This window comes from Chenopodium album, chromosome 5, assembly GCF_948465745.1.
Source record: "Chenopodium album chromosome 5, dcCheAlbu1.1, whole genome shotgun sequence".
In the NCBI taxonomy this organism is placed as follows: Eukaryota; Viridiplantae; Streptophyta; class Magnoliopsida; order Caryophyllales; family Amaranthaceae; genus Chenopodium; species Chenopodium album.
In genome coordinates, this window is record NC_137838.1 from 2921993 (window position 1) to 2994081 (window position 72089).

Below are 72089 nucleotides of genomic sequence, written 5' to 3' on the forward strand. Positions count from 1 at the left end.
ATCAAACTGTCATAGAAGATGATAACCTTAAGATAGACAATATATATTAAATGCTAGCAAGAATGATACTAGACAATATATATTAAATGCTAGCAAGAATGATACTACATTATCAATGTTGAATTTCAACACTACTCCACATATAATAAATCTACACATTATGATGAGCACAGTTTGTCTTCTGATTATACTCCTATCTTGCATTGGAGTCGTTGTTCGTTTGCGTTATAATTCATTTCCCTTTGGTGAATTATTATGAAAATAACTAGGCATCGCAAGATAACACCAGCAAAAGTTCATTATTTATGTATTGAGTAAAATCAAATAATGAATTATAAGGAAATAGTCCTCGTGGCTACAAAAAAACATCAAATCAAGCTAGACCAACTCTTCAAAAATATTATACATTCAAGCGAAATGTACGAGACATATGTAAATCTCTATTTAGAAATCATAATTTTGATGCAGGATTCTTTTTATAGAAGTTGTACGTACTATATTTATTTAATAAATATTAATAAGAAAAAGTGTATGTGGTCTGGCCTAACATATATAAAAACCCAAAATATAAACATGTCAAAATATATAATAACATGTTTGGCCTTTTTTTTTTTTTAAATCATCCTAAGAAAAAAACCATAATATTGTTCAAAGTATTCATGCATGGCACCATTACCTCCCTTTGTTCAATCATCCAATTCTAGTGGAGTTTATTACTCCACGAAACACAAATAAACAAACGTAAAGATTAATAGAATATAGCAAGCTTATATTAGCTACAAATTAAAATAGCTAGCAAATACAAAGCTTTAATAATTTCCACTTATTTAAGTTAAGCATCTATCTTAATCACCGGCCATTTGAATTTTAATTCCAAATGTGATGCTGTGAATTTCGTCTTATATTAATAAAAAGTTAAAGAAGCAAATTAAAAAAAGTTTCTGGTAATTCTCCAAAAAGTACATTTTTGATAGCTAGCTAGATCTTCCGACCTATACATAGCTTCATTCAGTGAATAATGATAATATATTACAAAAAATATGTAACTGTGCTAGTATATGATGATTATATAATTGATAAAACATGCTTTAGTTGTTGATCTGATGTCTGATTAATACAGTTTATATTTAGTTGGATTATTTACGTGGATGCATATATATGTTCTAATAAGAAGTTTCTATCCATCGATATTAATGTGGGTCTGTACTAGGTTTAAGTGATAGTGATAACCATAGTCATGTATGGATATAGGACTACTCCTAGAACACTTTAGTGGCTGAATTACAACCGAGTAGTTGTGAATAGACACTTACATCTTTTACTCGTACATATTATTTGAAACTTTTGGCTAGCTATTACTTATAAGATATACTACATTCGGACCGTATTATATGCAACTTTGGGGGTATAATTGTGAGATATAAAAAATTCTAAAGTTGCATATTATATGATCAGAAGGTAGTATAAAATACAAAAATAGCACTTCATATGTAATGGAGATAGTATTTTATTTTTTAAAATGTATTTTTTACACTCTGTGGCTTATTTAAGGGTTACTCAGTCGGTCAAGGGTAACTTATTACGGGGTTACTCAGTCAATTAGTGCGTTTTCAGTGTGAGAAAACTCATGACTGATTGAGTAACCCCTGATCACTCGAGTATCCTCTGAATAAGTAACCCCTGACCGATCGAGTAACCCCTGAATAAGTAATTCCTGACCGACCGAGCTGAGTAACCTCTGAATAAGTAATCCTTTCCACACAGTGTGGCCAACCACATATAAAATTTTTTGGTGCAGCAGATGAACACACCGTGTGGGAGGTGTTACTTGAGTTATTTTGTTAGGGGTTACTCGAGTTATTCATTCAGGGGTTACTTGATTTACTCGGTCAGGGGTTACTTAAGGGGTTCGAACAGGGTTACTTGAAAGGTTCGCTTGATCAAGAGTTACTTGAGGGGTTACTCGGTCATGGGTTATTTCAGTTACTCGGTCATGGGTTACTTGAGTTACTCGGTTAGGGGTTATTTAAGGAGTTCGGTCAGGGGTTACTCGAGTTAATCGGTTAAGGGTTACTTAAAGAGTTCGGTAAGGGGTTACTTGAGGGTTTAGTCAGGGGTGACTTGAGGGGTTACTCAATCAGGGTTTACTCGAGGGGCTCAGTCATGGATTACTCGAGGGCATGACTGAATCCCTCGAGGGGTTCAGCGGTTACTCTGTCAGGATCAACTCAAGTAACCCTAGACCCAGCAACTCGAGTAACCTCGGCAAATCGAATAACCCCTGACCGAGTAACTCCTGACTGAAATACTCGAATAACCCCTGACTAAATAACTTGAGTAACCCTGCCACACGGTACATAAGCCGGATACAAAAAATTATAGTTACATAAATAAGGAATGGGAAGTTCGCAAAGAATTCCATGATATTGACATCCAAAACGGCATATCACTATTTACTACACTCTACACCTACGTCTATAACGCGCACTTGTAAAAAAAAAAAAAAAAAAAAAGGTCGTCAAACCCATTACCTTTTTTATCCATTTCTCGATGATCCGATTTTTCTATAATGCATGCATGTCATGGTTTATTTGATGGGGGATGAGTGGAAGACCTTGGTCATCCAATAAGGCCTTTTCTTCTCTCTCCTATTTTTGCTCTCAAACCTAATTATTTTTCTCCAATTGTAGAGGCTCAAATTAAATGATAACTCCTTGTAAAAAAAAAAAAAAAAAAATTAATTAAATAAAAATAATTGTACTCTTCTTCATGCCAGCCACACATACAAAGTATAATTCCCAGTTATAAGTCTGCTACGTGGTTATTAGACATGTTTATTTATAAGAATAACCTATATTAGTTTATAAGAATAATGCCACTTATACATTTGACTAATCTCCTTTTTATTTTTATTTTTATTTTTACTAGTAAAAGAAAACATCACTTGTTTATGAAAATCACCCAATTTTTATTATTATTATTTTTATTTTTTTTAATGGCGGAACAATGATTCTCATCCATTAAGGTAACTCTTTTTTTTTTTTTTTTTTTTTTTAATCATTGTCATAAATTCCATTACTAGGTTAATTACTTTAATTTTAAAAAATAGTCACACCATCAACTTATGATATATATACTGTTATTAGAGCTGTCAACTTAGGTTTGAGTAGGGTAAGACTGTAAAAGTGGATCGGGTCAATTCGGATTAATTTCATAACCTATGCGGGCTGGGTTTTGGTTGGGTCATGTTTGAGTCGCTCGGGTCTCGTCGGGTCTACTTCTTATCGGGTTTGGGTCGGGTTATTAACAGGGCGGGTTACATTCGGGTCGGGTGAATAATAGGTCGGGTTTAATTCGGGTTTTCACGGGTTAAGGTAAATCTCGAATTCGAGTCGGGTTCGGTTCAAGTCAATAATTTGCGGATTAGAATCAAGTCGGGTCATTCTCGGGTTCGGTTCAAGTCAATAATTTGCGGATTATAATCAGGTCGAGTCATTTTCAAGTCGGGTCATTCTCGGGTTCAAGTCGGGTTCGGTTCAAGTCAATAATTTGCAGGTTATAATTAGGTTGAGACATTTAATTTCCAACTCGGGTCATTCTCGGATTCAAGTCGGGTTATGTTCAAGTCAATAATTATTTTGCAGGTTATTACAATCAGGTCGGGTCATTTATAAGTTAGGTCTTATTCGGGTTCAACTAACTATAAATAGATAATTATCATTTTTATCAAGCTAATTATTTCTTTTGACTAAAATATATATGACACTATATATACTAGGAAACTATACTCTATAATTTAGGAAGATAATTATCTCCTTTGACCATACAACAAATATATACTATATTTAACTCTTAAATTTAAAGATGATGCCCCTTTCTTTTGTTGGCCTGGACCGACTTGGTCTCCCTAGACAAAATGCTTTGATCAACAACAATAAGGTGGTCTAAATTGCATTTAAGGTAATTTGAAATCAGGTCAAGAACAATTTGGGTTGAATTCAGGTTGGGTCAATAACAAGTCATGTTAATTTTGAGTCGGGTTAGTAACGTACATATCGGGTTGAATTTTTGGGTCAGGTAAGTAATAGGTTTGGTAAAATTCAGGTCGGGTCAATAACAAGTCGGGTTGAATTTGGGTCAGGTCAATAACAAGTCAGGTTGATTTCAGGTCGGGTTTGTAACAGGTTGGGTTAAATTAAGGCCGGGTTAGGAACGGGTCGGACTGAATTCAGGTCAAGTTAGTAACAAGTCGGGTAAAATTCGGGTTTTGACGGGTTAAAATAGGTAAGGGTCAATTTTGGTTCAAGTTGGGTTCAGTGCAAGTTAATTATATTGGCCGTTGTAAACCGGTAAATCGGTGCAAGTTGTAAACCGGTAAATTGGCCGTTAAACAGCAAATTGCATGGTTCCACACACCCAATTGGACACCCGTAGGATATTAAGGATCATGGTAAACATTTTGGCAATTTTAATTTTCGGGGAAAAAAAGTCAAAAAATTCTAAAATTGAAGGCTAATATCCACGCTTTTTGAGAAATTTTGGAGGTTCCGGGGCCCGGTGTCGAAAAGCTTTGAGATTTTAGGTAATACATCTTGGGGTCATATAATGACGTTTGGAACCATATATGATCATTATATGTTGTCATAAATGTTTGTGGTAGGCTTGATTTAATGAAATCCATGCAAGTTGTAAACCGGTAAATAGGCCGTTTAAAGGCAAATTGGATGGTTGCACCCACCCAGTTGGACACCCGAAATTTATAGGGACCATGGTAAAAATTTCGGCAATTTTTATATTTGGACGAAAAAAATTCAAAAAATTCCAAAATTGAAGGTTTCGGGGACTAGTGTAGAAAAGTCTTGATATTTTAGGGGATACATCTCCGGGTCATATAGCGCAGTTTGGAACCATATATGATCAATATATGTGGTCATAACTGTTCGTAGTATGTTTGAATTAATGAAATCCGTGCAAGTTGTAAACCGATAAATTGGTTGTTTAAAGACAAATTGGATGGTTCCACCAACCCAATTGGACTCTCGAAGGATATAAGGGACCATAGTAAACATTTCGGAAATTTTTATTTTCTAGCGAAAAGAAGTCAAAAAATTTGAAAATAGAAGACTAATATCCACGTTTTTTGAGAAATTTTGAAGGTTTTGATACCCGGTGTCGAAAAGTCTTGAAATTTTAGGGGATACATCTCGGGGTCATATAATGTCGTTTGGAACCATATATGATCATTATTTGTTGTCCTAAATGTTCGTGGTAGGCTTGAGTTAATGAAATCGATGCAAGTTGTAAATCGGTAAATTGGTCGTTCAAAGACAAATTGGATGGTTCCACCCACACAATAGGACTCCCGGACGGTATTAGAGATCATATTAAACATTTCTGAAAATTTTATTTTTGGGAGAAAAAAGTAAAAAATTATAAAATTGCTAATATCCACATTTTTGAGAAATTTTGGAGGATTCGGGGCCCGGTGTCGAAAAGTCTTTAAATTCTAGAGGATACATTTCAGGGTCATATAATGCCGTTTGGAGCCATTATTTATGATTATTATATGTCATAAATGTTCGTGGTAGGCTTGATTTAATGAAATCGGTGCAAGTTGTAAACCAGTATATTGGCCATTTAAAGGCAAATTGGATAGTTCAACTCCCCAATTGGTCTCCTGGAGGGTATTAGGGTCATGGTAAAAATTTCGACAATTTTTATTTCCGGACAAAAAAAAGTCAAAAAATTCCAAAATTGAAGACTTATATCCACGCTTTTTGAGAAATTTTGGAGGTTTCGGGGCACGATGTCGAAAAGCCTTGAGATTTTAGGGAATATATTTCGGGGTCATATAATGACGCTTGGAACCATATATGGTCATTATATATTGTCATAAATGTTTGTTGTAGGTTTGAATTATTGAAATCTGTGCAAGTTGTAAACCGGTAAGTTGGTTGTTTAAAGACAAATTGGATGGTTGCACCCACCAAATTGGACACCCAAAATGTATTGGGGACCATGGTAAAAATTTCGGCAATTTTTATACCCGGACGAAAAAAATTCAAAAATATTCCAAAATTGAAGGTTTCGGGGACCAGTGTAGAAAAGTCTTGATATTTTAGGGGATACATCTCGGGGTCATATAATGCAGTTTGAAACCATATATGATCATTATATGTTGTCATAACTGTTCGTAGTATGCTTGAGTTAATGAAATCCGTGCAAGTTGTAAACCTATAAATTAGTCGTTTAAAGGCAAATTGGATGGTTACACCAACCCAATTGGACTCCCGCAGGATATTAGGGACCATAGTAAACATTTCGGCAATTTTTATTTCCTGGAAAAAAGAATTCAACAAATTTGAAAATAGAAGACTAATTAATATTCACGTTTTTTGAGAATTTTTGAAGGTTTCGGGACCCGGTGTCGAAAAGTCTTGAAATTTTAGCATATGCATATCGGGGTCATTTAATGCCGTTTGGAACCATATATGATCAATATTTGTTGTCATAAATGTTCGTAGTAGGCTTGAGTTAATGAAATCTGTGCAAGTTGTAAACCGGTAATTAAGTTGGCTGTTTAAAGGCAATTTAGTTGGTTAAGTTTCACCTACCTAACTGGACTCTCGGAGGGTATTAGGGACCATAGTAAACATTTTGACAATTTTTATTTTCGAGCGAAAAAAAAGTCAAAAATTATAAAATTGTAGGCTAATATCCATGCTTTTTGAGAAAATTTTGAGGATTCGGGCCCAGTGTAGAAAAGTCTTGAAATTCTATAAGATACATCTCGGGGTCATATAATTCCGTTTGGAGCCCTTTATGATCATTATATGTTGGCATAAATGTTCGTGGTAGGCTTGATTTAATGAAATATGTGCAAGTTGTAAACCAGTATATTGGCCTTTTAAAGGCAAATTGGATAGTTTTACCCACCTAATTGGACTCCCGGAGGGTATTAGTGACCATGGTAAAAATTTCGGCAATTATTATTTCCGGGCCAAAAAAAGTCAAAAAATTCCAAAATTGAAGGCTAATATCCACGATTTTTGAGAAATTTTGGAGGTTTCGAGGCACAGTGTCGAAAAGCCTTGAGATTTTAGGGAATACATCTCGTGGTCATATAATGACGTTTGGAACCATATATGATCATTATATGTTGTCATAAATGTTCGTGGTAAGCTTTATTTATTGAAATCGGTGCATGTTATAAACCGGTAAATAGGCCGTTTAAAGGCAAATTGGATGTTTGCACCCACCCAATTAGATTGCCGAAGGGTATTAGGGACCATGGTAAACATTTCAGTGATTATTATTTCCGGCGAAAAAAGTCTAAAAATTCCAAAAATAAAGGCTAATATCCACGCTTTTTGAGAAATTTTGGAGGTTTCTAGGCCCGGTAAAGAAAAGTCTTGAGATTCTAGGGAATATATCTCAGGGTCATATAACGTCGTTAGGATTCATATATGATCATTATTTGTTGTCATAAATATTCGTGGTAAGCTTTAGTTAATGAAATCGGTGTAAGTTGTAAACCGGTAAATTAGCCGTTTAGAAGCAAATTGGAAGGTTCCACCCACCCAATTGGACTCCCGGAGGATATTAGGGACCACGGTAAACATTTTGGCAATTTTTATATCCGGGCGAAAAAAAGTCAAAAAATTCCAAAATTGAAGGCTAATGTCCACGCTTTTTGAGAAATTTTGAATGTTTTGGGGCCCGGTGCCGAAAGGTATTGAGATTTTTGGGGATACTTTTCGGTGTCATATAATGCCATTTGGAACTTTATATGATCATTATATGTTGTCATAAATGTTCGTGATAGACTTGAGTTATTGAAATTGGTGCAAGTGTTAAACCGGTAAATTAGTCGTCTAAAAGCAAATTTGATGGTTCCACCCAGTTAATTGGACATTCGGAGGGTATTAGGGACCACAGTAAACATTTCGGCAATTTTTATTTCCGGGTGAAAAAAAGTCAAAAAATTCCAAAGTTGAAGACTAATATCCACGTTTTTTGAGAAATTTTGGAGGTTTCGGGTAGAGCTATCAATTCGGGTAAACGAGTCGGGTTTGGGTCGGTAAGAGTGGATCGGGTCAACTTGGGTTGGGTTTATTCAAATTAATTCCATAACCTGTGGGAACGAGTTTGGGTTGGGTCATGCTTTAGTCGATCACATCGGGTCATACTTCTTATCGGGTTTGGGTTGGGTTAATAACAGGTCGGGTTACATTCGGGTCAGGTGAACAATAGGTCGGGTTTAATTCGAGTTTTCACGGGATTAAACAGGTTAGGCTAATTCTCGAGTTTGAGTCGGGTTCGATTCAAGTCAATAATTTGCGGGTTATAATCAGGTTGGGCTATTCTCGGGTTTGAGTCGGGTTCGGTTCAAGTCAATAATTTGCGGGTTATAATCAGGTCGAGTCATTTTCAAGTCAGGTCTTTCTCGGATTCAAGTCGGGTTTGGTTCAAGTCAATAATTTGCGGGTTATAATCAAGTTGGGTCATTTTCAAGTCAGGTCATTCTCAGATTCAATTAGGGTTATGTTCAAGTTAATAATTTGTCATTCTCAGATTCAAATAGGGTTTTTAACCCGACCTGTTCCTAACCCGACCCGAATTTAACCCAACCTGTTTCAAACCCGACCCGAAATCAAACCGAATTGTTATTGACCTGACCTAAATTCAACCCGAATTGTTATTGACCCGACTTGAATTTTACCAGACCTATTACTAACCAGACCCAAAAATTCAACCCAATTTGTTACTAACCCGACTCGAAATCAATACGACTTGTTATTGACCCTACCTAAATTCAACCCAAATTGTTCCTGGCCCGATTTCAAATCACCTTAAATGCAATTTAGATCACCTTATTATTGTTGATCAAAGCATTTGTCTAGGGAGACTAAGTCGGTCCAGGCCAGCAAAAGAAAGGAGCATTATCCTCAAATTTAAGAGTTAAATATAGTATATATATTTGTTGTATGGTCAAAGGAGATAATTATCTTCCTATATTATAGACTATAGTTCCCTAGTATATTGCCATATATATTGTAGTCAAAGGAAATAATTAGCTTGATAAAAATGATAATTATCTATTTATAGTTAGTTGAACCCGAATATGACCTCACTTGGAAATGACCCGACCTGATTGTAACCTGCAAATTATTAACTTGAACATATTAGTTCAGGTTAGTAACAAGTCGGGTTAAATTCAGGTTTTGACGGGTTAAAACGGGTTTGGGTCAATTTCGGTTCAAGTCGGGTTCGGTTCAGGTCAATAATTTACGGGTTACACATACTCGGTCATCTCTAGGTCTATTCATGTTCAGGTTAGGGTCTCACATACTCGGGTCAACTAGGGTCTAGAGTTGGTTTCAGGTCGGGTTTGGGTCATCATTTTTTCGGGTTCAGGTAGGTCGGTTAATAATCGGGTTTAAGTCGGTATTTCGGGTCGGGTTAACTTTTGACAGCTTTAATTGTTATCATGACTTTCAAATTTATGGTATATACACCATATATGTTGTAGTAACTTTATATACTTAATAATTTTCCTCGTTGAAATTTTTAGAATGATAGAAATCAAGGGATCATGAAGTACCAACTTGTAGATGGAACATGGCAAATAATCTCATGGTGTAACATCCACAAGCAGTGGCGGATCCAGGATTTTTCGGGTGCTAGGTCATCACCGACTACTAATCAATAATTAATGCAAGAATATTTTAAAAAAGCTAATAATTAAAAAAAAATTACATTCCAAAAGTAATAAATATCCATATTACAACCAAATAAAGGAAATTACAATTGCTCTCTACGAGTTTTCATGTTTTGATATCGATCTATAATATCATTTATGTCAACATTAAAAAACATATCTCGCTCTATATAAGTAACCAAGCAAGCATTCAATATTTGATCTCCCATACTATTACGCAATTTATCTTTCACTTGCGTCATTCCTGAAAATACCTTTTCTACACTTGTCGTTGCAACGGGTAGAGTTAGAACCAAAGAAACTTGTTATATCACACATTTTTTTCCTTTTCATTCTGAAAATTAAGTTACATTAACAATTAGATTAAGCAAACCACAAATGCTTCAAACAACAGTCCACAGATGCAATTATCCAAACTAATCAATTCCAAAAAAAAAAAAAAAAAAAAAAAAAAAATAGAAATCCTGAAATCATCAATTAATCAATTTTACTAGCCCATTGTCAATTTACAATATCAATTTACAGGAAACAAAAAAAAAATAAAAAATCAGCAATTCAAATTACAATAATATCATTTCCTAAAAACTCAGAAACCCTAACTCCCTAATTTGATAAATTTAAGAGCAAATCAACAATTGCAAAGAACAATAGAACATAATCAACTCAATTAAACACAAACTCAACACAACAATTCAACAATTTGTGTATAATTTACGAATTTAAAAGCTTAAAATCTTACCTAGAACTCTAGAAGAGTCGAAGAGCTGAATACGAGTGGAGATGTGAAGCGGTGGAGGCGTCTCTGCAGACGTGCGGCGGTGCGGAGGACGTGCGGCGGCCGTTGAGGCAGTGTGGCGGGAGGGGAGTGGTAGTCCGGTACTCCGATGAGTGAATGACTGAAATTGTCGAAGAGCGAATTCGCGAAGAGAGAGAATGAGAGTGTTTGGGTCTGTAAGTCTGTTGTTTTGTTTTTTTCCCCTTTCAGACACTCATTCCGTGTTTTTTTTGTTTTTTAATTTTTTTTTTCTGCTAGGTCACGTGACCTACCAGAACCAAGGGTAGGTCCGCCACCGTCCACAAGGTTGACTGACAAAGAATCAGCGTACATAGTTTTTCACTTAATTGGCAGCTACATCGACCTCTACTCTTAATTCCTTTTCTAAAATAATGTCTATTACTCCCTTTGTTTCATTACAATTGACGTAAACAAATCTAGTTGGCAAGTTTTCCAATGCACTAGTTTGACTATAAATAAAAATAATTAAACATTTTTTTTAAAAAAAATTATAGAAAAAAAAATGATATTTTGAAAGTTTAGATCAATATCTATTTAATGACACATGACATAATATATAAATATAAAATACATTAGTAAAAGATCATAGTAAAGTTAATACATGAATAGTTGTTAAAAAAATCCTAAGTATGTCAATTATTTTGAAAGGGGGATCAATTTATATTGTTTGAGCTTATATATTAAAAAAAAATTATTTATTTTTCATGAAATAATAGAGAATTAAAGATGGGGAGAATAGTATTTCTTCATATTATTTAACTTGTATAGGTTTATATGTCAAATTTTGAAATAAAGCTTACTTTTTTTTTTTTAGGAAAAAAGAAATAAAAACTCATTACTAGCTTGTGTATTATTATTCTTTAATTTGACTAGTGTCATAAACCAATATATATCAAATTCTATATATTGTGTAGATTTGTATAGTAAAATTGGCTTACTTATTGTGTATTATTCATTATAATTTGACTTGTGTGGATCAACTTATATCGAATATAACGAGTCAAAATAGTATGTGTACGTCAAATATTATGATTGGAAGAGAGATGGACAATATGAGAAGATGGTGACCCTTGGAATGGGAGGTGCCGAAGGGGGGTTAGCCAAAGCTAACGTACTAATCTCCTACTCGAACTAAAACACTAACTTTTAAAGGTATTGTATTTGGAGGTGAAGACGGTGGCACAAAATCATTCCTTTAATATTGAGATGGATGTGTTAACTTTATTATGAGTTTTATTTTATTATATTCTTATATTTTAGGGAAAAAAAAAAAAAATTACGAGTTTGAGTTTGTAACACTTTTTGTGGTGACACATGCATTCATCTTCGGCCTCATATCATATATTCATATCATCCACAAATCCAAAGTTCCAAAATATGTATTTTCGGCAACATTTTCTACCGTGCTAAAACAACCAAAATATTACTAGTACAATGAATGTTATGAGTATTAACTTTTTATTACTAAAAGTGTAAATAGCACTAGTTAGCTAGTAGCTATCATAGACTCACAAAAATTATCTTCAATTTTGTTGGCTTTTTATTTAGGAAAAATACACTTTAATAATCCCAACTATTGACGATTACTTAAAATAATCCCAACTAAGGATTATTTTCTAACAGTCCCAACTTTGCCTCTTATTTTCTTCCAACGGTCCCAACCGGTCAACTACGGGTCAACAACCTGTTACAACAGGTCACATGCCACATGTCAGCAAAAGATTGGTCCAAAATAAAAAAAATAAAAAAAAATTAGAAAATTAGAAAATAAAAAAAAATCGGAAAATTGAAAAAAAAAATAAAAAAAAATATTTTTAAAAATAGAAAATTCAAAAAAAAAAGAAAATAGAAATTCAAAAAAAAAATAAAAAAATATGAAAATTACAAAAAAAAAAAAAATTCAGACAATTAGAAAAATTTCAAAAAATTAATGAAGATTAAAAAAATTTATAAAAAAAATTTAAAGAAACAAAAAAAAAAAAAAAAAAAAAAAAAAAACACCCAAAACCCACCCAGCCACCCCTCCCACCACCCCGTAACCCTAGCCAGCCACCCCTTCCCCGTTCCACACCGCGGTCAACTCCCATAAACTCCTAAAATGGCCGGCCGACATCCATCCAGCTCGGAAACCATCCGACCGACCCAAAATCACCCCCGAAACCACCCCTATAACCACCACCTCCTCTTCCCCGACCCTCAAAACAACCCCCCTCCTTTCCCCCACCATCAAAACCGCCCATTTCGGCGGTAGAGGAAAAGAGGAGGGGCTGTTTTAGGGGTCGGGGAAGAGGAAGGGGGTGGTTTTGTTGGTCGGGGAATAGCGAGGGGGTAGTTACGGGGGTGGTTTTGGGCCAGCCGAGTGGTTTCCTGGATGAGTGGGTGTTGGCCGGCCATTGTAGGGGGTTATGGGGGTTGGCCGCCAGCAGGGAAAGAGAAGGAGGGTGGCTTGCTAGGGTTACGGGGTGGTGGGAGGGTGGCTGGGTGGGTTTTCAAATTTATTTTTTTTCTTTACTTTTTAATTTTTTTTTATATTTTTTTCTACTTTTCTGATTTTTTTTTAATTTTCTGGTTTTTTTTTAAATATTTTTTGATTTTTTTTTCAATTTTCTGATTTTTTTTTAATGAATTTTCTGATTTTTTTTTTAATTTTTGAATTTTTCTTAATTTTTTTAATTTTTTGATTTTTATAAAATTTTGTTTTTTTATTTTTTTTATTTTTAGATTCTTAATGAATTTTCTAAATTTTTTAAATTCTAAACTAATCACGTGTTGACACGTGGTATTTATAAAAAAAATAAAAAAAATTTACCTTTTCAACAGGTTGCCGGTCAATGGGACCGCTGAAAGAAAATAAGAGGCAAAGTTGGGACTGTTAGAAAATAAACCTTAGTTGGGATTATTCTAGGTAAATCGCCAATAGTTGGGATTATTAAAGTGTATTTTTCCTTTTATTTATTTATTTATTTTTAAAATGTTTCGTCGTAATAGTATTATTACATAACTAGTTTTTGCCCGAGCAATGCACGGATTTATAATAATAAGATTTGAAAATAATAAATTCAATTAAAATGAAGTTAGTTTAAATGAACTAACTTATAATATATTTGGATTTATTTAATGTCTACACTTAAAACTCTCTTGTTAGATTTATTATTTAAAATATTTTTATAAATTACTGTTACAAAAATTAAAAAAAAAATTGGTGGAAATTTTTTTGTTGTCAATACGACACGTATACTTTAAGAATAACTATATCTCGTGATTACTTTAGTATATAAAATATAGATGAATTAATAATCATATATACCAAGTGTTGGTTTACAATATAAAAAAATTCTTCTTACCTTAATGTTGGGGGTTCAATTACCATCTTCTAACCTTAAGGGTGGAAATCCTCTTACTTTTCCCCCCACTCTCAAAAGTATCTAACACGTTGTTGACCCTTAGCTTGAGAGGCTATCATAGATATGTAGAATACATACTTTGTGTTTCATTTTCACTCTTAATTAAAAAAATTTACATACATTCCATTGATACCTCGTGATTTTAGTCGTTGACACAAAATTTAATATAGAATTCAAATACAAAACCCTCATTGTCGCATGTTAATCAAATAGCTTACCATCCCATTTCCCAAAACACTCCTTTTTTCAGTTTTAATTTTATTGCGAATTTTAGTCATCTAGTTATTAGTTCGTAATATCATTTAAGTGTTCCATTTATTCTTAATTATAGAACCATTAAGTTACTTGTTGATGTAATTTTGATCAAACAACACTTTCCGAGTTTCGTGCAACCTAGCTTAAGAATGTGGCACTTTTATGTAAGCAAGGACAACGTAGAATATATATGATCCACTACTATTCCACCGGGCAATAGCACTCATTGTCCGGCCACTCCCAGGAAATCTCAATTCCACCAATTAGGATAATTATAACAAGCAACATATACATCACATGACACACGAGGCCACAAACAAGATACCTTGGTACGTAATATGGTATAATGGTATGTACTATGCATGGAATAGCCGAGTAGTGATTTCAGTCCTTTATAAAATAATTAGGCCAATTGACCAAAAAAAAAAGGGACCCTTCACGACTATTTGGTAAAAAAAAAATAACTTTGGCGATAATTTGGTAAAAAAAATTAATGTTATGAGACAATTTTGTTAAAAAAAATAAAACTCAGATGTCATTTAGACAAAATTTTATTTTATTATATTTTTTTTTCCGGTAAAATATTGAAAAGTCCTAATTAAATTTTTTTGTTTTTTTTTTAATTTTTTAATTTATTATTATTATTTTTTTGTATTTTTAAGCTTAATTGTTGCATGAGATTATTTTTTTTTACCAAATTGACGCATAAGGTTAGTTTAAAAAAAAAAAAATTTTTTTACCAATTTTTCGGCTTGTCGCTAAGGGTCTTTAATTTTTTACCAATCTGGTCAATTGGCTAAAATAATTATATTTATCAATGAGATAAATATAATAACTTAGTGGTTTTAGTCGTAACTCGTAAGACTAAGGGTCTGTTCACATTTACTTAATTTCAGTCCAGTTTAGTTCAGTTCAGTTCAGCTCCAATCAGTTCAGTTCAGTTCAGCTCTTAATTTTCCTCTCTCATAAAATATTCATTTCAGCTCAATTTAGTTCAGTTCAGCTCCAATCAGTTCAGTTCAGTTCAGCTCAATTCAGTAAATGTGAACATGCCCTAAATATTTGTGTACAACAAGTCACAAGAAGTTCAAATCTTCTCACTCTCATTTGTACCTTGTATTGCCTATATGGGTCTTTCGAACTAAACAAGAAATAAAAAATGATGACGTTCTATTAAATTTGTAATTTTTATTTGCAAAAGTTATGAACAATTGAACATGGAACACTTCTACGGAGTATGGACCGTTTTAATTCCAAATACGGAAAGACGTCTACTTTTTGGAGCCGCAATGTAGTACGGGAATTGAGGTAATAGCTACCTGCTTACTTCTCTTTGCATTATTGGTTACACTCCGTTTCATACTTCATGATTAGACATTATTTACTCACATTTAGTGTTAAATCGTTGTAAATAATATGAAGTAGATGTAGTATATTAAAATATTTGGTATTGTAGTAATTTGGTAAACGTGGATGGGTTCCAAGACTACTTCAATTCAATCCTAATTGGGCTGTTTGATTCATTTAAGATGTAATTGTATCTTCTAAGGGCTGAATTTATTTATTTTTATCTTTTTAACTGTGTTATATAATTAATCATAGCCGCACATGAGTGTTTGACCAAAAAAAAAAAAAAAAAAAAAAAAAACAGGATCAATGAACCAAGCAAAACATACTATCGATTATATATAAAAAAAAAATGTCGTACTCCATATTGACTACTTGTAATACGTCAATTAAAATACATTTGAAGTACGTACCTGTATATCCTTAAAAGCTACAGAGTATAATTTTAACCAAACACTTGTTTAGATTGAGGACAATGCTAAGAGGTAGACGGGTAGTGAATATAAATATAACACAAAGTGTTATATGTGGCTGGTTACACCGTGTGGTCAGTCACTATAGGGGTAACTTTGCTAGTGTAATTGGGGTTACTTGATCAGTGTTATAGGGGTTACTTCATCATTGTTATAGAGTTACTCGGTCGGTGTTACAGGGGTTACTTGATTGGTATTACATGGGTTACTTAATCAATGTTATAGGGGTTACTTTAAGTGGTCACACGATGTGGCCGGCCGCACACAAGACGAGCTGTAAATATAAATCATGAGGATTTATTTAAGACTGATTTAATTATTACAAAATGAAGGAAGTAACATATGAAATCTGACTAGTAGTACAACTGTACAATTGTAATTAAAAACAGTATGCAACAGTACACTAATCTTAATTTAATTATGCATCCTTCAGTATACTTGGACTTTAATTATTATGGGGGTATTGACTTTACTTAAAAAAAAAAAAAAAAAAAAGATCAAGTGCCGCAAAAATAGCAAACAATCTCACCGCGTATATCCAGAAAAAGAAAGAAAGAAAAAAAAATGTAGTTTGACCATGCATACCGTCCAAGTCTCTGATGGTTTCATGTTAAAAATACGTACTCCAGTCAATCCGTACGCGGACATCAAACAACCACTCACTACTAACTAAGTATCCAGTATTTCGCCTCGTATTTTATACTCCATCGGTTTTTTAATATATTGTAAGTGACTTAGGGCTTGTTTTGATTAACTGAACTGAATTGAACTAAACTTATTGGAGCTGAATTGAACTGAATATTTTATGAGAGAAGAAAATTAAGTACTGAATTGAACTTATTGGAACTAAACTGAACTGATAATAATCTGAAGAGAACAAACCCTTACTATCTAATATCCACATACCGTCCAAAATACTCTATCCTTCATATAACTTTTTATTATCGACTTTTTATTGTGAATGTCATGTAATTTTTTTTTATTTTTTTTTAAATATACCTTTTCTTCTCGCTTTTAATTACAATAGTTTGACTTGTGAGCAGAAAATGTACGAATTTAATATATGAAGTATTTGTGGTACAATATTTCGAACATTTTATTCTTCTGCTGCCTAGAGCATTGGATTCATATCACTAAGCTATATGAGCTGAGGCATAGTGCATGCTTAGTTACATGCATTAATCACAAGTATTTGGGTGCGTCATGTTATCAGATCCACTATGAACAAAGTTGGGTGATAAGGTTGAAAAGTGCGTATTCATTTGTGAGTCAATTGTTACAAAAGGCCATGCATTAATATAAATCAACCCCTAAATAGAGGGATCAATGTATAGAATTAGGACACGTACAATTTTTTTCAGCTTTGATATTCAAGTTTACAAATTAATACTTCTTCAACCAATCTTAAAAAAAAAAATATATAACTCTCTCTCCGGCTGACAATAATATAATGACTATTTAATTTTATATTATCTTCAAACATATCTTCGATCATTATTAATATATCTTTTAATTACATAGTAATAAAAAAAAGTTGATAATAGAAAACAAAAAATTAAGACAAATCTAACGACATGATATTTCACATGATCATGTTTCTTAATTATTTGTTTTATCAAAGTTTATGAAACTGGCCCCACAAATAGAAATAGACTCTATATTATGGTCGGAATGCAGGGAGTACCATTTTCTAACTAAAATACTTGTACAAAATATATGCTCATTACTTGCATTTAATCATCATATATAGTTACATATATCTACTCGGGTTAGATAGCGTAACTCTCCCATTCCCCACTACTTTGTTCTTATTTATGTAATCCACTAATCCCCACAACTTTACTCGCGCTCACATTGTTTAACCATAATTATTACACATCTATTCAGATTGGGTACGGTGATACCCACACTATCTAATCTTGAACCTCTCATTGTAGATTTTTAGTTACATGTATCAACTCAACCAAATTGAATTGGGTTGTAAAACCCCACTTAATTGACATGCAGAAGGAACAAATATCCACCGAGTAGGGACGTTGTCCACTAATAAGTCCTATTTTTGTTTTTTGTTTTTTTTTTTTTCCTTCCTTTTTTAGAGTCTATTCTCTTCGGCTTACAGTCTAGTTCAGTTCACCATACCACTTCAGCTCTATTCACTTCAGTTCAGTTTAGCTCCAATCAATTCAGTTCAGTAAATCAAAACAGGCCACTAGACTATATTTAATTACAGAGTACTTTTTACTTTATGTCATGATCTTATAGCTTATTTCAAATTAGATTAGAAAATATAAATTCATTTAGATGAAATGAGTAAGAATAAATTAAATTAAATTAAATATAACCTTATTTTTTGTTTACTTTAATTCAACTCAATTCATTATTCTAAGGCTTAACAATCACAATATTAATTCACCCAACTACCCAAGTGTCCCAACTGAAGCCTAAGAAATTGTGTAAAATTCCAATCGACCATCATTCTATTAGAGATGGAGAAAATATTATGCTTTGTATATGTAATAAAATAATTTTGATATTAGTAATGCATCTAATACGTACTTTCCTGTGGTATGATACTTTATAATCATATTAAGTTTGAAAACTGATAGTTGAATACGTATTTCTATTGTTGGTAATAATCAATCTTGTATTAATTTAATCATCATGGGACACATGCTTTTCCCAATTAAATTTAATAGCTATATTGCACTCCCTCCGTTTTTAAATACTTGTTCCATTTCTATTTTCTGCACTATTTATTTGTCCTACTTTGACTAATGTTTGTGATTTATACATAAGAAAAAATATAGTCTTGTGAGTACTTGTTGGAATCATCTTAATAAATAGATTATTAATTTTCAATTGTTAGAATTTATACTTATTGATAATTAAAGATATTAGTTATCAAAGATTAGCATCGACATGCGTGTCCAAGAGAAATGGAGCAAGTATTTGAAAACGGAGGGAGTAGAAATTTATTATAAATGCTGAGCAAAAAAACAATCAATATAACAAAATTTAACTTTAATTCGGTCATGTTAAATTAACCACGGAGTGAATCCTAATTTACTATTAGTACGAATATTATGCCAAGGCAAACGTGATACCTCGTGCTGGGCCTTAACATGATACCTCGTGTCCAAATCTGCAAAAAAGTGGCGGACTTGTTGGGTCAAAACGGATTTTTCGGGTTTTTTCCATAACATATTCAGACCTTTTAACTAAAAATGCGTTTTTAGGCTCGTTCAAATTTGACCTTTTTTTCAGGCCGGTCTAATGTTGATCACCTCTGAACAAACCTCAAAGTTGGTGAAAAAGCTACAGCAAGTGACAAAATTGAACAAAATTGTGTGGTTGGTAGGGGTTGTAAATTGTAATTGATTGGAAAGTGTAGAGATCCTCGTGGGCTCGTGGCAGCGACATTGTTAACATACATAATACGTAACTAACAAGCAAGTACGTGTTGTGTGAAGTATATCTTCAACACTTACGAAAGTTTCTCGTAGAAAATGCTAAGGAGATTAGTTCATTGGATATAGGAAATAGGAATGGCCGAATGAGAATTAATCCTCTTTTTTGTGGTAAACTTGCTAACCAAACAAGTCAATATGCATCCATTTCCTCGGAAAATCAAATTTCACATGTATTTTCATACATGTCAGTCAATTTATTTCAAAAAAAAAAAAAAAAAAAAAAAAAAAAAAAAAAAAAAAAAAAAAAAACATACATGTCAGTCAATTTAACAGCTCTTGAAAACAAGGAGCGTATAAGTTTCTATTATCGACCTCAACTTGTTTAAAGCTATCTGTTGGTAGTAATATGATAATTGATAAATATAGTTTCATCTACGAAAATTATACTACTCCGTACTTCATATTTGTTAAGAGTAATGCATATACGAAGTATAACATTGAGTAATAATACATAAGATTGAGTATTAATAAGTCTAATCTTGAAAAATTATAAAAGTTAATATTTTAAAAATACACACTAAACAAATCTAAAAAGGCTACAACCGACTACACAACATAAAAGCGCGTTTTTATTAACTACTTTAAGTAATTGGTAAAAAATTGATATGGTTTGTGATTACCAAATAAATTACGAATACCTAGCCATCGCTAAAGGATAGTTGTTATGTAATTATTTGAGATTCATTGGAAAAAAAGTCGTCGGTTAAAATTTAAACAAACGATCACATAAAGTCAATATTAATTTAAAGTCGCGTGTTGCTAATCAACATCTTTAACAATCGTCGCTATTTACCAACAAGTGAAACAATTGGTATTATCAACATCTTTAACAATCGTCGCTATTTACCAACAAGTGAAACAATTGGTAATAAGCGACGGTAGTCTAACACTCTTAATTGTCTTTGAACTGGCTAGGTGGATGTTTAGGAACTTGGTTAAGGATGACCTCTAACCATCTATGAATTATAATTATCTTTTATATAATCCTTAAATAATAATTAATGTAAAATGTTTGAATAGTATTAATCTATAAATTAAAAAATTATTATAAATAGGAGAAACATAGTAAATAAAAAAAAAAAAACATTATTTTGTGGAGTTTACCATAATCCCATGCATAATTAGAACATACAAACTATGGAACGAAGAACGTCAAGGCCAACACGATTTGAACATGAAATGGTAAAATGAAAGCCCTCATTCTCATTACAACTACGAAAATATTATTATTATCATTTTTATTAATCTTACTATTTAATTCTTCATACCATGAAATTATTGCTATTAGCAACCGCGGTTCTCATTACCTTTATTATTATATTCTAAAAAATGAATAATAATTCTATTCAACTTTATTTCAAGTCAAAGGACGAGTTTCAACTATGACATTTCATAAGGTCAAACTAATTAAAATAGTGCTATAATCATCTTTAACTTTTCTTTTTCCTTTATTTAATTATTTTTCTTTATTTTATTATTTCTTTTTGTCCTTTTCTTTTCTACACTTCTATAAATACCTCTTTCCCCTACTTCGTCATACTCACCATATATATTTTCACAACTCTAGAGAGAGAAACTTAAAAACCAGAGAAAGAAAAAGAAAAGAAAAAAAAAAAAAAAAAAACGAAAATGAGTCTTAATCTTTTATGCGGATTTTTAATCTTCTTCTTGTTGTGGAAATTGATTAATGCTTGTTTTCTTTCACCCATTCTTTCGCTGCGAAAGCTGCGAAAGAATGGGTTGGGAGGACCAACACCTAAGTTTCCTCTGGGCAACTTAGGTGATATGAAGGAGATGATCATCAAAGCTAAATCTTTATCTTCATCTTTATCTTCGTCATCGGATACTATATCCCATGACATCCATTCATCTTCTCTTCCATATTTCTCTCAATGGCAAAAATTATACGGTAAGCATATCATTTTCTTTGGGTTCACTACTGGTGTCATGGGTATTATTATAGCAAATGGGTCAATCATGCATAACAGTTTCCTCGTTCACTTTTAGTTGCAACAGTTTGACCAAAAATCTCTCATTAAAAGTGAATAGATTATTTGAGAAAAAAAATTATATTCGGTCATTCTAAATCAGTTCTAAATGAATAGCCCTAAAAAAAAAAAAAAAAAAAAAAAAAAAAGTAAATACAAGTATAACAATGGTAAAGCTATTCTTAATTTCAAATGTTGTTTTGTGTATAAAAGGGTATTAGAAAAAAATAATATATAAATCTCTTGTATTAATTTTGTCTACCATTTTTTTTGGGAGTATCATTTTAAGTTTTTGATTTTACGATATAAAAAAAGATATTTATAAGTTCGACACCATGCAAAATCCAAAGAGTACCTTTATCGTATACGAAGTATATATTATAAAAATTACTCCAATCCGAATAATTTTGCATGTAGATGTCCTAATCAAGATTAAACTAATCATTTATGTATAAATAATATAATATTGATGATGATTGGCATAAAAGAGCATCAAACATGCAAGTGATAAAGTGCTAATTATAATGATTTATATACTAATTAAAGATTAATATATATATATGGTTGATTTGCAGGTAAAGTGTATGTTTATTGGATGGGAGTTGAACCATTTTTATACGTAGCAGACCCTGAGTTTTTGAAGCAAATGTCAGGAAAAGTATTAGCCAAGAATTGGGGAAAACCTACTGTTTTCAAAAGTGATAGAATTCCTATGTTTGGGGAATATGGTCTTAATATGATTGATGGTAACACTTGGGTTCGTCATAGACATATTATTACTCCGGCTTTTTCTTCCACCAACTTGAAGGTATGTAAAGTTTTATCGCCTTTTGGGTAATTTTTGAAAAAAATATAAAGTAAAGTTATTATAGGATCGCGTATGTTTTATATGGAGTGATTAATAAATTTTGTGTCTTTATAAATGTAGGGAATGGCAAATTCAATGGTGGAATCGACAACCAAGATGATAAGTCAATGGACTACTCTCCTTGCTGACTCGAGTAAAGTTGAGCTTGACATGGAGAAAGAAGTCACAATATTGGCCGGAGAGATAATTGCCAAAACTAATTTTGGAATTAGTAGTGGATTGGGAAATGTGTTGCTTGAAAAATTAAGAGCGATGCAGATTAGTTTGTTTAAACATACGCGTTATGTTGGAGTCCCTTATGGCCAGTTGTTGACCATGGGACAAACCTTAGAGGCTAGGAGGCTAGGGCAAGAGATCGATGACATTCTTTTATCCATTATAAATGCAAGAAAAAAGGTTATTGGTGTAGAACCTCAACATGATCTACTAGGGTTATTACTCGAGGGAGAGGATCAAGTTGATGGGCAATTTGTGAGGAAATTGACAACTAGAGAATTAATCGACGAGTGTAAAACGTTCTTCTTTGGAGGGCATGAGACAGTTGCATTAGCAATGACATGGACATTGATGCTATTAGCAATGTATCCAAAATGGCAAGATGAATTAAGGAAGGAAATTAAAGAAGTGATTGGAGAGAGTGATAACATTGACTTCACCATGCTTGCTGGACTCAAGAAGGTAAGAGATTTGACACTATAACACATGATTATGTTTTTCGTATGCTAAATACTATCTAACATTATCAATGCATTCATATTTATACATGTTCTTATATACTTTATGTTTAAACAACAAAACATGCACCATACCTTATTTTCTCAATTGTTTTCTCATTTTTCTTGTTTTAATCCTCCAATTGAAAAGTCTTGTTCTTAGAGTTCCTAATATAGAGCACATACGTACATGTGATTATAATTTTGTGCTACTTGGTGTTGGTCCTTAACCAACCAAATGACAAAGTTAAAATTTACTACCAAATGGCATTAGAGCATAGGATTATAATCTCATTTACTTCTATTGTTCCAATAAAAAAGTACTAAAATATTGAAATTATTTAAAGTATAAAAAGATCTACGATATATTTGTAAGACAAAATCTCTATTTTGAATGAGTTGAACCCGAGCACACTTGTTATATTTTTGCTTGTTTCATATGGGGATGTAAGTCATACAACCATTTTTTATTTTTTAAAAAGGATATATTACTGTTATAAATTGAAAACAAAATATGTTTCCAAAAAAGGGGAAAAAAAAAGGATGAGATAAGAGGAGGGGGAAAATTTGTCAATGAGAAACCATAATGGTCAAAAGAATCAAAGATTTGACCACCACCTAAAGTGAATTTTTTTATCATCATAATTGTTTTGTCATTTAGAGCCGCAATGTCATAACCGTCCGGATGTCCAACAGTAAAATAGTTGAGATAATTGTTACTTTTTTTTTTTTTTTTCTTCTTTAGATATTACTTGTATATGTCAATTCTAATTAAATTTGTGGTATATTTCAGATGGGATGGGTGTTTAATGAAGTATTACGATTATACCCCTCGTCACCAAATGCACAAAGACAAGCAAGAAGTGATATTCAAGTAGGCAATGTAGTAATCCCTAATGGCACCAACATATGGATTGATGTCGTTGGAATGCACCACGACCGAGCTCTTTGGGGAGACGATGTTAATGAGTTTAAACCGGAGAGATTTGATGGAGACTCGTTGTATGGCGGATGCAAGCACAAGATGGGTTACATGCCCTTTGGATTTGGAGGAAGGATGTGCATTGGCAAGAACTATGCACTTATGGAGTACAAGATCGTTATGTCCTTGATTCTTCGTCGATTTTCGTTTACAGTTGCACCATCATACCATCATAGCCCTACTTATTTTTTCTCGTTTAGACCTAGTTCTGGGGTGCCTCTTATTGTAAAACCTCTATAATTATGTATTCAACTTCAATAGAAATAGCTCACATAAGAAAGTGTTGTACAACATATATATAATGCTAAAAATTATACTAGGAATATAATTAGTAAGTCTGGGAAATCTAGTTAAGTTTAGAGAATTGAGTAGTCTCAGGTGCTTGTACACTCGATCAATACATTGCCAATGAAGTGCTCAATTTATATATGGTCATTTAGAGCTTAGATTTGCCCAAAAAATTTCACACTAGCCCAAACATATTGCATGCAACAAACTTACTACGGAGTAATTCTCAGGAATAGTTGTCTTATTTTCTGATGTAGCGATGATCGATAACATCCTATCGATAACATCATATATATCGTCAATGAGTATGACATGGGAGTTCACAAGTCCCGTAAAGGTTACGGATTCATACCTTAATATTTAACCAAACAGGAAGCAAATTGTTGTCTCTGTTAGCGTGCTAACCAATTTCATACTCTTGAATAAGGGTTTCATTGACATAGTAGAAAAAGTGAGCCATATAGCCCACATATCACAGGAACATTTGCTACGTTGTATAAAGACTGTGCAAATGATATATAAATTCAAAATGGTGCTGGCTTGCAGCAACTGAGGCATGCTTGCTTTGAGGAATTCAGAAGGTTTTCCGAGTGGATCGTTTCAGACTGAAAGATGCAGGGCAAAAGAGTCTGATCTTTAGATTAGGAGCAACAACAAAAAATAAGCCGCCTAAACCACAACAAAGATTCAATAAGCATGATTACTGAAAGGAATATAACTTTTATTACAAATTCAAAGTCTTATTATATAGAAATTCAGCCCCCAAACCCCCTAAAAATCCCCTTGAAAGAACTACTTGAAGAGTACAATAGCAAGCAGACTCCTTACTCCCCAAACCCTAAACCTACACTTGTGAACTACAATTGCTTCACAAGTGTATTAACTATGGCGATAGTGGATCGTTGTAATTGGTAAAGAGAGAGCAACAAGTTGCCCGATTTTAAACAACCTTAGAAGAGAGGCAACCTCGATGGGAAACGGACATGCATCCACTGTCGCTCATATGAAGCTATGTGTTCCCATCCAATCTCTTCAATCAAGGAGAGCTTAAGATCATACAATTTCTTCTTCGGAGGTTGCCCGTCTTCATTGATGATGTCATTCAACACCTGATGCACCACAATGACAACCACAAGTAAATTAACTATTGGAATTATAATTTCAATAAAATTGAATTTTTTCAAGCACATTATCATTTTTATTAAAACCAACCATAGCATTGTTAACCAGAGAGGACAAACTGTCTCTCCAAAAACCCCATACTCTAGAGGTGGCTACTGTTAATGAGCAGAAGCCTTTCCAGCAGGCATCTGCACCTACACCAAATAATTTGACTATCCTTCTGAAAGTTTCCAATCGGGATTTTCAAACTCCCATCTCAGTGACTGCCAAATTTCATATATTTATGCTCTTTCTCTTTAGCTGATGCTTAGCTTTGGTGGTGACATATGTGATCATTATCCATGAGGGTCTATATTCAATACTAATCCATCAATTTGGAGTTACAAGAAGGTACCTACTGATCTGGGGCTCTAAGGGTTTGTAGAGTAAGAAAGAAATGGATAAGGTTTCTGTTTGAAGGTGATTAAATATTTGCATGATCAAGTAAGCCCATGTCTTGCCAAGAATTGATGGATTTTAGATTTTTTCAAAGATGAGGGTAAATAGGAGTAAACTCCAGAGAGGCGATTGCAAATCCTTTTATGTACTCTACATGGGAGAGGACCATTTGCGGAGCTAAAGAAGAAGTATAGTGACCTATACATTAATGGAGAACCAAATAACAAGTACTACATTACAAGGAAAAATGGATTCCTACTTTAAAACACTTTGAGAGAGAGCAATGATGAGCAAAACAACATTATGATTATAACTTGGGAGGACGAAGATGAAGCTCAGAGTAGCAAGGGAGAAAATGATTCTTGAAATTATACTACTTGTGCTTAGCTGTAGTTATTAGGAATTTTCTTAGTCCTTAGAAAATAAAAGCCAGTTCCTTAGGATTAGAAACTGTAGTATTGCTTTGATTAAATTGTGACTAGTAGGTTATCGGGTTAACAGGTTTACTGGGTTACCATTGGTGTGTTTATTTCAAATAAGGAGTAATAGTATTCTAATAATAAAAGTTCTTTGATACTCTTTTGGATTTCAATTTACAATCAAATAATTTTGGGGGTGTTACAGTTCTATATATCAGAGATTGTTTTAATGTAATAACAGGTTAGGATGTCTCAAGGCAGGTTGGGATATTACACCCTGTTACGTGGATCCTACAAAACCATGTCCTAGCCAGGCCTGCCTCACAAAAGAATGTCAGCTGTAGCTGTTGTCCTACCTGGAAGTTGTGCGCAATCACTTATTCAAGAAAATTGTTAGAATAGTCTCTACTCTCTAGACTCTAGAAATGTCCAAAAGAATCGCTGCAGTCTGCCCTGTTCAATGACCCCTCTTTAGAAATGTGATGTCATCATGCTAGTTGAGTAGTTTCCTAAGACTATTTGAGCATTGAAGCGGAAAATCTATCTTAAAGGGACAAAAAAGAAAACTTGTATGAGTTGTATCCGACTGCAGTCTCAAATGAGGTGATCCAGTATCCTCAAAATGTTTTACTCTCTGAATTAGTTGATGAGATATTAGGGTCTTGACCTTTCAGTCCAATTGAGCCTATGAGTTGTTGGAGTGTTAGAATTTGACGATTAGAAATAGTTCAGTGTGAAGACATGGAAGACAAGTTCTTATGATCAACAGAAGATCAATTTGGTCCACATCTAATAATGGTTCAATCATAGTTCAGTTCAGATTATTGCAAAACCAATCCTTATTTTATTTATTTATTTTATTTATTTGAACATATTATTCACATGAACCAATTAGCTCTGAAATTAACTTATTTGAACTAATTGAAATTTACTTAGTGATTTGAACTTGGGTAACTATTACCCTTAATAGCTACAAATTTAACTCAATATCCCTAAACTTTATTTATCTGGGCTAGCACTAAACTTATCATCAAAACTTATTTTTCCTGAAATATGTGAAAAAAAGGTGAGGGCAACAGGACCTAAGTCCCATTAATTTTGTGATAATTGGGTTAAGATTAGGTCTGTTTCAGTCCAGGTCAAAACAGACACATACACAACCAACGAGAACGGATATTAAGCATATCTATGATCAAGAATTAGCAATATTAAAAATCAAACCTTCAGAGCTGTTCCCAGCCTTTTGGAACGCCTTTCTCGAATCACTGAGAGAGTTCCATATTTAGATGACTTCACATCAGCCCATTTTCTTAACTCCTTGTATGTTGCTTCAAATGAATTTTGATGGGATTCTGGAAGAGCTCCGACTTGATCACTAGCTAAATCCTCTGCTTTTCTTTCCGCCTGCAAGCTCAGATAAGCACCCTCTAGATTATATAGCTATTACATAAGGAAATTTGAATTTTGATAACCAACAAAAGTGCTGTCAATTACAAACTATGAAATTGAATTTAATAAAGAAATTTTGTTATATGCTTATGAAGGCATTTAAAGCACATTTGAAGAAACAAAATGGAGAAATATTTGACCTTCAATGATTCAATTTCAGATAAAGCTAATCCTTTCTGGTAAAGTGCCTCAGCTAACTGGTCTCGTGTTGTCTCCATTTGCTTCTTGGTTTTCTGCAACATATAACAATCATATTACCAACACTTCACATGATGGGGGGTAACCAAAATGCATAGAACCAATATAAAAGCACCAAGTAGAAAGGAATGAGGTAGCATATAAGTCAGAACCAAAGCATTAGAAATGCATGCAAGTGCTTCAACAATAGAAATGATAGGAACTGGGGGACAACCAACTACAAAGAAAACTAATAGGTTGTGTGGGTGATCCCAATAATGAAATACAATGTTTTTAGGGACAAAGTCCCATGAAAATCCATTGGCTACAACATCACAAATTCACAATATTCTTTAACTTTTATACTATGCTTTCATATTTACAATTGACAATTTCAACACAGCATACCTCTTCTTCTTCATCTTCAGGAACAATTTTCTGTGAAAGATATTTTGCCAGCTCGTCTCTGTCAATGCTATCAATAACCTCATCAGCTGCTTTAATAACCTACAATAGCAGCACAAAGATGGTCAAGCAATATATAAGAGCCAATATTTAATAGCAGAAACCTTTTAATATTTCAAATATACATGTTCAGTTTCCGCTAAGAGAATACACTATAGAAAATCTCCCCCTTCCCCTATGCTTATCCTTCCCAATAAAGGAATGGGGCAATAAATTGTATTCTCTTATGTAACTTTATATCATCCACCAATACTTGTATCATTATTTTATATCATGTTATCACCAAATCATCACTCTTTTCATAGAAAATGAAAAACCACTGGGGGGAGGGGCTCCAACTGTTATACCCTGATAGTATTTTTCTCTCCTCTTAGTACCCCCACTCAGCATCCCATCTTACATGAACTAATGGATACCCCGTCCAGTCCAAAGTGATTGTATATGATAAATTTTCCCAAATCCTTCCTCTGTTCCCCTAATATTGCAACAAGGGGGCAAGACACGAAGTTTAAGATGAGGAGAGATATATAGAAATTAAAGACAAGGACCCATGTGATGAGGAGAGAGAGAGAGAGAGAGAGAGAAAGCATGTGCAAATATGGTAATGTTGCAATATTGGTGAAATTTTCTAAAATGGTAATTGTTGCAATATAAGGGGAACGGAGGAAGTATTAAGTATCGCAATTAATGAGTGGTTTACTAACTTTACTTCAAAACCAAACAATAACAGCGAAAAAGGGTGGAAAAATCAAAAGATGGAAGTACACTATCAATGTAGGAGTATAATCAAATCCCTATAATGCATTTAGGCAGCACTTTAGGTTGTTCAAATGAGCACAAACAGTTCCTCAACTACTCTTGATAGAGAAACCTTTTCCAAAACACCCACAACCAAAGCAAGAGCTTTCTGCAAATAATAGATTTTTTTTTTTTTTAATTTAGCAACTTAAAATTTAAATATTCTTATACGGAGGGTATATTTTTAATGATAACGTAGAAGTTCCAAAAAAAAATTAACATAAAGACGACAGATGTAAAATCATGGTATATATTTCAATTCCTTAAAATTGACCAACAACATGGGCCTTATTAAGGGATGAAAAGAGTACTTATGACAGTTTAATAAAAACCTTGCATGGAAAAATGAGCATTCAAAACAAAAGCCAAGTCCAACAAAAAAGTTTACCTCTTCCAAATGGCAACATTTGTCCTCAATGTTATCTCGAGAAAGGATACCCTCCAAGATCTTAGCAAGTAATGGAGTGTACTTCGGATATTCAGACTGCCAAGCAACAGACACCATATAACATCTTATATTAACAAAGACCAAGACAATCACACCTTTGAGAAGCATCATTATGAAAAAGCTCCCAATAGCCCTAAACACATATCTACATAGACAGCAATCAATAGATTTTACCTTCAATGACATGGACAATTTTTTCCATTCCACACGTTCTTCAGCACTATGCAGTTTCAGGCTTGTTAAAACTTTTATCTTCGCATCTCTAACCTAATAAGTTGAAAGTTGAAGTAAGCAATAGTTTTAAAGTACCAGTGGGTATCATGTATGGACACAATTATTTTACATAGATACCTCTTCTTCAATCCGCTCAGCAACTTTCTTGTTAGTTGATATAGAAAGATCTGAGCCTTTATCTTCACCAGTCTGTCAGAGCAGGTAAGTACAGTAAAGTTAAGAGACGAAGTTAGACTTAATATGAGAATTTATTCGGTATTACACCACATAAATAAAATACATACAAAAAAATTTCATAATTTAAAATATATAAGAATAGTTAACAAACCTTATTGGGAGGGACCACATAGTATATCTGATAAGGAACAGGATTCTTTTCAGGGTCTCCTCCATTTTTCGCCTTGGAAGAAGATACTCTTCCATACGATATTGCCCCAACCAGCAATGATCCCTCAGGACAATTCTGCAACAATTGAGCTATGAGCAAATCCATTACATTATAATGGTACAAGCTACAAAGTCACAACTTTAAGAATACCTTCGGAAGTTTGTCCTTGGATGGAGGACCAACATAAAAAGCTTCTTCTGATCTGCAAACACATTACCAAAAACGATAAAGGAACCTAAAGGGGTTACTGGGAAATTAACATCTCAAATGAGAAAGCATACCCTGGAACCAAGATTGAAGACTGAAATTTATCATTTCCTGTAACATGGCCATCAGGTTGAGAATAAAAGCTTAATTGGATGACTTCCTGAATCAAAATAAAAACCAGAAGCAAGCATCTCAGACATAAGAACTCTTTAAGATGGCAAGCACCACATAGTGCAGCTATTGATGCTAGAATGACTAGAAAAAGGGCTCCAAAAGGAAGAGACAGAAAAACAATGTTACCTTGCTCTCCAAAGTCCTCTCGATAAAAATGACCAGAGTCTTCATTTTCTCCAATAGTTGTACGTTGTCATGCCTGAGCAAGAACAAAAACGACATGAGCAACAAATACACACTGCAGATATTATAATGTCAAATGATTTCAGCTCAAAAGACAAAAGTTTATGACCAAAAATTACAAATAATAATTGCAGCCCAAAAATGGACACTAACTCGTTACCTTAAGAATAACTGCAAGGTCAATTCACCCTTTGGCACACTTGCAGCTTCTGGATAGACATCACCCCAAGCATAAATACGCTAGACACATAAAGACCACACGAAAGGGGAGTAAATGTTGGGTTAACAAGACAAATGTCCAGATATTTGAAGCAAAGCCAATGAGCATTGATATAAAAATACACTTTGTAAATGACCATAGCTTCAAGTAGTAAAATAATACAGTACAAAAACCAAGGTTTTTATGTTAGTAACACTTACATTTATATCAGGAACCAAAAAAAAAAAAAAAAAAAAAAAAAGAGAAGTGATTTCTAGTAAAGAGAAAAGATAAAAACATAGCAAATAGACACACAACTAGAATTCTGACCTTGTTTGCATCTGAGATCATATAAAATTGAGACTCAAATTTTGTATCGTATACGCGATTATTGAGCAAAGGGATATAAGGCTTTATCTCAGCTCCATCCTCAAGTTTAAACTTGTAACTGTGGAGCAAAAAAGGCACAGTTACTAGAAAACAAATCAATTCAATGAAAACAGCTAATGGTGTGTATAAACTGATGTAAAACCCACGTTAATGTAAGAGCTAATATTTGCTTCCCCGATGGCAACCTGTCTCGATTTGTAGGGAGAGTTTGAAGTTTTGTCGCCACTGGTCGTAATGGAATTCTAACCTGCATATTACAAACTAATAATATCACATTTGAAATCATATTGTCGCTAACCTCAGTCTCTAGTTCTCTACGCCTTTGACAATCTTTACCTTCTTAAGAGTAGCTGAGGGGGCAAGTTTCTCAGATGATAGCAGACTTCCAACATCTATTCTTGTGGGAGCTTCACTCCCACCAAGAACTATTTCCTCATTTTTAATTTTGAAACCATGAAATGCAATCTGCGCATTTGCATCAACAGAAAAGTGTTATCCAGGATGATAATACTAAGACATCACCAAAACAATTTGATGTTATGGGAAAGCATACAGCTAAAGGTTAGACCTGTCCATCTTGATATTTACATTTAATTTCAATTTTTTTTTAATTATCATTTTTTTAAAAAATGTTATGGTGTTTTTGCAGCTCTGCCAAAGCTTTTTACTTTTTATGCTGAGATAAGGACCCTTATGAGCAAAACTTGGATTATCAAATCGAGAAATGTCACATGCATGCATATTCTTGATACGAAATTCTGACGGAGGTAGAGAATACTGCTCCCCTCATTTTGGTGAGCAATCTTTCAAGTTTCATGGAGTTCACCAGAAACAAAGGTTTGAGGAATACAATACCATAAGTTTTTTATTTAGATAAAATACGAGGATAAATTATAGATGGAGAATAAGGAGATTAGTGAGAGTAGCGAGAGTCAGGGTAGTATCCAAGTTGGAGGAAGGGGTACAATTGTCTTTTCAATTCTCAAAGTTCAAACACTAATTGAAGTGCTGCTCTAACCAGTGGTTTCAAATAAGCATTTTGGAGCCAATCCACAGTTTGAAACCGCTCACTACCAAACACAATAATTAGAAGATATCAGTGATCAATCCACAGTTAACCAAATAAAGTCTTGAAATTTGGGTTATCTTGTTTTGGGAACAATTAAGATCAAATTTGGGCGATTGGTATGAGTTATTTTTGCTGGGAGTACTTTATTTGGAGATGGTCAATCTATCTCTTTCATAAACATGAGATGAGGATAGGAAGAGTGAGGGTACTCCAGTGGAGTTGGCTGTTTCAAGCACATATTCAATCTCTGGTAGTACCTGCATATTCCATATGACCAAAATCGACAATACCTCACAAAAATGATTACAACTTGACTTGTTTACATAATGTATTCATAGGCAATAATCAAGGTATAATCTTGAGAATGAATGCCAAGGTCCAGGAAGAAATTTTAAAGCATAAATACTATAGTACTTGCAAAGATAAGAATAATAGTTATTGTACCTCAAAGTCCACAGTTGTTAATTCCTGACTTCCTGTTCCACTAGACCAAAATTGAGCTATAGCCAATTCAATTGTCTTGCCACCCTCTACAGCAAAGGAAAATGTCTGAGCTGATGGAGATGAGAATGTGACCACACTCTCTGTTTTCATATATCTTTTCAAGGGAGAAAGCTGCAAACACATTGAACCAGATATAAATTACAAATAGGTTTTTGGATTCTGAAAAAGGACACAGATCAAATAGTTCAGACACCATTTCTCCAAACCTGTACAGCATCAACAAAAAATCTACGAGATGTATCAAATCCAGATGTACGCATAGTTGCCTCAATCCACGTAGCACCATGTGGTACTTCAATATATTTCCGCTCTATATGACCTAGCGAAATGTGAAAAGAAAATACAAATAAAGAGTTAAAAGGATGCAGAAGTGTTTGAAAAGCTTCAAGCACATGTAGAAGGGATAATAAAGTTGCATCCACCAAATTATTATTTCCATCAAGAAAGATATGGAGTATTAACATACAATGGAAATCAGTGAATCACCACCTACATGAGAGTTACTGCTAAGTCTAGGAAGAGCAACATGTACATATTCTTACCTTAACCATGTCATAAAGCAGACACTAGTCAAAAGACTCCAAAAAGTACATAAAAAAGAAGATAAAGAAAATCTAGTAGTAACAGAAATAGACATCTTTGCCACCTCTATGTTAATGAAACTCCTGTATATGCCAGCACCTGCTTAAGTAGTGAACACTCTTCATGATAAAGCAGTCCTTTTCAGTGAACTTTTCTTTGGTACTCCCATGAAGTTTACAACACATTAAAAACCACAGTACTCACTCCTGGATACTTTGTCTTTGTCTTAATACAATCTGAAACCTACAGAAGTCCTCCAACATATGGCCCTTAGTGTGAACTTGTTGCTTAAAATTTGAAGGTAAATACACACAATTGGTAACAGGTACATTGCCCATAATTATTCTAAAAAAACTCATTCAAAAATCACAACAAACAGAAAACAATCCCAACTTGATGTGATATAACTCAATTTTGAAGCATACTTTCCTCAATATCCCAACTAAGCATCCTACCACAAGTCTTTGCACCTCATAATTGTCCCTCTAATAAAGTACTTCCTTTATCTCAATATTCTAGCCCCTAACTTACGACCGACTTTATAAGAAGGCAAACATAAAGGAATACACAAACGCATGAATTATCATATAGTTTAGAGTACATAGTACAAGAGGCAGGCTCAATAAGCTCAAAGACATTCATTTACAGACATCAACTAACTTCGGGACATCCACAAAAATTGAAGAAGCAATACATTGGGCCAGAGGGATGATACACAATTAAAATCCTCTCAAGCACCTTCAACAAATCATTCAACCCATCTAAGTAAAGGGGAAAAGAGCCGAAAGACAACACTTCGATCTCCCTTTACAAAAATGAAATATTCACTCATAGATAACCTGCTTATAAGGAAATAGAATTGGTTGTCAGAATTTCTTATTATCAGCTTCTTATAAGTTTATGGAGTAGATTGAGCAACTAAGAGATAATGGTTGGCAAGGGAAGACAACAAAGCAATTCAAGCTTTGTTAAAACAACAAGTCAAGTTCGACTCAATTCATTTTCAATTAAAAACTCAATTCAATCCTGCTCACAACTATTCACAAGTAACTTGCCAGATTGTTTGACTCAAAATCAATCCTAGTTGATCCTGCATCCAGATTATTGCAATAATGATAACTTCCAAAATGTCACTCAAGTTCTTATTTAAATGATCTTGGGATTATTCTAATGTTTATGATGTTATTGTCATCTAGTTGAATGTTACTTTGCAAGATATGCCTCAAGCTATCAATGGTAATGCAACTTTACCCTAAACTGGTAATGATTAAATCATACAAACTTAGTACCATAACTCCCCTTTAATTACCACCTATGAAAAGGGTCAACAACGCGCGTATTTTAGCCAAGATTTTTTCCAATTTGCTTAAGCCAGCTAATATCAACTCGGTATCTTTGGTGCAGCTTTTGGATAGCTTTCTTATACGATGAATCCCAAACCAAATCACAGCATGAGATTACAAGATATAATTAAATAATTGGCTACAACTGGTCATCTAGATTACTTTCGTGATAAAGCTGCAAAACCTGCGCCTGGTTGTATTAAGAATACATTCGAGTTTATAAATTTTAAAAAAAAAAAAAAAAAACAGTCTTGTTCAGATTCTATATTGTGCATCTGTAAGATGCAGTCAATCGACTTCAACAAATCAAATGCTAATACCACAGGAAAATAATGTTTGACCAGCTCAAGCACTAGCACAAGAGAGAGAATTTTGACAGGTAACCAAGGATGGGCAGGGAAAACGAGAATGAAGAGAGAACGATACCTGGACAAAATTGCATGCCTGCAAAAGAAATCAGTGGTGGACTATTCACCACAGCCATAGGCTTTGTAATGGTCACTGGAATTCTGAAAAGAGGCCCACGCCAAGGTGCTTTGCTATCAATTCCATAGACTTCATAATAATGTAACCCACTTTCAAGATTTGTGGGATCAACAATTACACTGTAGGAAAAAAGATATTCCAGCTTACAAACATAGTTGTAGAATCACACTGATAACAAATGCATAAAGCTTAAGAGTAAATAAAGATGAGCTGGCTGATAACAATAGAACAAAATAATCCACAAGAAATTTGAAGGGCAAGGAGCTCATTCTGTAACCTAGCCTTTCATTAGGCTACACAAGTCAACCCCTGCCCCACAAACCAAAAAAAAAAAACACAGCTCTATTTGAAATTTCAAATCTCACACTTGCACACACACACACCGGCTAGATAGCTACTAAAGAGGTAAAGCAGCTCTTTTTAAAATTCAAATCAATTAAGCTAAAAAATAACCCAACAGCACAATTTCAATGGCTGATGCTTCCAATAAAAGCGTGACATTTTTCAATCAACATCAACTTGACGAAAACCTCTAAATGAATACTACTCTAGAACTCTTTTCAAAACCTCTATTTGTAAACCCAACACTTTCTTGTCCAAAAATTCTTCAACTCTTGACCTACAAACATATACTACAGCAGAATACAACTTAAGCTCATATTAATAAAATAATAACACAGAGAGGTATGTCTCAGAAACTCTAATTGTTTATAATGCATATAGATGCAATAGAAAGGAAGGGGGGAAATCACTATTATAACAAAACAGAGTTGGCAGTTATACAAGAAACTGAAGTGAAAGAAGAGGATAAAAAGGAACCCAAGGGGGAGGAGAGATCCAAGGATGAAGATAGACACTAACTTGAAACTACGCCCATTATGAGTTAGGAAAAGATACTCTGGAGCCCTGACAACGGTAGTGTCGCTGGAATGCAACTCAATACACTCCTCAAAGGGAACTAAATCATCTAACTTACTCGCATCTTCGTGAAATTTCGGAGCAACTTGAACTGTCCACTGTTAAGAGCACGGTATTAGATCCTAAGTTAAGCATATGCAAATTAACTATAGAGATTATAAGTCTGAAACATGCCAATACATTTGGAATAATCCAAGCTAGCTAGGAAAAGTCTATTCCACTGGGATGCATTAAAACTTAAGAAGAAATAATAAAATAGCTATTAGCAATTTGGTGATTAATAGAGTAAGAAACAAAAGTTGACCACTATAATAAAACTCTAACCAATTTTTGTCACTTATTCATTTTGGGGTGTCCCACATAATCAATAACACAAAAAAAAAATAAAAAAAAAAATAAAAATAAAAAATCAATATTAAAATTGAGTTACCTTATCATATTCTACAATTAATCAAAGGAGTAAATTTTTAAGTGTAATAAGAGTTTAATCAATAGTTTTAAGTGTAATAAGAGTTTAATCAACAGAAGAAGAAGAAGAAGAAGCCACATTGTCCTCACTGCATCCCAGGCAATGAAGTTGGCGTCTCATTACATCTCAGGCCTGGCATATCCAGATACCCCAGATTTTAAACCCAATATGAAACTAAACTGATAATAGCTTTAGACCTGCCAAAGGCAAGATTCATGCTAGGTGGTGAAAATTATAACATATACCAGAGTGATGATCATGTCAATTAAAAAGCCCATCAAACTACAACTCTAGTCCATTTTTGCTCACCTCTGCAGCCTGTTGGCAAGCACTAGCCTCTCTCAAGTAGACACCTCGGTATGTGGGTGCTGCAAGAAATTGTGGATAATGCATAAGAAGTGAAGGACATGTACAGATATCAAAAGTTTAGCATCACAAAGCCAATCACAGTACCCAGCCATGCTTTAGTCACTGCAAACATAAATACATCCCGCCACTTATTCTAGTTATGCTTCAGTCTAAAAAGGTGAAATTAGGCTTTTGGTACAAACTGAAGTATAGCGAATATATTACTTAACCAGCACAGAAGTTACCATAAATATAACAAAACCAAAAAAGTTGTTAACAGTTAAATTACAAATAAATTGTAATCTATCAAGTGCATGTGTCATACATGCTAATTAGTAGGCAGTTGGATTAGTAATGCACGGAAATGAAGAGCTGGCATGGTTTGTCAGGTGGTATCAGTGACAAAGCAAATAAACTTCCAAAAAATCAGACGCATAAATTAAACTTTTGATAAGTCAATGGAAGGCGCCTAGATATATTTAGCACCAGAAAGGTAGAAATAACAATACACCAACGAATCAAACACTCTTGTTCTTCCAAAGTTTGGTTGGAGTCGCATTAATAATTGTAGGCACAACATTCAAGGACTTGTATTGTGCTTGTCAAGGCTTCATGGCCCCTAGAAGAGTACGTGCATTGTCAAGGAGTGGTGAACTGGTGAATGTGGTGATGCAATCAGTGGTGCCAAGCATACAGCGGAAAGAAGACAAAAGAATACATTGTAATTTGTGACAAGAGTGACGCAGGCATGTATTGTAGGTGGGAGCAAAAAGAAACTCAACCCTAATAGCAAAAGTCGGTCGAACAGCTATATATATATATACATGTAATACATCTAATTAAAAAGGGGAGGTTTTAAATTCAAGAAAACAACCCACATCAAACTTTGATAGGACAAGGAGATAACCTCAGACTATGTCTTATGCACCAGACCTTCCACGATTTGGACAAACTAGTAATTTCTAGTTTTAGCTTTCATACAAATTAAACTTTTTTTCATAAAATTTTAGACCTTCTTAGAAGTCAATAAATTAATCTCAAGATTGTTAAATAATTCCCAGATTAATGAATAAAATGATTGCCAGATTAATGAATAAAAAAATTGAAGATAAGTAAATGTCACATCTAATACTTTGTATAACTTATCACAGTCCTTTTGAAATGTGGGATAGATTAATTCGCAAACTTTTGAAGGAGCAGAAAATTGGGAAGAAATAATAAGGAGACTTACTTGACTTTCCAGATAAATTGACTTTAACTTCATACCAAACAGAGGGAATGTCACTCAATTGTCTAAAATATTCCAATGCCCTGAAGAAAAAGAGATTTGTAATACATATTTGAGTTCATAGCAATAACTATAATTAATAAAAATCGCAGATATATGCTGGAGACACTAACTTGTCAACTTGCATAAGCCCCATCCCTGTGGTTAGTCTCTCCTCTGGTGAACTACTTATGGGAGCACATGTATTTTCAATAGCCTTCCTCACATCATATGGACTAACGTGAATGCCCTCGGCCTGAAGACAGCAGAATATTCAAGGAGAAATTAGTAAAGTGGTAAACAAACCCTCGCAAAATGACTAGTAAGCTAACTAATGCGTGCTAGGGACCTTCATTGCGCTGATGAGTAATGCAACTCCACCACATGCACAAGGAGATGACATTGATGTTCCATTCATGAGCATTCGGCACTGAAGGGTCCATGTTGGAACAGGAGCTACAGCCCCTCCTGGAGCACTTACAGACACACCAAGATCTCCATCTGCAGTTGGCCCTCGACTAGACCTGGATCACATTCATCCAATCATACCTTTAAATACTTCATTTACAATATATCCGAACAATTACAGATCATTCATGTTGTTGACATCAGACACAATACATTTACAGCTATTTTAGGAAAGTGCATGTAATCATTGGATCATACCATGTGTACTCCAGCCCTTCATTTGGAGGTTCAACAACACAATGAGCTCCAGCTGCCATAGCAGGAGAAACATAAGCACCGATTCCAATTATGCTTGATGTGGTTCCCCCAGGTGCTCCTACAGTGCTCAAAGCTGGCCCCTCATTTCCAGCACTACTGATAAATACCAAGTGATGCTTATTGACAGCCTAGATTAGCAAACAAGGGCATCACACTTCATCAGAAGAGAGAATATATATGTCAGAGATATATGTTGATTAATGGCAGCTGAAATTCTTAATAAAGAACAGACGAATTGGAAAAACATAGTATCAAATAGCAATAGGTAGTAAAATAACCTCATTAACTAGATCGACAAAGCGACCATAATCTGGCAGTAAAGAAGCTTCACCATAGCTCATGTTGATAAGATCACATTTATGCTGCAAGGAACCAAATGGAAAGTCATTGATACTATCAAAAAGATTAAATGCAGCAGAAATTTACAGCCAGAAAGAAAAACAGCTAAGTAATTCCTAATTTTAAAGAGAGTCCCCATCTCTATGTGAAATAGAAACAATACAAACACAGGATTTAATTATACTTCTCCCAGAGTACTCTCTTGATCCACCCAAAAAATGAAAAGGGAATACAACAGTATGCAATTATAATGAATAACAACAATTTGTCCATCAAATGAGTAAGCTAGAGAAGAAACAAGAAAATTTATCTAGCTACTCATTATATTTGTTTTTTTTTTTTTTTTTTTTTTTTTTTTTTTCCAATCAAAAATGCAGAACACAAGCTATAGATCTCCCTTTTTCAAAAAGCTCACCTCCACAGCTGCAATTAGAGCTCGGGTTAAACCTGTCCCTGTCTCCATTGAACCTAAGCGAGCGTCACCAATTTTACAGGAAATTATCTGAGCTCCAGGTGCAACTCCGCTTAACAAGGGCTCCTATAGATAGCCAAATTTCACGTTGCTATTAGATGATGAAATGCAAGTGATACTAATGAGATAGAAAAAGGACACAACCTGGGGATGATAAGCAGTGGCAATCCCAGCAACATGAGTTCCATGAGGGGAGCAATCAGTTACAATGCTTAAAACATTCCCTTCTTCAAACACATTAGTCACAAATGAACAAGCATCTAGTTTGCTGAATATGCCATATTTCCTTTCAATCCTGTCATATCATCAGTAACATAGAGATATAAACTTTGATAGCTATAAGAATGATAATAATTTCAGGGTTGGAGGTTTAGCAGGATAGAGCAGTGGTTTTTGCTCCTTCAATGTGTGTTACTTTACACACACACGCAAAAAAAAAAAAAAAAAAAAAAAAAAAAACCCGGACTCTGGGCAAGATACTTTTTATCAGCTTTCTATTAGAAGACTCCTGGCCCTCTTAATGTGGTTAGAACACACATGATATAATCATATCAGACCAATACTACTACTACTACTGAGGATTGAATAGAGCAACTACTAGCAAATTGTCAATAACGTCAACACAACAAACAATAGGCAGAATCTACACAACCCCGAAAGGAGACAGCATATAAAAAATAATCAGACACTTACATAAGTGAGGATAAAAGATAAAGCACACTAGAAGGAGATGTGTTGGTTAATAAGTCAAATATACGTCCAGATTCAAAATTCTTGATAGCAAACTAACCTATAAAAAGGGCCAGTTTTTGACACACTCTTCTTTTGTGATAATTACTTTTTCTTCATAGGAAAAAGAATACAATATGACAGGAAAATCTTTTAAATCCTGACCTGTAGTTAGTGAGGGGAACAAAATCTGCGAGTTTTCCCTTGCCTGGTTCATCCTCAAGACTTTGAGTGTCAAGAGCAACCCTCCAAAACTCCCCATCATTCCATACAACAGCATCAATAACAGGTCCTTTGTCATCGTAGCTCTGGACCATAAATGTCAAGTTAAAATGAAAATGTCATGATTGAACATAAAATTAAAAAAAATAAATAAAAAAAAAAAAAACCCTAAGAGACCTTATACTTACATTAGCTTGCTTTTGTAGTAAGTCTACCCTGTTCTGGAGGTCTTCACGCAACCGTTTTAGGTGTGGATCTTCCACCTTAGCATGTTTCTGCAATAAGAGCTTTGAGAAGCTAACTTACACACAACTCCAAACTCAAATTTGCAATAGAGAAGAGGATGAAAGCACAGAAGAACTAAACGCATCTCAGTAAATGAAATTTATATAGCTGATTGACTACAGTTTATCATAGGTTTCAAAATGTCACAATAGCTTTTGGAAGCAAACTTAGATAGCTGTGAGAATCCCCAAATGGATTTTAAAATGACATATGAAATAAATCAGTATCCAAAAATCAAAGCATATGGAAATAAAATGACACAAACACAAAATGATTTTCCATGGAAGGAAATGTAACTAAGAAAATACCATGCTCTTTTTTTTTTTTTTTTTTTTTTTTTGGGGGGGGGGGGGGGGGTGTGGGGGGTGGTGTTAAGTGCCAACTGAAGTAATGGACAGCTGTTTATCATCTTTGATACAAAAATAAGAGCCTCCGCAGACTACAGCCCTGTCAAGATAAGAGAAACATACGCAGGGCGTAACAACTACAGACCAATCCTCTTTCAAGAATAAAGCATGTCTAACGAAAGAACCTGGTCAAATTCTGAGAGTTTCTCTACTGCATCAGAGATCGCTTCCTGATTTAATTCATCCCATTGTTTCCTTCTCTCTTTCTGTCCACAACAGAAATGCTTTTAAATATATGTTCTCTGCGGTCAGAAAAATAAAAAATTTATCATTCCAAAAAAATTGGGAAAAAGTTTCAATAGGCAACTACCTTCAGACGGGACGTCAGATCTTTAGTAAATAGCTCGTAAACCAGTTTATAACCCACATGCCACTCCCCAGAAGGATTTTTCCACGAGGAATTCACAACCAATGGTGCTCCTATTATATTTCCACCAGAATAAGAGAAATTGAATATTTCATCATAAAAGAGACTAATTGAATCCAAAGACTTCAACACACGATCCATCCTTGCTGGATGTGGGACAGTTCATGGTAGCAACGAACCTAAGTGACATTGTGAAGCCTATGATATACTGTAGTCACACAATAGCTTTATATAATAGATAATTAAACCAATTTGTGATAAATAGAACTTAAGGATACATGATTACCAGCTGGAAAAGGAGGGGATGACTAGGATGATGAAAAAGAATTTTTTTTTTTTTAAAAAAAAGGCCGAGAATTTTCTGACAATTTGAAATATCTTTAAATTCTAGAACAGAAAATAAATTGATACAATCAATATCAATGTAACCATTTAAATGATGTGGAAACTAGAATCAAAGATATTGAAGTTTCAGATCTATCCACAAGCAAAAAAAAATATAAATCATTGCATTACAAAGCTAATTTGTACTTCGTATATTTTCTACAAGGTTAAGAAAATGCTACAAGCTCATGTATTTGCACCATTATCACATGATCAAAGCACAATGTCTTGTGCCCCAAAATATCTTGAGTGTTGTTCACAACTTTGAAGTCATCCATCCAAAGAATAGAAGGATGCACTGTCCATGAACAATCCACAAGGCAAATGTCACGTAGAGAAATTGAGCTAATGTATGCTATGTCTGATTAGAATGACAATGTGGTTTCTTTTCTTCAAAACACACAAGTGCACGTGTACATACACACACTAGGATTAAAACCCGTTGGTACAATGACTACAATCCACAAATATGTTATTTTAACCAGTACATATTAAATGGAGTGAATGAATTACACACATTAGCCAACCAGAACCTATTTGATAGTATCGCAAAATAGCCAACCTGAAGCTCCGCAAATACAGCCATCTGCGTCAGCCTTTACCACAGTTGATGTGTCAACATCCCCGCTACCAGTACTAAAATTATGTAAGGAAAATGTACATTTCATTAGCTACATTCCAAAAAGAAAAATGCAAATTATCATCAATTTTTTTTAATTTTGTAAATTTTTATTAAATATAATAAAAACCTGTTGAATATTTAAGAACAGAATCGCACAACAAATGAAATCAACTAAATACATAGCACTCAAATTCTCAAATATTGGCAACAGTGCCAACTGCCAACCTTAGCCTCTCACTTACTGCCCTAACTTTAGTTGTATTAGAAAGTCACAAAAAGCAAAAAGTGAAACGAAAGGGGAAAAGAAAACCACTATAAATATATCCTCATTCACATTATGAGAAATTAGATATACCAGTCAAGGACATCTAGAACTTTTGGCTTCCCATCCGAAGTTACTTGTAACGCAGCAGCAGCCGGATCCACCCCCGAATCTAATCATAGAGACATAGACAATAATTCAATATCAATAAATGAAAATGGCGGTAATCAAGCAGATAATTTAATTATAACCAATTCCTGCACTCCTGAGTCCTGACTACAAACCTACACCAATAATTGGCAATTAATCAATTTGCATCATGATTGGAAAGCTATGGAATATCATGTAATAAAAAAACAAAACCACCACAAACTTCACAGATAGTCCATCCAAGAATAAAGTCAAATATACTCCTTCCATCCCAATTTAATAAGCTCCTTTTTATTTGGAAGTCCCATACTATTCATATCAATTTAAAACAATATTACGCTTACATAGTACATTTTTCACAAGATTTGGTCCATAGGTTCATAATAAGATGCTTACTCTTAGAATAGCACCTGATATTTCTAGACTTCTAGTTAGTTTCCAAGAAATGACATCTAACTAGAGTTTTTAAACAGAGACGGAAGGAATACTATTTTGGGATGTCCAAAAAAGTTACTTTTATCTCCTTTTTAGATTTGTTAATGGCTTATAACTAAACTTTCCAAATGCCTCCTACTTAACCGAACAACATGTACAGTGTAAGAATGGTTCAACAATAATTGTTGTACTCATAGTAAATTCATCACAGAGAGAGTTGTGATAATAGTAGTACTTAATTCCCGTTTCAAATTATTTGCAACGATTAGACATTTTAAATATACATAAATACTACCTCCGTTTCAAATTATTTGCAACGATTAGACATTTTTCCTCTCTTCTAGGTAATACATACAATAATAAACTTGAGCTTAATTGTACGAGGGGTTGTGATAATAGTAGTACTTAGTTCCCTGTACATCCACTTATTCACAAAAACTAAGTTCAAATTAGGTTGATAAAGTGGAAATTAGTTCACCAATTTCAATTTACAACTAAAATAAGTTCTAATAACTTCGGATCAGTTCAAGTTAGATCAAATAAGTTCACATAAGTAAAAATGCGGCAAACGGAACACAACACACTCTTATTGTAAGAGTAAAGAGTAATACAATAATTAGCAATAGAATTTCAATTATTTTCCTTCTCCAAATCATAATCAACTTTCTGAAAATAAATAAATAAACAGTTAATGATTTCAAATTTCAGCAATCCGAAAAAGAAAAAAAAAAAAAAAAAAAAAAACATCATTTCACTAAAAAGCAACCAAATAAATTCATTATAAATCAAATGACATGATCAATCATCATTTGATAATCAAGTACTTAGTCTAATCAAATCTTCATGCATCAAAAATTCAATAGAAAACAAAAAAAAAAAAAAAAAGAGGAGAGAGAAAATAGTAGAAGAAGAAATACCGAAAATAGCAATAAGGACGCCGCGACCGTCATATTGAGGATTAGCGTCGAGAAACTTATCGGCGGCGATCTCACGTTTGGGCATGAGAGAAGCAAGAAAAGAGGCCTGAGTATGCTTATAATTACGAAGATTGCCACCAGAGGCTGCTTCAATGGAGGACGAACAAGAAGCAGGCATTGCCCTAAAAATTCTAGTGTTGTTGAATTTTCTCTCTCCTAAATTTCTGGGTTTTGATTCTGAAAATGGTGGAGATTTTAAGGAAGGAGGAGTTTGTGATAGTTTACTACGAGTAGAGGTAGTGAAAATAGTGGGAGTACAAGTCAGCCATGATTGATTTTGCATTTATGGTGGAAGGGTGGTTTGGTAATTTTGGTGGGGTGGTTAGTAGTGGTTTTCAGGGTGGTGACAGGTGCTGGATGGTGGTAAACGCCACCTAAAGCTGGATTAGCCAATTAGATGATTTTTCTTTTTTTTTTTGGATTGAGTTTTTTTGGTCTTGAGATGTGTGAAATTATGAATTTGTCCTTTTGTGTGTGTCATTTGTGTTTCTGAAATGGTCTTTTTGGGCTTTGGATGTTTGACTTGCAATTTTGGTTTCGGCTACTCTTGCTCAATTCGGGTCACAAGCAACGTTAACGAATTCATTCGGTCATTCCTACAAAAAAAAAAAAAAAAAAAAAAAAAAAAAAAAAACCTAATAATCATAATCTTAAGATAAGATTTTAAGGTAGATTATTAAGTATTTTACGGGCATGTTCTCTTCAGCTATTCTCTTAAGGTAAGATCTTAAAGTTTGTCAAAGGGAGCGAAATTCTCATATTGATAGGGTACTTGGGGATATTCTTTGCTACTTGTACTAGTTTTAAATCTGTTTTGTGGTCTCATGTTAAGCGGGATGGTAATTGTGTTGCTCACAATCTTGCCAAGTTTCTCCTGTGTGGTGTCGAACAAACTTGGGTGGATCATTACCCCCAAGATATTGCCCCATATGTACTCATGGACTCACTTGCTATTAATTATTGATATGCCCGTGTTTGTTTCACAAAAAAAAAAAAAAAAAAAAAAAAAAGTATTTTACGGACATGTTCTCTTCAGCTTATTTTCAATTCAACTCAACTCAATTCCTAATTTTCTTCCCTCATAAAATGTTCGTTCTGTTCAGTAAATGAGAACAAACCTTAATTTTAATTTATTTCTTAATCCTGTAACTAACTAGTAATTTTATCATAATATAAAATGAATAAGTCATTAAACAAAGAAAGATCCTAATAACTAAAACTTTTAAACCTAAAAATTTCCAAGTGAAAGATTAGGTTGTAAGAAAACACACTATGAATCTTCACCATATTAGATGATTGCTTCCGCATCAAGTTTTTCTTGATTAGTCTTATTTTAATGAGTAGGACCTTAAAACAGTGATGCAATGGAGAATACAACTCTATGTCCAATAACAATATTGATAGTGCGGTATATGAGCCGTGTGAAATTTATACGCTAATGGGTCTATTTAGCCTGATTTAACTTGATTTATCATAGTTATCAATAATATATAATGTGATTTTTTGAGACATTTAAAAGAGGGGGATTAGAGCACTATGTACTTGTATTCAAACTAATAAGACTAAATCGTACAACATCTGTACATGAGAAAACAACGAAAGCAATGTACATGTGAATAACAACGAAAGCAAAATATTCTAGGCAGAAATTACTATACAAACAGAATAAAAGAATATATTCTGCCAGAATTAATCAAAGTAAAATCAAAAGATAGACTAATGAATGCAAGATAACCGTGTATATTGCTTGTGGAACAGAATCTATCAAAGAGCATCCTTAATAACATCAGATAAATAAATGCATTTCTTGCATTATTTGAAGCCTTCACTAGTACTTTGCTCAACTTAGGAGTTGGAACTTGTAACACTATATGTTTAGTATACATGCCATGCCATTTATATTCAATTCGTTCAAATCGGTACACAAAAGAATCCAACGCAATTCACTAGTGTTATGGGTACAAAATACAAATAGATCTTTACGAAGAAGTCTTTAGTTGCGAAACAGATAGATCTGATAAACAGGTATAATAACATTGAAGTATAAGAATGAACTAGAAGAATTGTGATTGAATATCTTAAGAAATAGGTACAAGTTAATTTATCTTACAGGAATGTGTACACCAAAGAATTACTTCATCTATTCTGTATCAGAAAAATAAATCAAACTTTTGTATATTGAATCGGGCTATGTAATCTTCAGCTATATAAATTTTCCAAGTCCTATGATGAATCCCAGAGTATATTAGTCTATGCAGGTATAATATTATGACAGGAAGAATCACAAGGATATGGACAATCGATCAGCTTTGTCTCGTTTCGTTCAAAATACCAATCGCCAACAGCCTCTGCAATGGTCTGCAGGATATACAAAGTACTATTAATAGTTGGGCTAGTTGAGCTTCAAGGAGTGAAATATATACAAACTAAAACACGCAAAATGATACTTTAATAAGCAGCAATGTTAGTATATATAGCGTGAATGCATGATCCTTAAATACTCTATGACAAAAGGGGAGTATATACATGTAGCATGATCCACAATCTCAACTAATAACATTTTCTCTGTAGTTAAACAATGTACTAACAATCAGAATTCATATGTTAAAAATAAATTATGAAGAAAAGATTGTACAAGTACCTTCTTATGCAATCTAGGGGAGTCAGCAGCGAACCAAGTTTCCTGTTGTTCACTTTGGCAATGTGCAAAGCATGAATTGATAAACATTCCTCCACTAGTTGAATGTGTATAGAAAGAGTATGAAGCCTCGAGCATTTCCTGTCGAAAATCTGAAACACAGGTTTCGAATTTTAAGTCCATGATTTAGATGGTTTTTGCATCATAGCCTAAAGATAGCACTTTGATTTATACCTTGTAGTTTCTGAATTTGACTGTCAGTACAAGTTGATACATTATACTTGCAATACTTCCACTCTTTTCTCTGATCAGCCGAAGATGGTACCAAGATATTATGGAACTGCCAAAGTAGATTAGAGTCATTAGTACCTGAGTTTAATAAATCTAAGAAATGCAGGAGCTAAAAGAAGTAGAAAATAACAAATACCTGCCACATATCATATGCAGTGTTTAAGATAAAAATGGGAGTTTTAATGTAACTTAGGACATGTTGTGGAAAGAAGCACTGAAACAAAATAGAGAAACATGTCAGTCCAGAGCCTTATAATGTGCTCAAAAGCAAATTATCAGGTGAATATATAAGCAGTTTGCATAATCATACTAGCTTAGGATCGACTAGAGAACTGGTGCAATTTTTGTCGAGATTCTGTTCTACTCCTTGCAGTGTAACAACACCATGGTATAAGGACCTAATTGTTTCATGCATGGCTACATCTTTTCTGCAAGAACAATGACAGGTCAAAATTTGGAAAACCATAAGCGAAACTTTGTAGGACACGAGCAAATTAAAAGAGAGGACTTACATGTCCAAGAAGAAACCGGCATCACTCAGACATTTGACAGTAGTATTTCTTGGTAGAAACCTGGATAAGTTGTCACAGTGCAGGAACACTGCTAACCCGCCTGCAGAGCAACCAGAAAGCAAAGCCTGCAGAGTACGAACAGATGTCATATATATGCCTATGATTTTTGCAAAGGCATTAAGAAGCTTTTTACAATTTGATTTCATGATATTATCGTAGAAAACTACCTTCTCTGCATGTGCCAACCCTTTGGGAAGAAGATCAAGAATCATTGCCTGCCATATTTTTTGCCCTCTAAAGTAAAGCACTGAGGTCTGTCCAATGTTAACATACACAATTAGAGAAATAGAACAGATAATTGTTTACTGTAATTCTGAAACCCACACAAGACTGGTCCTAAAAACAGATCAGACCAAGCCATTAAGTGAAGTATGTATACCCCATTGTCAAACTTGGAATCGCCAGCAAAGGAAGCTCCATCACAATATCTTAGCTTGACGCGGTTCCAATTGTAGAAGTCTGTTGTCAATAATGTTATATGAAGCAAACTTTGAATCTATAAATAGCTCGAAATTAAACAAAGAATCTTTAAGATTAAATCACTTTCACATCCTATGCTTCAGGTCATTTTTTCACATAGTCACATAGAACATGTCTAAACCAGGACCTAGCCTATATACACGTAAAACATTGAAAATGGACTATGATCATATTGCACGAATATGATTTGATTCGAACAAAAGATTTTCAGCAGGCATTTTGCAGAGAACACATAGCTATTATGACGAAATTATTATTTTTTTTTGATATATTATAGCAACTTCAGAGCTGAGGAAGGCATACAAAACTAGATCAGTAAATCTTGTTAAGATAAGTTTTTTTTTTTTTTTTAAGTTATTACGATATAAGGATAATTTAATACTTGCAATTTGCGTACATAAGACAGAACAAACAAGTTTAGTATAAAAGAAAAGGTCCCATTGTCTGATACTTCATCCTAAAGATTCTCAAAACAACCATACAAATTTATCTACTAGACACTCATGAACTAAACTGACTCTTCTAGCTTGGCCGGTGATTATTTTTCTTTTTAAAATACTACGAAGTAATTTTAATCATACATAAATACAAAGGCGTCTTTTATAGTATCAGGCATATGTAGGTGTAAATTCGAAATATGATGTTTTCCTTGCATAATTGGGGAAATTTGGAGAGAAATGTGTGTATAATATACATGGCTTGGGTTTGTACTTTTTCAATGGTATATGTAAGTGTTTAATCACTAGAATATGGAAATGTGGATACACCAAAACACAAATTTTAAATGTGGAAAAAGTCATTTTAAAACAAGCTGTAAAGTGTTAAAATAGAGAGTCCAATTATGTAGATAACGAATAACTTTAGTGTAAGGGAATTCAAGTTGGGTGACATTTTAACTACTAAAACAAAGAGAGGTGGAAAATGATGTACTAGTAGGTCCAAAGATATCAAAATAACTTGCAAGTAAAAGTCAATAATGTAATAAGAAGGGGGTAACCAAGATATGTTTGTGTCTGAACTCTGAACCATTGATTTTTATAAAAGAAACATGATCTTTATGAAATTTTGTATTTACAGTTTGATTCATTCAAATTTGGACCTTATTAACTATTATCCTCACTGACCCCATTTTGGAAGAGTTTCTGTTTTTATTACTGCTTTCTTCTTTAAACAAACATTTGAAGGCTTTGTATTTGTCTATTCCGTTCTAACTTGTTCTGATGAGGTTGTCGTAAGTTTGAATGATTCCAAACCTATACCACTCGTAATATAGCTCGTTTGGGGTGTAACTTTAAGGAAATTAATACTCGTCCTATTTTAAGAATGGAATTCTTTATTTTTGTTTAAAAAGCCACAGTTTTGATTCCTGTACTTGATAGCCTAGCTAAAGGCAATCTAAACTAGATCTAAGTTTAAAATATACAAATATCAGTTACAATTGTTCTGAATTTCTAAGTGAATCTCCTATAATAATCGCGCAAGACAACTTGTAACTTGACTTGATTGCAACATCAACATGTCCTACACCATATTCCAGCTACAATCATCTCCAATGGTGAGTTACAATATATGTAGGTTTAATGACTCAACTTATCAATCGATACAACAATTTTTGTTTTATTTTCTTCCATAAAAAGATTCAAACATGGTAGCTTGTTATGAATCGATATTAGTAAATACAGCTACACACTTCAGTGGTCATGCAAGTTTGGTAAAATTAAATTTCAACTTAATTTAGTAAGTGGCCTATTAATAACATCTTAAAATAAACTTGTCCACATGTTAGGTAAACATATAAACAACTATTAAGAAGGGAGGGATGATTATTCATTTTTAAATACTCCGTACTATACAAATCTAACTCATGTTCTGATTTCTGAACTTATTATTATTATTATAGAAAAGGCTAAAATTAGCAAAGGGACAAATGATATAACGTGGTGAGCAGAACATAGACATGGCACAAACTATAACACACACAAAGTTACACTGAATTTCTGGCCTAAATTGACATACAAGTCATAATAAGATTTTGGACATAAATCATGGCCAATGCTATAGTAGCAGCAGAGTCAATATCAAGAACATCTTAAAGCAATCAAAGTAATTTAGTTAAATCATGTACTATAACAGTGATTAATGTCACCTTTTGCACATGTTGTTTGTTATAATTAGACAAATTTCCAGTCTGTCCTGTCTAGTTAGTTTGTATCAACTTGGCCATCCCACTTTGTCCTCTCGTGTATTGTTTGCTTGCACAAGTACGAGTACTTCTTACTCGATCTAGTTTCTTTCCTAGCTAGCTTCCTAGCTTCCTTCTAAAGATTCATAGAGTATGAATAGAGATGGCCAAAGGGGTAAGTCGGGTTTGCTTGGATGGACCACGCTAGTTAGGCTTAGTGACCCGGTTAATTAATGCTTAGATCGTTATGGAGGGCTAGGAGTTTGATCCATCATGACCCGCCTAGGTGGACTACTAGATAATGCACCAACTAGTCCAAGCTAGGTTGTGTGCTTGTGTTGAGCTAGGCCAGCCGTGTCAAAAATATCCCAATATAGCCTGTAGCCCCTCTAAAAATTTTGTACTTCATTAATTAATGCCAGGGCCTAAGAGATTGTTTTTCTATGGTTTGTTGTAGAATGAAAAATAAAATATTACCAGTATTCAGTGGCGGATCTTGGACCAAAAAGTAAAGAAAGCCAAGGTTTAAACCATAAATCTCTAGTTAAAAAGTATAGCTTAAGTAACTTAATAACCTATGTGAATATATTCATAGTTTAGGCAACATTCTTTTTGTTTCATATATATTTAAACCCCTATATACCTCAATGAAGATCATCATCCCATGCTAGCATCAATTTGTTAAATTTCAATATTTCATCATGATTTCATGAACAAGTTTGGTAGTACTAATGAGATCATCATAATTAAAGCTGACCCATGAGAGAAATATTAACCGGAAGTGCCTAACAGAAAATTAGCATATCTTAAAAACCAAGAAAGTAATTTAAAAAAAAAAAAAAAGAAATAGGAATCTACCTGGGTTGAGGGATTCATTGTTGCTTAGGATCCCAGAAAAGGCTTCCACCTTAGTCATGTAGTGTGTGGATCCACGACGAGTTTTAGCCCTCTCCATGCATGATTCAACATCATTGCACCACCCACCACCCTACCAAAACCATCATCATATGTATTTAGCTAGTCATCTTTATTATTTTCAAAGCTAGCATCATCACATGTACGTACAAAGTTATGCATGGCTCATTGGTTTCTTATCATTTATCGAGCTTGTCACACAACAATACTCGTATGACACAACGTATCACACGATTAATAATCAATTCAATTAATTAAAAGTCATAATTCATGAAGGTCTATTTACAGGCAAGGACATAAAGAACTAAATCGACTATATCACTATATGAGATCTTAACAACGTACAGAATAGCATCAATACCTTATACCTTATATCATTGATGTAACTTTGTATGTCTTTCATGTAGTGAATTCAATTATTATTGAAATTATATATTCTCTAACCTAAAATATAACCTCTAGTTAATTCCATATCATTACAATTGAAAGTGAATTTGTTCACCAATAGTTATTATATTATAATCTTTATTGATCTTGATTGGTGCATTTTGATTAGTTACACTTACTTTTATTGACCATTAGACGTAGACAACCTCATTTTTCAACTTGAAAATTAAATCGACTAGTCCTTTATTACCAATTGACCACATAGGAATGCAATTATTCCATCAGCAGCCATAACTTTGGATCAATGGCGGCGGGTCCACAATATTCGATATGTAGTGCAATTAATACACGCAAATTATAACATATAATTTGTATAATTTGTATTATCTAGTGAATGAAGTACAATCTTATTCATTCACTAGATAATACAAATTATACAATTATATGATTAATATCTAACAAAATAAGATTAATTATATGTTAATGACTTACTGGATCGTACCAATAATCAAGACTTCTTGTTTAGATAATATTTTGCATTATTCATAAATCTTATCCAAATTACATTAGTTGATCTATCGTATATATCTTTTGTGGTATTGTGAAAGTGTCTAAGCATTGCTCTTCTTCAACGGGTGGGGCATGCATGGCCAACTGGCCTTAACGTGCAAGTAGGTCCATCTAAGGTCTACTGAACATTGACTCTTGAGTGTGAGTGAGTCCAACTAGAAGGAGAATTCTCCATATCATACAATGAATTACTAAGTTGTTTAAGTTTAGACGTTACTACTACAAATTAAATTATTTTCTGATCGACTTTATTGATTTGTGACAATCTCATAAATAATTCTAACTTAGTGGATTAGCCGTGAAAGTATGATAACAATAGAGTTGTTGTTTTCATTAACATATACCAAATAATACAAACTTTGATATGATAGAGTAAGATACGCAATATCCTCTAATTAGGATGACATTGCCTTGTGCCAAGGCGAATACACGAACATGACCACCTTTTTAACATTGCAAGTAAAATTCCCTAGAAGTTAATAATACTCCGTGTTTGGAGCATATTATATAGGAGTATAGGACTATAGTTAGAAGCTCAAAATGTGCAAATTCTGTTAGCAAACTTTATTAGCAATTCTAAAGCCGTGACCTTCGGAAATGATAGAAACAAAGCAAGTGGGCGTGCAACGACTGGTTTAACTACTCAATGTTCTTTTTTGACATTTGTTTTACATTTTATTTAGCTTTGTTTTCACATAAAAGCCAGGAGAATTAATTCTTTTGAGGGCGTTTCAGATTGCCCCAAAAAACTGCAATAAAGTTGCAACAATACCCAAAGAAATGACTTTGACATAAAAGAAAGCAAAGAATCTCTACATTCTAGTGTTAGTTTATTGGATCAACCTATACAATATTACAATACCAAATGAATTTTCAAATAATTAACTTTTCGTAATCGCGAGTTTTAGTGTTCAATTTTTTAAAACTAATATGGAGTACGTGTATATATAGAAAATTTACTTTTGACTAGTTCGACTTAAAGGTTAATTGTTAGGCATAATGCATAATGCCGTATTAGTAAAATCACTTTTCAATAAATGTATATGAATACAATAATTATTATGGTTTGCTAATTATTTATATTATCCTATGTATTGCTAAAATCTCTAAAATGAAGTTAATGGAAATTTCCACCATTATTATAGACTTTGTAGTAGAATTAATATGAATTACCTCAAATTGCAAAAGCCAGTTGCGTGCGCCAGAACCGAATCCTTTGCTAAAATGATATCCGGGTAAACTCCCATCCAAGCAATCTTCAACCACATAATTAAATCACACCATTTTAATTAACTTATATAAACTTAATAATTAATGAAAATTAATAATCAATAAGGGTAAAAATGTAATTTCAAATATTGTTTGACAATAACGACTTACATGCTCCAAGAGCTGTAGCAGTAGAATTTTTCACCATTGTCATTCCCACCACTGGTCGATGTGGTAATTGCGAGTTAACACACCACGGTACGCATGTTATCAGCAACAATACAGCTACAACTAACCGTAACGCCATCATTATTCGTAACGACGTTATAAACAAATTTACAATGTATGTGTTATGAGAATCTAGATAGAAAGCCCCGGCTAAGACAGGGCCGGGGCGTAATAAAATCAAGTTCCGCCAAAGTAATGAACGAGTTTGAAATACCACCTCCTCGGCCTCCAATATAGGAGGATAAGCTAGAGTGTTGTAGAGGAGGGAAAGGAAAGATGGAGGGGAAATGGAGGTGTGCTGGTTTATATAGGGAGAGTGAAGAAAGAGATAAAGAAAAAGATGGGGCCCAATTTCGTTTGTTGTGAAAATGATTGATGGTCAGGGATCGAGCCTCTAACTTTTCACTTTTTTACATTTTGTGTCGTCTCTACTCTTGTTTTGAGTCACTTTTTTTTTTCTTTAATTGAAATTTATCAAACATCTTTGAGTATTTAAGTTACTAATCTCAACATATTTTTCTTTCTATAATATTAAAAGAATTTATTAATGATCTACTACCTCCATTATTTCGTACAATATTGTAAAGTTGCAAATAATATGAAACGGAGGTAGTATTAATTAATTTGTTATAGGTGTACATTATTAGTCGTCAAAAAAAAAAAAAAAAAAAAAAAAAAGGGTTGTACATTGATAGGCCGTCAATAGTCTCAATATCGTCATCCCGTGCATTAACACAGGTAAATTCTAGTCTAGTAAAATAAAACAAAATGGTGAAGGTGGTGTTTGGTAGAAGTAATTGAGTATGGGGAGTTTGATTGAATTTCAAGCTCAACAAACTAAAAGAAAATATAGGGAGGTTTGGTTGGAGAATGGAGGTCTGCCTAAGTTGGTCCCGTGACTGTCGCTTACCTTTGAACTTGTACACTTTGACAAATATTCTGATTTAGATTAGTTAAAGAGTGCTTCAATATTTCTAGCCCAAGATATGGCTGGGTAGAATCTTAGAATCTAGTACGCTAGACTTTAGCACAAATTATGGGTACTAGAGATTTTGACGCATGACTATGGCTAACAGATTGAACAAGACATATAGCAAGTCATTCTAGTGAGGTTATTCATGTTTTATTGATGATTGTTCATTTTACTACCTCCGTTTCTTATTACTCGCAACAAAGGGGTATTATAAGAACCAGAGGTAGTATATTTTTGAAAAACTTAGTCATAATATAGTCACATTGAGTTTAGGTATGATCATGTTTGGTAAACAGCTTATTGAGGGAAAATTAGCTTATTTGATCAATTTTAGCTAATACTAGTGTTTGGTAACAAATTTATTAGAAAAGCTTATTTACCTCAATAAGGTTTTTTTACAAAACGTTGGTATGAGCAACGTTTCCAAAGAGCTTATTTGCTTAAGTGAGTTTAAATTACGAATTTGCCCTCTTGTTTTGATTAAGTCCTATGACATACAACCCTGCAACTGCAATTCATTTCTCACTTCTTCCCACCTCCACTCCACATACTCCATTGTAGATCTAATTCTGTTCATTTTCTCAATTTCTTTTCCTTATTTTTTTTTTCTTGAAACAATCTTTTCCTTTTATTTTTCTTTGTTCTGTCTATTGTTTTTTTTTAGTATATTTAATTATTGGTCATGTGGTTAAAAAAAAAATCTGTTTTAATCTAACTTTTAGTAATTCTTATCTCCTCCAAAATTTTCGAAATCTTTAACTCTAACCAGATAAATCTGATTTTTTTTATTATTATTATTATCATTCATGTTCTTTTTTTTTTTAATAATCTGATTTTTTATGTTAGATATTTTTTTTTTTTTTTTGAAGAAACAGGTTTAATTTTTATTTTATTTTTGGACAAGAAAGAAACAAGTTTAATTTAATAAACATAAAATTTTTCAATATCATAAAAATGATTGTAACATTACAAAGTTTATAATGTAATTTTTCTTTTATGAAATAACTAATCCTTCAAAGTTCAATATGTCAATGTTCTTATTGGTCATTTTGCATACTTAAACACCTTTAAGTAATCAGCAATTTACCAAACACTTGTTAGTCAAATCAGTTAATAAAATCAACTAGTCAAAATCAGCTAACTCAATCAGCTTCAGTTTTTAGCTTTCCACCAAACAGGGCCATATATTTTTCAAGTTGAAATCATGTATAAGATGTGTGGTTTAAATTGGGTAATTGATTACTTTGTATAATTCTTTTGTTGTCATGTTCAATAGGAAATTTAACAAAATTTATAAAAGGGCTTACAATCAACTAATCAGGTATTCACGGTATTTTTTAAAAAAAAATAAATAAAATTTACTGAGTAAAAAATGATGAAATGACAAAGTTATCTCATTTATCAGGTAATGACAAAGCTATGCTATCTCTCATTTATTGAATGACCTTACCGCCCCTTGATTTATAACATTTTTTTACTATCAGACTTATAAACCTGAATGTTCTTGTTTGAAGGGAAAATGAATGGAGAAATAATGAGGATATTGTAAAGCTCAGTGATTAATGGAATATTTTGGAAATAATACTAAAATCTTTCCACCAAATTAAAAATGGCATTATAGAAGCTTTGGATTGTAATATTCAAATCCCTCCCCGCCCTCTTCCCAAATTTTCCAATCACCCCTTAATGATATAGTCATGTTCGCAAATAACACGTAAAATCTAGTCGTTGGACAAGTTAGGTTAGAGTCAAGGTCAATAATGACAATTTTACATTTAGTGAGCCAAAGCAAATTGAGTAAATGCAAATCGTAACTTGTAAATCTATACTTAGTATTTAAAAACTCTAACCATGATACACACATGTCTTCATCCTATGTTCACTTCTCCAATTCAATATTATGCCAAGTGTACACTATTCTAATCAAATGTGCCACATGTTCAATATTCTCTTTACAATTCATATATACATAATCATTTTCCTTTTTTTTTTTTGTAATTTTTTTTTTTTATTTTTATTTTGGTATGAGACACATAATCATCTTCTACCTTTATTACCTTTTTAATTTTAATAATAAATTTTTAAATACTAAGTATAGATTAGCAAAATTCAATAAAGCACATAATAGATAATATTACATAATATTAAAATAATTGAAATATCACATAATATTATTAAAAAAATATTGATCGGATAATTATAACAAAAATTGTAGGTATAATAAAAATATTACCTTCCACCTGTTCAATTTAGAGGACATAATCATTTTCCTTTTTTTTTTGTAATTTTTTTTTTATTTTTATTTTGGTATGAGGCACATAATCATCTTCTACCTTTATTACCTTTTTAATAATAAATTTTTAAATACTAAGTATAGATTAGCAAAATTCAATAAAGCACATATGTTAAATAAATTTACGTATAACCAATTTTTGCAATTTATATACTCCGTATTCGTTTATGTTATTTGGAGGAAAAATAGAAGGATCAAGTCTATTACGGATTTACTGTAATACACAAAAAGTTTATCACTGTAGGACGTGAGAGACACGTCACACCAAGCCAAACCCAGGATTCCCAAAATGGATCTACTCCTTTTGTTTTCCAATTTTTTTTTGACGTGATCTCCTCTCTCTCTGTCTTTTTTTGTTTTTTTCTTTTTTTCTTTTTTTCTTTCTCCTCTCTTCCTCTTCATAATCCCCTAGCTGCTCATCAATGTTCATCAGCAAATCTATACCCACAACTCTTCCTCTTCATCTCCCCTCTTCAATTCCCACAAATTAAATTCCTTAAATCATGTTTTCGGTTACAAATTTCGCCCATAATTATAATTATTATAATTATAATAATGAAAATAATTTTAGGGTATTTATTCACTCATCTCTCAATGCAATATTAACTCTATATATAACATAGAACCTCCATCATTAAGTTCAAATGCAGATTCACATTCACATTTGGTGAGTGATTATAATAATTTTTATTTTTATTTTAATTTTTATTAATTAAATTAATTTTTCTTATTATCGTAGAATCTATATTGAAACCCCAATTAACAAAATTGGGAAATTGTTGTAGGCTTTTGTAGAGAGCTTGATGCAAATTGAAGGTGGTAGCTTGAGGTAAAGCTCTTTGGCCAATTATTCTAATATTTGGTATAAGCTTTAATATTTTTGGGAATTGAAGTTGTGTGTGAATTTTAATTAAATCAGTTTTGTTTGGGATTGTTCTCAACTTTACCTGTTTTTCTAAAATTCTGTTTCGTCTAAAGCTAAATTAAAATTCCCTTTCATCTTTTGTTCTCAAATTTATACAAAACTGTATCACCTCTCTTGAAAATTGATTAACTTGATATTAGCCTTCAGTTCCTATTCTTAAGATGAATGGTAACAAATCCATCAGGATCTTTTGAGCAGTAGTATGTTGTCGTTGTAGCAGTTATTTGGTTGATGTGGGAAAAGCCTGAAGTTGTACATGGGAAGTTAAATGTAATTATGTAAGAAGCACTTAAGGAATTTGCGAATTTCTCAGTTCCCACAAGATAAGTGGCTGACCTACCTCCCTTAATAGTCGATTGATTTCCTAAATTTTGAGCTTAATATGGACCCTTATTAATATGAAATATTTAACACTTATTAATCCATTTGTTTTTCTCTATTTAATTTGGTATAAGCTCTAATTTGTTTTCTCTCTTTTTCTGTTTTCCCACCTATTTGATTTTATGGACTCTGCTGTTCTTGATAGCATTATTAGCAGAATGCTTGATGTTAAGGGTAAACCTGGTGATAAGTTTAGTGTGAGTTTAATGTATATATATGTGAATGGTGAATGGTGATGTGTCATATGGTGATGTTAAATTAAGTTACGCCTATTATATAATATAACTCTTGAAAAACCAAATTACCATGTGTAAATGAGGACACATACTGAATGTATGCTAGGGTCTTTAGTCATGTGTCATGTGTCATGTGTCATGTGTCATGTGTCATATATGAGGGATAAAATCAATGCAGTCACATAAAAAACATATGCCAAAATTAATGCAAAACACACACTTGAGTGGCCAATATGATAATTGGCATACTTTAAACTATGATAAGTTAGGCACAGGATAATAGGATAACAAGTAGAAAAATGCAAACTTTATTAAGTGGCAAAGATAGGATTTCGGCAATTTGGTACAATGCTGCAGAAACTATGGCCCAATAATCTTTTATTTATTATTTTTTTGAATATTACACTATATGCATTAGCATAATTGTTAACCTATTACATCTTCAATTGAATCATATTGGGTTTTGCAAAAGAAAATGAAATATGGCAGGAAACTTTTCACCATTAGCTTCACAACTTTGCTGGCAAATATCGTTCAATGGTATGGTTTAGCTACACCCCTATATAGACAATACTACAAAGCCAAGAAAGACAAGTACAAGGTCTTTGTGAAACTGAGACTGCAAGAAGATGTACCAATCAAAGTGTGTAGTAAACTAAACAAGACTATAGCACTAGCCACAGAAGACGCGGCTAAACAAGTAGTCAAAGCTTTACAAAAAACTCACAATTTTGACGTAGTTGACCTAAACTATGAAGTTTGCATGAAGCAACGGAGGAAAAGGCGTTTAGCTGACATCAAATTAGCCACAGCCGATCTAAATTTTAGTGATCTTAAGCGAAGCTACTTTGAAGTTTGTGATGAGAATAGGATAATCAAACAATATCTACAAAATGTAAAGCATAAACATAAGTAGAAATATATATTATCTACTGTGTTTGCAAATTGTGTTTGACATGTACTCAAAAAAATGCTCATCTGTCAATTAATAAATTATCTACCAAGTTTGTGACTCATGTTTGTCATGTACATGTTTAAAGTTGTTATAGTAAAATTAAATATATATACATATATTCTATTAACATAGTTTTTCTGACCATTAACTGGGTACTCACAATGTGCCCCTATATATCTTTACCATATGGTCAATATTCATGTCAAATGCATTGCACGTAGACTAATTTTGGTGATTAAATTGTACATGGTTAACAATGTATCTTCGTACTGGAGAAGCTGCGAGGCAAGCTCGATTGTTAAGAAAGCATATACTTACCCAAAGGAGAAATAGGAAAGCATCCTTGGACCATGCTAGAAGACACACGATTGGAGTCAATAAAATTGGTATCTCTAAACTAGATTATTATCACTTTTATAAACAGGAAGTTTTGTTATATAAATATGTATTCATTTCCATTTTTAGCTTCTTATAACATATTTATATATTGTTAATAGTATAAATTATTCCTATGTATTCTGCACAAGGCTTTCAGTATAACATAAGAATAATTTATTGACTGCATCCATGATCTAAGGTAACCTGAAATCTGTCAGCCATTTATGCAGACTTTAGATTAACATGAAATCTGCTAACAATTTATGCAGACTGCAGATCAATGGATCCTAGAGATTCTGCTAGACACGCTCGGCTATTAAGAACAAAGATACTTGCAGAAAGGAAAAAACAAGTAGCATCAACCATAACACAGTCCTCGGATGGTGCTACAAGAATAAGCAGACCATCCTCAGAGCATGTTAGAAGAGCCTCTACTGGATCTAATTTGAGTGGTAAGTGCCAACACCAAGTTTAAGAAAAGTAACAGCTGAACAACCACATTTTTATTGCTATAGATCATTAAGAAAGTATGGCTAAAGGTAATTGCTTTAATTAACCAAATACCCACTATATATAGACCTAAAGTAGAACTTGCTTATGTTTCCCACATTTATACTTTAATAGCAAAACTTTAATTTGATCTCAAACACTGTATATAAACCTTTCTGGTTTACAATTTAACTTTTAGTTTAACAAAGTCAGAATTTAATTAGTAAAGCACTAGAGTTTACATGGAATAAGTGACCAATTTATGCAGGTTTCACAATGCGAGATCCTAGAGAAAACGCCAAACAAGCACGACTATTAAGAAAGCATATTATTACCCAAAGGAAAAAGCGTCCCGTAACAATCTCAAACTCTGCTACAAAAGCCATGACCAGAGACAGTGTAGTTGGTAACGCTCAAAGACCTTAAAAAATAATATCCTATACGTTGAACAATTTCTAATAATTGTGAATTGTATATTAGATGACCCATGCAGTTCAACAAGTATACCATCTATTCCAAGTAAGGGGAAAAAACGTTCCCGACAGATTGACAATGAACAAATTGACATACCAATGACACTCTCAACAAATGGTGAACATAGAAGTGAGTACACTAAGTGTCTCTTCTAAAATCATATTGTGTATTACAATTACAACTTCTAAATAATTTAATGCACCTTCATAATTCTGAAGGAAAATACACCCAGCCTTGGAGTTTTGGCGGCCCAACAGGCAGATGCTCGGATTGTGAAGCTATTGTTTGGTTTGAGGAACGAGCAAGGAAAGATAGAAACAGCAAATCTCCAAAATACAGCATATGTTGTCAGAAGGGAAAGGTGAAGCTACCCCTATTAAAAGACCCACCTGAGTTCCTGAAAGAGCTTTTGAACTGTAATGACCCAAGATCAAAACAATTCAAAGATAGAGGAAGGGTGTATAACTCAATCAATGCTTTCACTTCAATGGGTGGAAAGGTAGATAACACCATCAACCGAGGAAATGCACCATATGTGTTTAGGCTAAATGGCCAGAACCACCATAAGATTGGGTCATTAATTCCTCCCGAAGGCAAGCAACCGAGATTCAGCCAGTTATATATTTATGACACTGAAAATGAAGTGGAAAACAGGATCCACAGCATTGGAAATGGCGAAAGCACTCCAGATTTGGACCCTGAAATTGTTGCAGGATTATCAAAAATGTTTGACGAGCATAACCAGCTAGCTAAGGTGTTTCGAATGGCAAGGGAAAGGTTTTCTGAGACTGATTTACAACCAGTGAAGATCAGATTAATAGGAACAAGGGCCAAAGATGGCAGGCAATATAACCTACCCAGTGCCTCTGAAATTGCAGCATTAATAATTGGAACAGGTGATGCTGAAAAAGGACCTCGCGATGTCATAATTGAAGACAAACATTTTGGCTTGAAAAGGATATCAGAACTTCATCCGAGTTTCATGGCAATGCAATATCCATTACTATTTCCATACGGAGAAGATGGATATACAACAGATATCCCACACAATGATGTAGATGCAACTGGGGGAAGGGTGCGGACAACTGTCACAATGAGAGAATATTATGCATTTCGCTTCCAACAGAGAGAAAGGGAGGCAAAAACAAGATTCCAATTGGGAAGATTGAATCAACAACATCAAGTTGATGCCTTCACATGCGTGCAAGAAAGTAGATTAGAATGGGTAAGAGGAAACCAAAAAAAAATTCGCAAGGATGTCCTACGTGGATTAGCCGATGCAGTTTCACGAGGGGATACCGAACCAGCATCGATAGGTCAGCGTGTTGTGCTGCCACAATCATTTACTGGCTGCCTCAGATTCAATGTCCAAAATTACCATGATGCCCTAGCAATTTGCAGATGGGCTGGCCCTCCAGACCTCTTCATCACAATGACATGCAATCCAAAATGGCCAGAGGTTAAAGATTTCTTATCTTTGATTCCAGGACAGAAACCTGAAGATCGACCTGATATAATCGCTAGAGTGTTTAAGATCAAGCTTGATGAGTTAATTGATGACCTTACAAAAAAAAATCTCTTTGGGCGGACAAAAGCAGGTTAGTAAAAAATAGTCTTCAACAATCAAATGGGGCATTTGTTCAATCTTTACTAACCTGACATTCAACTATCCTTCTTTGTATTTTATTAATTATTAAACGCATACAGATTAAAGTTTTTAGTAGTATAGTGCACCAACTATCAATCAATATAATTTAAGCCAAGTCTAAGTGGTTCATTAAACTACTTGCATTTGGTATACAAAGACTGCAATTTTTAATGTAAAATTACCTCTTCATATGTATTACATAACTTAAAATATTGACATACACTCGCACCTTCTTTTGGTTTTCGCAGTAATATATACAATAGAGTTCCAAAAGAGAGGACTACCACATGTTCATATGTTGTTATTCCTCCATGAAGCTGACAAACTGAAAACTCAAACAGATATTGACAGATTGATTTCAGCAGAATTACCAGATCCAGAAAAAGATCACATCGCATTTGAGGCAGTAGTTCAATACATGACACATGGACCATGTGGGGCCTTGAACCCAAAATGTCCATGTATGCAGGGAGGACGGTGTTCAAAATACTACCCTAAAAATTTCAATAGTGAAACATCAATTGGCGAGGACGGATACCCGATTTACCGGAGGAGAAATGATGGAAGGACAGCAACAAAGAATGGCATCACAATTGATAATACTTTTATTGTGCCGTACAATGTTGACTTGCTGGTAAAGTACCAAGCACACATAAATGTGGAGGTGTGCAACAAATACACATGCACCAAATACCTCTTCAAATACATGAATAAGGGCCCAGATATGGCAACTGCAACAATACAACAACAAAGTGAAGGGTCAGGCATTCAACAACAACCACAGAGGGATGAAATAAAAACATATTTGCAATGCAGATATGTTTCAGCTGCTGAGGCGTGCTGGAGAATGTTTGGATTTGAAATACAATATAAACAACCACCCGTCGAACGCCTCAGCTGTCACCTTGAGGATGAACAAACAGTAATGTTTGAAGATCATGAGCTGCTAGATGATGTCCTTGACAGAGTGGGTCAAGCAAAAACTCCTCTCACCGGATGGATGGAAGCCAATCGAAAATACAGAAAAGCACGGACCTTAACCTACCATGAATTCCCCACTGAATGGGTATGGCTAAAGAAGGAAAAGAAATGGAAAGAGAGAGATCGAGGGTTCAAAATTGGCAGAATATACTTCGTCCACCCAGCATCCGGGGAGCAATATTACTTGCGTATTCTTTTAAATATTGTTAAAGGAGCAACTTGCTTTGCAGATATAAGAACTGTCAACGACGTCGAATTCAGCACATTCAAGGAAGCATGCAATGCTTTAGGGCTTCTAGAAGGGGACAATGAATGGCACGAAGCACTACAAGCTGCATCAACCTGGGCAACTGCACCACAATTAAGAGACTTATTCGTAACATTATTGATTTTCTGTGAGGTCACAAATCCAACAGAATTATGGGAGAAGAATTGGGAGATGCTAGCAGATGATATCCTATATCGACAACAAAAGAGATTGGGTACAAGAAACATTGTGCTAACAACAAACCAGTTACAAAATTACGCACTACATGAGATAGAATTGAGCCTAAACAGAAATAATCGAAGCCTGAGGAATTATGCCAACATGCCATACCCAGACATATCTTTGGTACAATAATCCTCAAACAGGCTTATACTCGAAGAGCAAATGCATGATGTTGGCACACTAGCAAACCAGGCATCTCATTTGGAAGCAGGACTGAATCCAGAACAAAATGATGTTTACCAACAGATACTTCAATCCGTCAATTCAGAAACAGGAGGAGTCTACTTTATATATGGAAGCGGAGGTACAGGGAAGACATATTTATGGACTACCTTAATATCAAAACTACGCTCAGAGGGACAAATAGTGATTGCAGTTGCTTCCTCTGGGATTGCAGCTCTATTACTCCAGTGTGGAAGAACAGCCCATTCACGGTTCAGCATCCCGATAAATTTGAATGAAAGTTCATGTTGTAGGATATCCCAGGGTTCCGACTTGGCAAATCTCCTGCAAAGGGCAAGCTTAATAATATGGGATGAAGCCCCGATGATTCATAGACATGCTTTTGAGGCAGTAGATCGCACTTTGCGTGATATCATGCAAACTGAAAACGCAAACTCTGGTGACAGACCCTTCGGAGGCAAAACAGTCGTACTAGGAGGAGATTTTAGACAGATACTACCTGTGGTCCCGCGAAAAGGCAGGGGAGATATAGTTGATGCATCTATTAGTAGATCAGCGACAATATGGCCTTATTGCACTGTGTTAAAGCTTACAACAAACATGAGATTGAGGGGAAGCACATCCGTTGTAGGACTACAACAAATGCAAGATTTTAGCAAGTGGGTGCTAGATGTGGGTGATGGAAAATTACCAACCATAAGAAAACACGGGGAAGATGAAGCCACTTGGATACAAATACCAAGTGATTTGTTGCTACAACACCATGAAGACACAAAAGCAGCCCTTGTGAATGAAATATACCCCGACATTCAAAACAGATGTACAGATGTAGCATATCTTGCTGAAAGGGCAATCCTAGCACCTAAAAACGAATGTGTAGATGATATCAATAACTACATACTCTCGATGATTAATGCAGAAGAAGGAGTATATAAAAGTGTTGATAGAGTTAGCCCCCTCACAAATACATCAGCAGTAGATGAAGACTTATACCCCACAGAATTTCTAAACACACTGCAATTTCCAGGGATCCCAAATCACGAAATACAACTAAAGGTGGGCTGCCCAATAATCTTACTCAGAAACATTAGCCAAGTGGAGGGATTGTGCAATGGCACCAGGCTCATTATAACACGGTTGCATCCAACTGTGATTGAAGCACAAGTAGTGACAGGATCAAATGTAGGAAAAAAAGTGCCCATTCCTCGAGTAGAAATGTCACCGTCAGACCACACATTGCCGTTCACTATGAAGCGCAGACAATTCCCGGTGAAGGTATGCTTCGCAATGACAATAAACAAAAGTCAAGGCCAAACATTTGATCGAGTCGGTGTATATTTACCAGAACCTGTGTTCAGCCATGGCCAGCTGTACGTTGCCGTATCTAGAGTCACATGTCGATCAGGCTTACGAATTTGTATAGGATCCAATGGAGACACTACGGAAGATTCCTCAGTCACAAAGAATGTCGTATACTCTGAAATTTTCGACAACTTATAGATAAACAATATATATTGTAACTATTTATTATGCAAAAAATAATAGATGAATTGTTAAAAGAAGTGACAATTTCAACTGCTTCCCATGTATCACATACAAATCAATACAATATCTAGATCTCAATAAAATCTGCAATAGATTCCTCTGTACGCCCATTCAAATTCTTAACAACTACATAGATATATGGAAATTAAACTACAATACCCAGATGCAATGATTAACAATACTCCAGAGGTACAAACACAAATCTTATTTAAAAAAAAGCCTGTACAACTGAAAACCAAAACTTAAAATTTAGATACAAATTCCTAAAAAAAGGAGAAGTTTAAACCTTTTAATTACAATCACAATTTAATAACATTTTTTTAAAAAAAAAACCATATAGTACGAAAAAATAAACCGAGAAATTAAATATTAAATATACACATAAATTAAAATTTTAAAAAAACTAAGATTCTATATTACATTAACATAACTACAATACAAAAAATGACCCAAAAGCAGCTCAAAAGGCCCTACAATGAATAAATTAATACACATTAACCTACCACTAAATAGAATATACAATTAATTAGATGCAATGCCGGCAAAACCACACATAAATAGCCATAATTCTAAATCCATAACTGACAAATAATTAGCAAAGGAAATTAAAACCCGTTACCAATAAATTCACAATAAAAACCTCACTAAATAAAATTAAATTACACAAATAATCCAACATTAAACAGGAAAAAAAAACATTATAAATAACGAGAAAACAACTAAAAACCTAAACAACAACAACCCAATACCACCACAATCAAAATATTCAACAAAAACCAAAGGAAAAAAATCAGTAGAAGCCAAGAAGAAATCACATATGGAAGAAGCCACAAACGCCCAAAAAACCAAGGTATCACAAAAATCCATTAACATAAATATATATATATATATATATATATATATATATATATATATATATATATATATATATATATATATATATATATATATATATATATATATATATATATATATATATATATATATACGAAATTATACACAAAAATTCTGATATAATTAGCTACACTCTAAATTTATGAATATGTCAACTGACCACACTACACACTTACTGAAATACAGGAAATGGAAGAGGAGAAAACATATATTGCAGATTTGGATCCAGCACTCAAAGGAGATTGGAAAATAACTGCACGGATAACCCGAATGTGGGAGGTCCGGTACAATGCAACAAATAATTCAGCAGACGCAATAGACATGGTTTTGCTCGATGAAAAGGTATAGTATTACAAATACACCCAAACTATAAATTTAGTGAACAACAGTGCTAATTCAAAATACTATCACCTACAATCTATTGATATTAACTGGGGTTGCAAATGTACAGGGAACTCAAATCCAAGCGGTGGTTAAAAAAACACTAATAAGGCATTTTGAGGACAAACTACAAGAAGGGAAAATACATACAATGACTCATTTCAATGTCGGAAAGAATACTAGATCACGAAGACAAGTAGACCATCCCAACATTATATGGTTCACATCATTCACATTAGTTATTCAACAAGACGAAACAATAGCTTCCATTCCAAAACACAAATTCAACTTACACCCCCTCAACCAACTAGCAGACCGCAACAACAAGGTAGACAAACTCACAGGTAAAAAAGGCCCACCAAATACACCTATCTTCAAAATTAAAAAAAAAACACACACACACAATATACTAACCAATTTAAGGATGCAGAGGTCATTGGACAGCTTATAGGGGTTGAAAGCAAAGTGGAAAAGACTCAAGACAACTCATCAACTACACGAAGAACAATACACATTCAAGATGAAGAGTAAGACATTAAAAAAATAAAAAAATAAAATAAAAAACAAAAAATTGCAACATAACTGAATTACAAAAACGATGCAGGTTTAACAAGGTGGCCGTGACCCTATGGGGTAACGAAGCAGAATTAATCACAGACGACATAGCGGAAAATGTAGCCAATACAAAAATAATAATCATAACAGCTACTCGAGTCAGCATGTATCAAGGTGAGAAATAATTAAGTGCAAATCTTCTTTCAAAAAAATATTATGGGAACCTAATATTTACTATATACTTTTGCAGGGAACTATCAACTAAATTCCACAAGTGCCACCAAGATCTACATCAATTTAGATATCCCGGAGGTGGAAACCTTTAGACAAGGGTAACAACAAACACACAACAATACAACAGTATGATACACTACAACCACATTATCTAACCACTCTCTTTAATTATCTTTACTCCATAGCCTGGTTGATGTCCCACAACAACAAATACAACATATACAAGCCACCCAGCCAGAGACTTTAGAGGAGGCAATGACCAAGAATCGAAGGACCATAACAGAATTACAGCAACTTTACATGGAAGAAGAAGACCAGGTACGAAACACATTACTAAAAAAAAAGACACAAAGAAAATCAACAAGATTAACTAATATAACAAGCATGCCAAAACCAGGAAACAAAAAACACATACACATGTGTAGCAAAAATAACAGACATTCATGATGAAGACTGCGGCTGGAATTATATTTCGTGTGCTAATTGCAAGTCAAAGTTGGATGACCAACAATACTGTAACAAATGCCAAGCTACTTCAGAATTTCCAATACACAGGTCAATAACAAATAAATAACATGGAAATTCCTGTAAATACAACATATTAATCACAAGTTTTGCAAAAAACAGGTACCGATTGATTGTCACAATTGCAGACGAAGATGCATCAATTACTGCAGGAATATTTGACAAAGATGCGGAAAAAATCATTGGAAAACCAATCACAACAATGCTAAAGATTCATGAACAGGTAACACTCCCAACCACATCACAAAACCCAAAAAAAAAAAAAAATTCGATGTATAGGCACCTAACTTGAATCAACAGGAGAACGGAATGGAAAAGGTATCAAACGAACTTCGACAAAGCATTGGGAAAGAATGCACACTTAAGGTTAAAGTCAACAAAAAGGGATACATACAAGAACTAACAGCAATAAAAGTTTATCATGTGGAACGAAAGGTGAATCACATTGAAGCCGATGGTAACAACAACAACAACAAAAGAAAAAAAGAAGAAGTCAAGCCCGATACCACCACAACAAGTTCAACACCCAAAAAACAAAAACCAGAAAGGTAAACAACCATGATGAACACAAAGTTTCTTGGTTAAAAAAAGCCCCTTATTCATATCACTATTACTAATTCACAGGAAAGACGAAAGCAGCCAAGAAATACAAGAGAGTCAACAGCAAAAATAGCAAAAAGAAAACACAGATGCTGATGCTACACGACACAAAATGACATCTGATTCTCATCTATCCTATGTAACCATAGTCACTTCAGACATATATTAAATAATAATTTCATCTACAATTTGATGTAATACAAAGTGTCAATTTTCCCCCAATTTCAGTAAGATTAGCTTACACTAGAATTAATTTAAATATAATTAGATTACCTAATTAAATATAATTAGATTACCTAATTAAATTAGATTACCTAATTTAAATTCAACAACGTTTTATTGTTAAATAATAACATTGGGTGTACAACAAATTTGAAAAAATAATTGTTCTACAAATGTGTTCACATATGCAATCATGGACAAATATTGCCTAAATTAGATGATGCAATCATCTTTTCTCAGGGGGTTTGTCAAAAATTGTTTGTCAGGTTCATGCTCAAGAGTAAAATTAATTGCATAATAATTATAAAATCCATACCCCAAAAAAAATCAACTAAAAACAAGCCCGTACATTGTACGGGCCTAAAGACTAGTTGATAATGAACAGACGACTACGAAGTAATAAATAAACAAGAAAAAAAAATAGAATTGAGAGATTAAAATGAGTGAAAAGATGACCTATTGACAATTTGACATGTGTGGTAAGGGTCTGTTCTCATACAATTATTTTCAGTTCAGTTCAGTTTAACTCTAATAAGTCCAGTCCAGTTCAGTTCAGTTCAGTTCAGCTCCTAATTTCCTACTCTTATAAGCCCGTGCGATGCACGGTTTGTTAGTATTTTTTTAAAAAATATTTTTATATCTATGTAATTAAAATTGTTATTATATTAGTTTTAAAATATTAGATAAAATTCCTAATCCCAAAAGATAATATTTTGTATTTAATTAATTTAAACTTTGAAATCTCATTCGTCAATTTTGCTTACGTGACATTTGAATTATTTAATTGTAAAATAAATTAATAATCTCTTATTTAATTGGCTACAGCTTAAACTTATAATCCTACATGGCGCGCTAAGAAAATTAAATCCTACGTGACTCTTTAAAAACTCGGGGAAAAACTCCCCTTTATATATATATATTAGATTATTTTACCATTATTTTTTTTGTACATATCACACACATGTGTTGAAACTTGAAAGTCTTAAAATAAGATTGTGCTAACCTTACTTTAAAATCCAGATTAAGTTATTAACACATTCCTGCGTTAACCCACTATACATGGCCCAACTAAACTCCAACAAAACCCAAACCTAAAAACACAATATTAACCTGTTGGGCTTGGGCTTATTAAATGTCATCCTAAATTTTCCTAAAAAAAAAAATTGTTGAGCAACTCCAATGGTTGCTTTTAGGGACTAGCTTGCAATTTTAATAATTTTCAAGCTAATAGCCAAACTATTGGAGGATAGTTTAATAATTAGCTTGGCCAAGCTAATGCCAAGCTAAGCTAATTAGCTTAAAAATTAATTGTCTCTAATAAAATACTAATTATTTAAAAAATAAAAATGAAAAATCTAAATATTAATTAGCTTAACCATTGTGGCATAAATTAGCTAGAAGGAAGGATAGCTTTGCAATCCTGTGTGGCATGGCAAGCTAATTTGGCAATTAGCTTGCTGTTGGAGTTGCTCTAAGAGCAACTTCAACAGTGTAAAATTAGGACTAGCTTGCAATTTATGAAACTAATAAATAATTAGCTTAACCATTGGAATTGCATTACCAAATTAGCTGAGCAAAGCTATTTGCTTAGCTAAGCTAATTAGCTTAGCAAATTGTGGGAATAAAAAAAAATTAAATAAATAAAAAAAAATTATTGAAAATTAGCTTAACCATTGTGGGATTAATTAGCTATAAGGTAGATTAGCTTTGCAATCATAGGTGGTATGGCAAGCTAATTTCACAATTAGAGTTAGCTTACCATTGGAGTTGCTCTAAATTCTCTCGGAAATTTGGCAACTCCTCAAACTCTGAGTACAAAATCTACAAATATCAGAAGATGAGGGACCAATCTGCAAAAAATCAATCACGTATCAAATTCGGACTACTTTTGGAGTTTTGGTCAATCGAATTAAAACCATCTCCCAAGAATAGTAAGTACTTTTTCCACTCACTCCTCAATCTCCCTTCAAGTCCAAGGTTAGTCCAATTTCCAACCCTTAATTCCATATCTTCATCAATTCTAATTTATTATTTTCACATTCAAACTTAAAGATCCCATCTTATTCTGATCTGGGTATTTGTTCTTGTTTAATTTTGATTATATTGATGAATATTAATTGGGTATTTTTTTTTAATTTTTTTTTAAATTTTTTGAATTGCAATTCTTAGTGTAATTGCTTCATTATTTACTTTCTGCTGATCAATTAAAAAGTAATTGATGATTATTTTGGGTATGTTGCAATTAATGTTTGTAATTATCAGTTGCTTATTTGTGGGGTTTTGATATTTGTTGTTGTAAAGTGTAATTTTGATGGAAATCTGGAATTTGATGATTTATCCTGTTGTAATGTTTGATTTAGTAGAATTTAAGAGCGCACAGGATTAAGATGAAACTGGGGTTAGTGAAATGTTGAGCATTGTTTTTCTTCTTTTATTTACTCGTATTACTTAGACTGAAAATTTGTTGCAATGGGAGAAAAGGTACAAATTACTTAA

At 33.5% G+C, this 72089-nt stretch overlaps 5 protein-coding genes across 5 annotated transcripts in view; 3 read left to right on the forward strand and 2 right to left on the reverse strand.

Moving 5' to 3' along the window:
* The first annotated feature begins 21095 nt into the window (after positions 1-21095).
* On the forward strand, positions 21096-24669 carry LOC145631312 (cytokinin hydroxylase-like). The gene is made up of 4 exons (XM_081683391.1): positions 21096-21375; positions 22030-22262; positions 22383-23000; positions 23829-24669. The coding sequence occupies exons 1-4, from the start codon at positions 21096-21098 to the stop codon at positions 24255-24257; spliced, it is 1560 nt and encodes a 519-aa protein (XP_081539517.1). The 3' UTR covers positions 24258-24669.
* A 249-nt stretch (positions 24670-24918) lies between these two features.
* LOC145631513 (tripeptidyl-peptidase 2-like) lies at positions 24919-45216 on the reverse strand. Its single transcript, XM_081683613.1, has 34 exons — positions 44700-45216; positions 43291-43369; positions 42876-42949; positions 41873-41982; positions 41688-41768; positions 41059-41145; positions 40814-40956; positions 40064-40214; positions 39863-39985; positions 39387-39470; positions 39049-39236; positions 38732-38906; positions 38517-38638; positions 38347-38426; positions 37077-37135; positions 36242-36396; positions 35321-35499; positions 33176-33288; positions 32910-33080; positions 31733-31861; positions 31543-31643; positions 31337-31454; positions 30968-31047; positions 30751-30823; positions 30525-30610; positions 30394-30445; positions 30184-30318; positions 29973-30044; positions 29796-29888; positions 29562-29657; positions 28319-28417; positions 27874-27966; positions 27506-27688; positions 24919-25414 (listed from the first exon to the last, which is right to left on the reverse strand). The coding sequence occupies exons 1-34, from the start codon at positions 45040-45042 to the stop codon at positions 25256-25258; spliced, it is 4086 nt and encodes a 1361-aa protein (XP_081539739.1). The 5' UTR covers positions 45043-45216; the 3' UTR covers positions 24919-25255.
* Positions 45217-46774: 1558 nt separating this feature from the next.
* LOC145630063 (pectin acetylesterase 9-like) lies at positions 46775-54490 on the reverse strand. Its single transcript, XM_081682297.1, has 11 exons — positions 54175-54490; positions 53968-54050; positions 51781-51910; positions 48640-48719; positions 48428-48514; positions 48201-48325; positions 47999-48116; positions 47825-47902; positions 47632-47737; positions 47401-47549; positions 46775-47117 (listed from the first exon to the last, which is right to left on the reverse strand). Exons 1-11 carry the CDS (start codon positions 54311-54313, stop codon positions 47010-47012), a joined length of 1203 nt encoding a protein of 400 aa, XP_081538423.1. The 5' UTR covers positions 54314-54490; the 3' UTR covers positions 46775-47009.
* A 5760-nt stretch (positions 54491-60250) lies between these two features.
* Positions 60251-64586, forward strand: LOC145631313 (uncharacterized). Its single transcript, XM_081683392.1, has 6 exons — positions 60251-60380; positions 60642-60824; positions 61130-61267; positions 61342-61464; positions 61554-62933; positions 63232-64586. The coding sequence occupies exons 1-6, from the start codon at positions 60251-60253 to the stop codon at positions 64584-64586; spliced, it is 3309 nt and encodes a 1102-aa protein (XP_081539518.1).
* A 6882-nt stretch (positions 64587-71468) lies between these two features.
* LOC145631514 (signal peptide peptidase-like 1) overlaps positions 71469-72089 on the forward strand; it is a 4052-nt gene continuing 3431 nt past the window's right edge. The window contains exon 1 of the mRNA XM_081683614.1: positions 71469-71570. The gene's annotated coding sequence lies outside the window, so the exon portion shown is untranslated. The remainder of the gene's footprint in view (positions 71571-72089) is intronic.

What these genes read in the sequence shown, in the direction of transcription:
- LOC145631312 (XM_081683391.1), top strand. Translation starts at nt 21,096, where the DNA reads ATGAGTCTTAATCTTTTATGCGGATTTTTAATCTTCTTCTTGTTGTGG. An exon ending in TCAATGGCAAAAATTATACG is followed by an intron (nt 21,376 to 22,029) that starts GTAAGCATATCA and finishes GTTGATTTGCAG; the next exon opens with GTAAAGTGTATGTTTATTGG. An exon ending in TGCTTGCTGGACTCAAGAAG is followed by an intron (nt 23,001 to 23,828) that starts GTAAGAGATTTG and finishes GGTATATTTCAG; the next exon opens with ATGGGATGGGTGTTTAATGA.
- LOC145631513 (XM_081683613.1), bottom strand. Translation starts at nt 45,042, where the DNA reads ATGCAAAATCAATCATGGCTGACTTGTACTCCCACTATTTTCACTACC. An exon ending in CTGAGCGGATTGAAGAAGAG is followed by an intron (nt 29,889 to 29,972) that starts GTATCTATGTAA and finishes TCAACTTATTAG; the next exon opens with GTTAGAGATGCGAAGATAAA. An exon ending in AATTGTCCATGTCATTGAAG is followed by an intron (nt 29,658 to 29,795) that starts GTAAAATCTATT and finishes GTTGCTTGGCAG; the next exon opens with TCTGAATATCCGAAGTACAC.
- LOC145630063 (XM_081682297.1), bottom strand. Translation starts at nt 54,313, where the DNA reads ATGATGGCGTTACGGTTAGTTGTAGCTGTATTGTTGCTGATAACATGC. An exon ending in CTCTAGTCGATCCTAAGCTA is followed by an intron (nt 47,903 to 47,998) that starts GTATGATTATGC and finishes ATTTTGTTTCAG; the next exon opens with TGCTTCTTTCCACAACATGT. An exon ending in TCAAATTCAGAAACTACAAG is followed by an intron (nt 47,550 to 47,631) that starts GTATAAATCAAA and finishes CCTGTGTTTCAG; the next exon opens with ATTTTCGACAGGAAATGCTC.
- LOC145631313 (XM_081683392.1), top strand. Translation starts at nt 60,251, where the DNA reads ATGTATCTTCGTACTGGAGAAGCTGCGAGGCAAGCTCGATTGTTAAGA. An exon ending in TACTGGATCTAATTTGAGTG is followed by an intron (nt 60,825 to 61,129) that starts GTAAGTGCCAAC and finishes CAATTTATGCAG; the next exon opens with GTTTCACAATGCGAGATCCT. An exon ending in GACCAGAGACAGTGTAGTTG is followed by an intron (nt 61,268 to 61,341) that starts GTAACGCTCAAA and finishes ATTGTATATTAG; the next exon opens with ATGACCCATGCAGTTCAACA.